Below are 72,089 nucleotides of genomic sequence, written 5' to 3' on the forward strand. Positions count from 1 at the left end.
GAATCTATAAATTTACTTACTTGTAAAAATGTAAATTAAAATAGATATGAGGTTATCCCTACTGTGACATCACTTCCATTCACTTGTGGTTTCTGCCAGTTAAGAAAGTGTGTAGTTATAGCCACTGCTGGGAACTGTGGGTAAACCTGGGGATTTTCATGGACATAGGGAGAGACATGCTGAAGTGAGGGCAGGAGTGATTGAAAATCTCTGTATAAAAGGGTAAGCTATCCATCCACTCTGTTAGGTAGCATAGATTCTTTCCTAAGCTGAATTTGATCACTGGCCCATGTCAGCTTGCCCAGGGCTGGGTTATCTCCTCTATGCATATCTCCACACCCCAGTCTACTGGTCACGGTAGCATCTAAACATAGTCCTCTGAACCAGGCAATTCTTCACACACAACTCCAGGCAGCTACTACCTATCAATAAGCTGAAGCCTACTGGTTGTCCTAGCCAGTTATAACCAATCACAAATATTGTCTCCACTGCAGTGTACATTCAAGTTACATCTTCACAAGAAAGACCAGCATTCTTGGCTCATTTGTATTGAAAACCATGTTTGAATTTGCCATAAACCTGTTCTTGAGGACACTATTCTTTCTAGCATGTTTCTCTTCCATTAAATTTTTATGTCTGAAATTTGTTTTAAAATTTAATAACAGGATAAACTTTCTTCCAGCAAAGGGTGTGACATCTTTCTATTTTTTAGTAATGAGAAGCAAAAAATTTGTGTTTCCCTTTTGGCCTTGGCTGCTAAGAAACTCAGAACCATGTTAAATACTCATTAACAGAAGCTGCCTGAGGCCTATGCCCTCCTTTCTTTGCCCTCAGTATACATTGCTCTTGTATTAATACCATTTAGTGTAAGCCACCCCAAGGCAGAACATTTGTAGGACGTGGTACAGTCCTCTGTGATCCCTCTGCTCAGGGATCCAGTTCTACTCGCCCCATTGCTGCCTCAGGCCTAGTGGTGGTAACATCTCCCTCAGGTTGCCAGCTACCACACCCTCCCTTCTTCACATCCCAACACCCTGCCCACACCTTTGTAAGCAGTCCCTTTATTAGGATCTTCTCAATTACACAGTTTGTGTGTGCCATCTGTTTCTACCCAGGACCCTATCTCATACATACAAAGGATGTGCCAGGAGTGGGCCTTGGAAACAGACCCTCAAAATGGGATTCGGGAACTGGGCTGCTCACATATCTAAGGAGTGAGCAGTGGGACATTGGTAACCCACCACAGATGTTCACTGGTGATGGCACAGGAGGGGAGAGCAAGGCAATGGGAGAGCAAAGGGCTTTAAGACAGTCACAAGGGCAACGAGAGGGATTAGAAAGACTGTGGGGTCAGCAGGCTGCTTCTGATGGCCTTTGAGTGTATACCCAGAGAAAAGGACAAATTGAAGGCAGTTACAGTCAATGCAGAGGCCAGTTGGAAATCAGAATGCTCTGATGGAATCCCCCATCCTCTGTAGCTGCAGGAGGGAAATGGTGGAAGCCAGTCCAGGGCCTGACTGTAAAGGCTGCAGAGCTGCATTGCCAATTAAATGCATAGCCCTGTCTGGTCTCTTATGCTGAGGGAACTGATGGGAGAGAAGGGGACCTTGAGATGTGGGTTGACAAAAGGCTGCGAACTTTGTCTTTCCCTGTACCCCAGCCCCTAGCCAGCCTCCCCTGCATCTATATCTTTCAATGAACCCTCCTGGGGCAGTGCCTCTCTGGCTGATGCCTATTACCCTCAGGATTTGCTCCCATCACTCCTCAGTGCCTCCAGGCCCATAGGAAGAGTTTGATTCCAACATGTCTCAGATGGACAAATATGAGGTCTGCCGTGGAGAGCAGAGCTGAACACTGAAAGTGAAGCAGGGCCTCAGGCATCTGTGTTGGCAGGAGTCTGGAAGAACCATGGTAGTGGACTCCAAGGGTATCAGAAGGCTTGAGGAAGCTAAATTTCTCAAACTGGAATTCAGGGCTTAATGTGTTGGCTGGAGCAGCTGGGAATGGTGTTCAACGCTATTAGACTCCTTACTCGAAGCCTGTAGTCAAGTGGCCTAGAGTCTACACTCCCATAGGTTAGCTTGAATAAACTAAATATATGAGCTGTCTGTAGCTTGTACAGGTCAGCCTCTTGGGGCAAGAATGGGGTGGAGAGTGGATATTGAAGGGCAAATGAAAAATATCCACTATTCTCAAGTCCTTTTGAACACCACCAGTACAATACAAGAATGCTGGTGCTCCCCCCTTACCAGCACCTTTTTTTGGAGTATAATTGCTTTACAATGGTGTGTTAGTTTCTGCTTTATAACAAAGTGAATCAGTTATACATACACATATGTTCCCGTATCTCTTCCCTCTTGCGTCTCCCTCCCTCTCACCCTCCCTATCCCACCCCTCCAGGCAGTCACAAAGCACCGAGCTGATCTCCCTGTGCTATGCAACTGCTTCCCACTAGCTATCTACCTTACGTTTGGTACTGTATATATGTCCATGCCTCTCTCTCACTTTGTCACAGCTTACCCTTCCCCATCCCCATATCCTCAAGTCCATTCTCTAGTAGGTCTGTCTTTATTCCTGTCTTACCCCTAGGTTCTTCATGACATTTTTTTTCTTAAATTCCATACATATGTGTTAGCATACGGTATTTGTCTTTCTCTTTCTGACTTACTTCACTCTATATGACAGACTCTAGGTCTATCCACCTCATTACAAATAGCTCAATTGCGTTTCTTTTTATGGCTGAGTAATATTCCATTGTATATATGTGCCACATCTTCTTTATCCATTCATCCGATGATGGACACTTAGGTTGTCAATAGCCCAGCACCTTTTTTAATACTTTGATGGTGGATCTCCTGGGCCACCACTGGAGGGTATCATTAGGGCGTGCACAGAGTAGATCCACACAACATTTGTGTCTCTTGAAACATCCTCTGTTAAATGTCTGGGAAATTCCAACATTTCGACCATGTTGACTATGGCTTCCTTTGGCTGCTATAACAAGTTAGAACAAACTGGATGGCTTACAACAACAGAATTTTTTTCTCTCATAGTTCTAGAGGCTAGAAGTCCAAAATTCAGGTGCTGGCACAGACATGTTTCCTCTGAAGCCTCTAGGGGAGGATTTTTCCTTGCCTTTTTCAGCTTCTGGTAGCTCCAGGTATCCCCTGGTTTGTGGCTAAATCACTCAGTCTCTGCCTCTGTCTTCACATGGCTTTCTTCTCTCTGGGTCTGTGTCTCTTCTCCTCTTCTTATAAGGATGAGCTGAACTGTTATGAGCTGAACTGTGTTCCCCCCAAATTTATATGCTGAAGCCTTAACCTCTAGTACCTCAGAATGTGACTGCATTTGGAGATAGGGTATTTATAGGTAGAGGTAATTATTTTAAAATAAGGCATTTAGGGAGGGCTTTGATCCAATTTGACAGGTATTCTTATAAGAAGAGATTAGGACACACAGAAACAAGATGGATGAACGCCCACAGAAAAAAGACCATGTGAAGAGGCAGCAAGAGGGCAGCTGTCTTGCAATCCAAGGGGTGAGGCCTCAGAGGAGAGCAAGACTGCTGATGCCATCTTCAACTTCCAGCCTCCAGAACTGTGAGAGAATACAACCCTGCAGCTTAAGCAACGCTATCTGGGGTACTTTGTTATGGCTGCCCTAGCAGACTAACACACTAGTCACATTGGATTAGGGCCCACCTCAATCCTAAACATGACCTTGTATGACCTCATCTTAACTTGGTCATATCTACAAAGACCCTATTTCCAAATAAGGTCACACATTCCCAGGGTTAGGACTTCAGCATATCTTTTGGGGGTACACAATTTAACTACTAACAGCCACCTTGAGTCCGATCATCAGTAAACCAGCTTAGCAGATCTTAACGCCATCCCCAGGGGCTCCAACTCAGCTAATGAGAGGCACTGGTGGGTAAGAGAAGAGGGGGGGTCAGAGTATGTATTCCAGCTCCTTCTTGTTGGGTCACTGCGAGTCGACTGTACAGATTCTGGTAACTGTTCTCTTTGCAGACCTTTGGTTTGCTAGGTGGGGAGAGGGCAAAGGAGAGGAGACTATCAATGGCTCCTCAGTGTTGCTAGCTGTGCCCATCCCTTGTTGGTTTTGTAAGCAGATTAGGTAGAAAGAAAGAGAACCAGGCATGGCTTTCTTAACATCAGAAGCCATTTTTGACCTAAGCCATTTTGTGATCTAAGCCTGGCCACAATGCTCGCCCTTGAACATCTCAGTAATTAATGATCTTAAGGGAACAAAAGAACACAGAAAACAACTGTTATCAGGCAAGAGAAGTAACAACAGCAAAGATAATATATCAGGTGTAAAGACTCCCAGTTCTGTTTCAATGATAAAGATTAGCCTGAAGTACTCAACCACCAGACCAACTGGAACCTAAGGGATGATGATGTTGACATTTTCTGACCCTCATGACTTCAAACAACTAAAGCTTGGACTCTGTCAACTGCCCAAACCTCTTCATGAATATGCAGGTATGCTTAGCTTAAAACTTCCCCAGTTTTGCTATCCTAGGAGACACCACTTCGGGGATAATCCCCAGTGTTCTCCTTAATTGCTGCAAGTAATAAATCCTTCCTTCTCCTGATCTTCGGCTTGGTTGTATCTTTTGGTTTGACACCTACCAAGAGTTGAAGCCAGTTTTTGGGTAAGTTTCTCTAAACCCCATCCACACATTTGCAAATAGCTCTTTTATCGACCACTCCTCAGCCACCCAGTCTGAATGTGCCACGTTTCCTGCTGGAGCCCTGACTCATGCAGGCCATTATCTAGGCTCCTTTTGGGATTGGGGCACAGTGTACTTGTCAGAGCAGGATTCTTCATGTGTGCTAAGCAATTCTCTTGATTGTAAATCTTGGGAATGGTCTCAAGGACTGGGTTGGGGCAGCTTTAACCCAGACTGGAGAGATTTCAGAGACTAAAATGTGGATGTTACAAGACCCATGAGGATTTACACCACTATTGCAAAGGGCTAGTTTCTTCCCCTTGCTGCATCGCTACCCTTGCACAGTGGCTTGATGGTTCCTCCCATCAAGAGGTGGAGTCTTCCTCCATCCTTTGCAACAGAACTAGCCTTAAAATTGCTTTGGTCAATGAGATGGTAGCAAAATGTGAAGCTCAGAATTGAACCACAATGTGGACGAGCCCGAGTAGCCTGCTGGAGATCAAGAAACACCTGTTGCCCCAGCAGACAGCTAGCCAACTGCCAGACATGAGTGAGGCCATTTGGGTCCAGCTAGTCTCTAGCTGACCCACAAGCTGACCCACAGATGCATAGTGAGTGCAGCCAAGATTAACTGTGCCAAGCCCAGCAGAATCGTAGGGATATGTGGTTGTTTCAACTCACCAAGTCCAGGGTGGTTTGGGACACTGAAGAAGCTAAGGACTACATCTTCCAAATCAGAGGTTGCACTGGCAAGCTCGCTTCTCTTGCATTTTTTTTATTACAAGTCCTATTTTTATCATGGGGTTTACAAATTGTTTTGATTATGGTGAGAAGAGGCCTGGAATAAACTGAAAGGAGGTTTGGAATAAATATTTTAAAATGAAGGGGGCTTGGGCTTCCCTGGTGGCGCAGTGGGTGAGAGTCCGCCTGCTGATGCAGGGGACAAGGGTTCGTGCCCTGGTCTGGGAAGATCCCACATGCCGCGGAGCGGCTTGTCCCGTGGGCCATGGCTGCTGGGCCTGTGCGTCCGGAGCCTGTGCTCTGTGGCGGGAGAGGCTGCAGCAGTGAGAGGTCCGCGTACAGAAAAAAAAAAAAAAAAAATGAAGGAGGCTTACCCTATATCAACATTTGCAGAAATTTACTCCAGAAGCTGGTCTCATGGTATTGTATTACTTCCTCCTGTGATGCTAAAAAGGCAGTGTGGGGCCAATAAAGTTCCCTAAAACATTTGTTAAGGTCTGTGTTTTCACATTACCATTAGACCCCCAAGGAGGACTTTCTACTGAGAAGCATGTCAGGAACAGGTACTAACACTGAAAACTGGAAAGACTCTCCTGGTTTGTGGTGAAGTTATTTCGTCTCTAAATTAGTTCCTAATGTTTGCAACTCTTACATTTCACAAAAGTGGAATCTGTGACTACAGAGTATAGGTAAGTTAGGCATCCCAAGTCAGATCATTTCTCATTGTGATATGTATTTTCCATTTGTAGCCCTCATCACAGTACAGTCTTTTTTTTTTAATTTTTATTTTATATTGGAGCATAATTGATTAACAATGTTCTGTTAGTTTCAGGTGTACATCAAAGTGATTCAGTTATACCTGTACATGTATCTATTCTTTTTCAACTTCTTTTCCCATTTAGATTATTACAGAATATTGAGCAGAGTTCCCGGTGTCTGGCATGCACTCCTAGTTGTGGCATGTGAACTCTTAGTTGTGGCATGCATGCAGGATCTAGTTCCCTGACCAGGGATCGAACCAGGGCCCCCCCTGCATTGGGAGCATGGAGTCTTACCCACTGGACCATCAAGGAAGTTCCTGTCGGATTTTGATATCAGGGTAATGGTGGCCTCATAGAGTGAGTTTGGGAATATTCCTTCCTCTGCAATTCTTTGGAATAGTTTGAGGATAGGTGTTACCTCTTCTCTAACGTTTGATAGAATTCGCCTGTGAAGCCATCTGGTCCTGGATTTTTGTTTGTTGGGAGTTTTTAATCACAGTTTCAATTTCAGTACTTGGGATTATTCTGTTCATATTTTCTATTTCTTCCTGGTTCAGTCTTGGGAGATTGCACCTTTCTAAGAATTTGTCCATTTCTTCCAGGTTGCCCATTTTTTTTGGCATATAGTTGCCTGTAGTGGTCTCTTATGATCCTTTGTATTTCTGTGATGTAGGTGTAACTTCTTTTTCATTTTTAGTTTTATTGACTTTAGCCCTCTCCCATTTTTACGTGATGAGTCTGGCTAAAGGTTTATCAATTTTGTTTATCTTTTCAAAGAACCAGCTTTGGTGGGGACCTCGATGCCCAAGGAGACAGGAGGACCCCCAAGCAAACTGCTACCGCACATGGCTTGCAGGATCTTGGTTCATGAGCCAGGGGTCGGGCCAAAGCTCCTGCAGTGGGACCCCTGAGTCTGAACCACTGAACTAACAGAGAACCTCAGACCCCAGGTAATATTCATCAGAGTGAGGTCTCCTGGAGGTCCTCATCTCAGCACCAAGATCCAGCTCTACCCAACAGCCTACAAACTCCAGTGTAGGAAGCCTCAGGCCAAACAACCAGTAAGACAGGAGGAACACAAGCCCACCTATCAAAAAAAAAAAAAAAAAAAGAGACAGCAAAAAAAATATGTCATAGATGAAGGAGCAAGGTAAAAAACCTATAAGACCAAATAAATGAAGAGGAAATAGGCAATCTACATGAAAGAGAATTCAAAGTAATGATAGTAAAGATGATTCAGAATCTCGGAAATAGAATGGAGGCACGGATTGAGAAAATACAAGAAATGTTTAACAAAGATATAGAAGAACTAAAGAACAAACCAAAATGAACAACACAATAACTGAAATGACAAATACACTAGAAGGAATCAATAACAGAATAACTGAGGCAGAAGAACGAATAAGTGAGTTGGAAAGGTGGAAATAACTACTGAGGAGCAGAATAAAGAAAAATGAATGAAAAGAACTGAAGACAACCTCAGAGACCTCTGGGACAACAACGCACCAACATTCGAATTATAGGTGTCCCAGAAGAAGAAGAGAAAAAGAAAGGGTCTGAGAAAATATTTGAAGAAATTATAGTCAAAAATTTCCCTAAAGTGGGAAAGGAAATAGTCACAAAAATCCAGGAAGTGCAGACAGTCCTGAGGGATAAGCCCTAGGAGAAAAACACCAAGACACATACTAATCAAAGTAACAAAAACTAAACTCAAAGAAAAAATACTAAAAGCAGCAAGGGAAAAATAAAAAATAACATACAAAGGAATCCCCATAAAGGTATCAGCTGATTGTTCAGCAGAAACTCTGCAGGCCAGAAGGGAGTGGCAGGATATACTTAAAGTGATGAAAGAGAAAAACCTACAACCAAGATTACTCTACCCAGCAAGGATCTCATTCAGATTCAACAGAGAAATCAAAAGCTTTTCAGACAAGCAAAAGCGAAGAGAATTCAGCACCACCAAACCAGCTTTACAACAAATGCTAAAGAAACTTCTCTAGGCAGAAAACACAAAAGAAGGAAAAGACCCAAAATAACAAACCCAAAACAACTAAGAAAAAGGTAATAGGAACATGCATATTGATAATAACCTTGAATGTGAATGTATTAAAAGCCCCAACCAAAAGACACAGACTGGCTGAATGGATACAAGAACAAGATCCATGTATATTCTGTCTACAAGAGACCCACTTCAGACCTAGGGACACATACAGACTGAAAGTGAAGAGATGGAAGAAGATATTCCATGCAAATGGAAATCAAAAGAAAGCTGGAGTAGCAATATTTGTATCAGATAAAATAGACTTTAAAATAAAGACTGTTACAGGAGATAAGGACACTACATAATGATCAAGGGATCAATCCAGGAAGATATAACAATTATAAATATTTATGCACCCAACATAGGAGCACCTCAATACATAAGGCAAATGCTAACAACCATGAAAGGGGAAATCAACAGTAACACAATAGTAGGGGGCTTTAACACCCCAATTACACCAACGGACAGACCATCCAAACAGGAAATAATAAGGAAAAACAAACTTTAAATGACACAATAGACCAGATAGATTTAATTGCTATTTATAGAACATTCCACCCAAAAGCATCAGAATACACTTTCTTCTCAAGTGCACACCAAAACATTCTCCAGGATAGATCACATCTTGGGTCACAAATCAAGCCTTGGAAAATTTAAGAAAATTAAAATCCTATCAAGCATCTTTTCTGACCACAATGCTATGAGACTGGAAATCAATTACAGGAAAAAAACTGTAAAAAACACAAATACATGGAGGCTAAACATCATGCTACTAAATAACCAAGAGGTCACTGAAGAAATCAAAAAATACCTAGAGACAAATGACAATGAAAACACGACACCCCAAAACCTATGGGATGAAGGAAAAGCAGTTCTAAGAGGGAAGTTTATAGCAATTCAATCTCACCTCAAGAAACAAGAAAAATCTCAAATAAACAATCTAATGCTACACCTAAAGCAACTAGAGGAAGAACAAAGAAAACCAAAGTCAGTAGAAGGAAAGAAATCATAAAGATCAGAGCAGAAATAAATGAAATATAAACGAGGAAAACAATAGCAAAGATCAATAAACCTAAAAGCTGGTTCTTTGTGAAGATAAAAAAAATTGATAAACCCTAAGCCAGACTCATCAAGAAAAAAAGAGAGAGGGGCTTCCCTGGTGGTGCAGTGGTTGAGAGTCCACCTGCCAATGCAGGGGACATGGGTTCGTGCCCCAGTCCGGGAAGATCCCACATGTCGCGGAGCAGCTGCGCCTGTGAGCCATGGCCGCTAAGCCTGCGCGTCTGGAGCCTGTGCTCCGCGGCGGGAGAGGCCACAACAGTGAGAGACCCGTGTACCGCAAAAAAAAAAAGAGAGAGAGGACACAAATCAATTAAATTAGAAATGAAAGAGGAGAAATCACAACTGACACCACAGAAATACAAAGGATTATAAGAGACTACTACAAACAACTATATGCCAATAAAATTGCCAACCACAAAGAAATGGACAAATTGTTGGAAAGGTACAATTTTCCAAGACTGAACCAGGAAGAATTATAAAATATAAACAGACCTATCACAAGTAATGAAACTGAAAGTGTAATTAAAAAGCCTCCAACAAACAGAAGTCCAGGACCACATGGCTTCACAGGCGAATTCTAACAAACATTTAGAGAAGAGCTAACACCTATCCTTTTCAAACTCTTCCAAAAAATCGCAGAGGGAGGGACACTCCCAAGTTCATTGTATGAAGCCACCATCACCCTGATAGCAAAACAAGAAGAAGATATCACAAAAAAAGAAAATTATAGACCAATATCACTGATGAACATAGATGCAAAAATCCTCAGCAAAATACTAGCAAATGGAATCCAACAACATATTAAAAGGATCATACGCCATGACTAAGTGGGATTTATCCCAGGGATGCAAGGATTCTTCAATATATACACATCAATCAATGTGACACACCATATTAACAAATTAAGGAATAAAAACCATATGATCATCTCAATAGATGCAGAAAAAGGTTTTGATAAAATTCAACACCCATTTATGATAAAAATTCTCCAGAAAATGGGCATAGAGGGAACCTACCTCAACATAATAAAGGCCATATATGACAAACCCACAGCAAACATCATTCTCAATGGTGAAAAACTGAAAGCATTTCCACTAAGATCAGGAACAAGGCAAGGACGTCCACTCTTGCCACTCTTATTCAACATAGTTTTGGAAGTCCTAGCCACAGCAATCAGAGAAGAAAAAGAAACAAAAGAAATACAGATTGGAAAAGAAGTAAAACTGTCACTGTTTTCAGATGACATGATACTATACATAGAAAATCCTAAAGATGCCACCAGAAAACTAGTAGAACACTACTTAACACCACACACAAAAGTAAACTCAAAATGGATTAAAGACCTAAATGTAAGACCAGACACTATAAAACTCTTAGAGGAAAACATAGGAAAAACACTCTTTGACATAAACCACAGGCAAGATCTTTTTTGACCCACCTCCTAGAGTAATGAAAATAAAAACAAAAATAAACAAATGGGACCTAATTAAACTGAAAAGCTTTTGCAGAGCAAAGGAAACCATAAACAAGATGAAAAGACAACACTCAGAATGGGAGAAAATATTTGTACATGAAACAACAAAGGATTAATCTCCAAAATATACAAACAGTTCATGGAGCTCAATATCAAAAAAACAAACAACCCGATTAAGAAATGGGTGGAAGACCTAAACAGACATTTCACCAAAGAAGACATACAGATGGCCAACAAACACATGAAAAGATGCTCAAAATTACTAATTATTAGAGAAATGCAAATCAAAACTACAATGAGGTATTACCTCACATGGGTCAGAATGGCCATTATCAAAAAATCTAGGAATAATAATTGCTGGAAACGGTGTGGGGAAAAGGGAACGCTCCTGCTTGTTGGTGGGAATGTAAATTGATACAACCACTATGGAGAACAGTATAGAGGTTCCTTAAAAAAATAAAAATAGAACTACCATATGACCCAGCAATCCCACTACTGGGCATGTACCCTAAGAAAAACATAATTCAAAAAGAGAGATGTGCTACAATGTTCATTGCAGCACTATTTACAATAGCCAGGATATAGAAACAACCTAAATGTCCATTGACAGATGAATGGATAAAGAAGATGTGGCACATATATACAATGGAATATTACTCAGCCATAAAAAGAAATGAAATTGAGTTTGTAGTGAGGTGGATGTACCTAGAGTCTGTCATAAAGAGTGAAGTAAGTCAGAAAGGTAAAAACAAATACCATAGGCTAATGCATATATATGGAATCTAAGAAAGAAAAACAAAAAAGGTACTGATGAACTTAGTGGCAGGGCAGGAATAAAGACATAGATGTAGAGAATGGACTTGAGGACACGGGGTGGGGAGGGGGAACCTGGGGTGAAGTGACAGTAGCATCCACATATATACACTACCGAATGTAAAATAGATAGCTAGTGGGACGCAGCTGCATAGCACTGGGAGATCAGCTCGGTACTTTGTGACAACCTAGAGGGGTGGGATAGGGAGGGTGGGAGGGAGGGATATGGGGATATATGTATTCACTTTGTTGTATGACAGAAACTAACACAGCATTGTGAAGCAATTATACTCCAATAAAGATGTATTAAACAAAACAAACAAAACAAAAAAAATCCCCAAAAAACAAAGAACCAGCTTTTAGTTTCATTGATCTTTTCTACTGTTTTCTTCATTTCTATTTCATTTATTTTTATTTATTTTTTGCGGTACGCGGGCCTCTCACTGTTGTGGCCTCTCCTGTCGTGGAGCACAGGCTCCGGACGTGCAGGCTCAGCGGCCATGGCTCACGGGCCCAGCCACTCTGCGGCATGTGGGATCTTCCCGGACCGGGGCACAAACCCGTGTCCCCTGCATTGGCAGGGGGACTCTCAACCACTGCGCCACCAGGGAAGCCCATCTATTTCTACTCTGATCTTTATGCTTTCTTTCCTTCTACTAACTTAGGGTTTTGTTTGTTCTTTCTCTAGTTGCTTGAGGTATAAGGTTATTTGTGATTTTTCTTGTTTCCTAAGATTTTATTGCTATAAACTTCCCTCTTAGAACTGCTTTTGCCGCATCCCATAGGTTTTGGATTGTTGTGCTTTCATTTTCATGTCTCTAGGTATTTTTTGATTTCCTCTTAGATTTCTTCAGTGATCCATTGGTTGTTTAGTAGGATATTGTTTAGGCTCCATGTGTTTGTGTTTTTTACAGTTTTTTTCTTGTAGCTGATTTCTAACCTCATAGCATTGTGGTTGGAAAAGATGCTTGATATGATTTCAATTTTCTTAAATTTACTGAGGCTCACTTTGTGCCCAGCATGTGGTCAATCCTGGAGAATGTTCTGTGTGCACTTGAGAAGAATGTGTATTCTGCTGCTTTTGGATGGAATGCTCTATAAATATCAATTAAGTCTACCTGGTCTAATGTGTCATTTAAGGCCTGTGTTTCCTTATCGACCTTCTGTCTGGATGATCTGTCCATTGATGAAAGTGGGGTGTTGAAAGTCCCCACTATTATTTTGTTACTGTCCATTTCTCCCTTTATGGCTGTTAGCATTTGCCTTATATATTGGGGTCCTCTTATGTTGGATGCATATATATTTACAATTGATATATCTTCTTCTTGGTTTGACCCTTTGATCATTATGTAGCATCCTTCCTTACTTCTTTTAACAGTCTATTTTAAAGTCTGTTTTGTTGGGACTTCCCTGGTGGTGCAGTGGTTCAGGATCCAGGGGACATGGGTCAAGCCCTGGTCTGGGAGGATCCCACATGCCGTGGAGCAACTAAGCCCATGCACAACTACTGAGCCTGTGCTCTGGAGTCCATGAGCCACAACTACTGAAGCCCGCGTGCCTGGAGTCTGTGCTCCACGACGGGAGATGGCATCATAATGAGAGGCCCACGCACCGCAACAAAGAGTAGCCCCTGCTCTCCATGATTAGGGAAAGCCTGCGCACAGCAACAAAGACCCAACACAGCCAAAAATTTAAAAATAAATTTAAACATTAAAAAAAAAAGTCTATTTTATCTGATATGATATGGCCACTCCAGCTTTCTCTTGGTTTCCATTTGCATGGAATACCTTTTTCCATCCCCTCACTTTGTCTGTACGTGTCCCTCGATCTGAAGTGTGTCTCTTGTAGATATCATACATATGGGTCTTATTTTTGTATCCATTCAGCCAGTCTGTGTCTTTTGGCTGGAGCCCTTAATCCATTTACATTTAAGGTAGTTATCAAAAGTATGTTCCTATTTTCATTTTCTTGTTTTGGATTTGGTTTTGTAGGTCTTTTATCTTCCTTTCCTCTTTTGTTCTATTCTCTTGTGATTTGATGACTAACTTTGGTGTTGTGTTTGGATTCTTGTGTGTGTGTGTGTATCTATTGTAGTTTTTTGGTTTGCAGTTACCATGAGGGTTTGATATAGCAGTCTATATATAAACAAGATTGTTTTAAGTTACTGGTCTTTTAATTTCAAACACATTTCCAATATCCTGCATTTGTGCTCTCATCTTCTCACAATTGCTGGTTTTGATATTTACGTGCAGATGATTTCCTACACTTACCTTATGTTTGCCTTTACTTGTGAACTTTTCCATTTGTAATTTTGTTTCTAGTAGTGGCCTTTTCTTTTCCGCTTAGAGAAATTCCTTTAGCATTCGTTGCAAACCTGGTCTGGTGGTGCTCAATTCTCTTAGCTTTTGCTTGTCTGTAAAGCTTTTGATTTTTCCATGGAATCTGACTGAGAGACTTGCTGGGTAGAGTTTTCTTGGTTGTAACTTCTTCCCTTTCATCTCTTTAAATATATCATGCCACTCCCTTCTGGCCTGCAGAGTTTCTGCTGAGAAATCAGCTGATAACCTTACAGGAGTTCCCTTGTATGTTAATTGTTGCTTTTCATATTTTTTTGTCTTTATTTTTTATCAACTTGATTACCATGTGTCTCAGCATGTTCCTCGTTGGGTTTATCTTACCTGGGACTCTGTGCTTCCTGGACTTGGGTAACCATATCTCTTCCAGTGTTAGGGAAGTTTTCAGCTATTATCTCTTCAAATATTTTCTCAGGTCCTTTCTCTCTCTCTTCTCCTACTGGGACCCCTAAAATGCAATAGTTGGTGTGTTTAACGTTGTCCCAGAGGTCTCTTAGACTGTCTTTATTTCTTTCCATTCTTTTTTTCTTTATTCTGTTCCATGGCAGTGATTTCCACCATTCTGTCTTCCAGGTCACTTACCCATTCTTAATGCCTCAGTTACTCTGCTATTGATTCCTTCTAGTGTAGTTTTTACTTCAGTTATTGTATTGTTCACCTGTTTGTTCTTTATTTCTTCTAGGTCTTTGTTGAACATTTCTTGTATCTTCTCAATCTGTGCCTCCAATTCTTTTTCTGAGACCCTGGATCATCTTCACTATCATTACTCTGAATTCTCTTTCTGGTAGATTGCCTATCTCCACTTAACTTAGTTGTTGTTCTGGGGTTTTATCTTGTTGCTTCACCTGGGACATATTCCTCTACCGTCTCATCTTGTCTAAATTTCTGTGATTGTGGTTTCTGATCTACAGGCTTGCAATTCTACTTGATTCTGCTGTCTGCCCTCTGGTGGATGAGGCAGTCTGTCTAGGAGGGCTTGTGCAGGGCTCCTGGTGGGAGGGCCTGGTTCCTGCCCTATGGTGGGTGGAGCTGGGTCTTGTCCCTTTGGTGGGCAGGGCTATGCTCAGAAAGACTTTAAGCAGTCTCCTGATGGATGGGGCTGTGCTCCCGCCCTGTTGGTTGTTTGGCTTAAAGAGCCTGGAGACTGTTGGGTGGGGCTAGGTTTTGTGGGGGTGACTGGCAGCCTCCTGGAGGATTCACACCAATGAGTTCTCACCAGAGCTGCCACTGACCATGTCTTTGTCCCCACAGCCACAGCCGCTCCCTACCTCTGCTGGAGACCCTCCAATACTATCAGGTAGGTCTAGCCCAGTCTCTTAAGCAGTCACTGCTTTTTTCCCTAGGTCCAGGTGTGCACTAAACCTTGTGTGTGCCCTCCAAGAGTGGAGTTTGTTTCCCCCAGTCCTATGGAATTCCTGAGATCACACCCCACTGACCTTCAAAAGTCAGACTCTCCGGGGTTCCTCCTCCCATTGCCAGACCCCCAAGTTAGTGGGGTTCAGGACTTCCACTCCTGTGGGAGAACTTCTGTATTCTATTTTCCAACTTGTGGGTTGTCCACCTGGTGGGTATGGGATTTGATTTTATTGCGATTGTGCCCCTCCTACCATCTCATTGTGGCTGCTTCTTTGTCTTTGGGTATAGGGTATCTTTTTTTGGTAGGTTCCAGCATCTTTGTTGATGGTTGTTCAGCAGTTAGTTGTGATTTCAGTGTTAAGAAGGGGTGAGCTCAAGTCTTTCTACTCTGCCACGCTTTGCTATTGCCAGTCATTTATTTTTGTAAATGTGTGATGCTCATCTTCCCCCCCGCCCCGTGGACGCATCGCATGGTCCACGAGGGCAGGGCATATGTCTGTGCTGTTTACAGCATCTTCTTCATCACCAGACTGACTCTGAGTTTTCAGTTTCCCAGAGCACAGCATCATTTTCTATCTAAGTTCTTTTGAGATACAGTATTTGAATTGGGGTACAATATGCTGACATTTTACTTCAAGCTGCATATACCAATTTGCCTAATCACGACATCATACATTTGTGGTTTCTCCAATGCCACTCACATCGAGTGGCATTACAGTGATGCTTACACCTTTTTGCCTTTTCTAACTCCTTTTGTAACTTTCTTTAACTTCAGCATTTAGAGGTCAGGAAGATCAGGAAAAGCAGCAAGAGACTGATCAGAAAGGCAGGAGAAAACCAGACAAGTGCAGAGTCCCAGAAGTCAAGAGAATAGTGTTTTTCAAGGAGTGCTCAATTACTGCAAATGATGAGTGCCAAGAATCATCAGACACATCAACTTAAGAAGAGCTTTTGTGGAACAGATATAACAGCAAATGGAAGAAGAGAAATTGGAGAGAGAATACAGGAACTTGTTCAAGAAGACTAGAAGCGCTGGGCAGGGTACGCACAGGAGAGAGGTGTGGGCTGTCTTGGGAGTAAAGACCCAGAGAGTGTGGTGTTATGGAAGGCAAGAGAAGGGAGTGCTGCAAGGAGGGTCAAGTGCTGGCAGGTCAAATAAGACAAGACCAAAAATTCCACTGGGGCATGAAAGAGAATAATCCAAGAACAGCATCTTTAGCATTAAGCAGCATTGATCTGTTCCTGATGAGTGGAGACAACTCAAAGCTCACTCTAGAGCACCAGAGGGAACCAGGGCTTTGGGTATGTGATGTGGCTTTGCTCTTATGAGAAAGACTTGATGGCATGGTGGAGAGAAGGAAGCAAGGGAAGAGTGGTCCTTGAGAAGGAGGGAATAGTTCCTTTCTCCTCCTGCAGAGGCAGGTGCATTTCACCAAGGACACAGTTCTAGCCACCAGAAAGTTTCAGCTGAAGGTCTGTGCATATTTTGCCCCACATTTACTAATGTTGCTCCATGACCAGGATAGACCAGGATAGACTGGTCATTTAAACCTTAATAGCTCTCAAGTGTCTATTGCGTCAGTTTCAAGCTGCTGGCAGTCTATACTGGGTTCATGCTGTGATCTCAGCTGCAGCCCCTCCATTGAGGTATAAGGCAGTGTTCTGCCGGTCTGACACGGCTCTGACCCATCCCTTCTTCCCCATGGGCCTCACGTTCTGGCCCCACTTCCTCATTCTTTCTATATCAGCACAGGACCTATTTCTTCTGGCAAGAGGTATCTCCTACCTCTTCTGGTCCACCCTTCTGAAATGCTTACTGCCCTAGACTTGTAGCACACAATTTTCACCCAAGTATTCACTATGCCACATGATAACTGTTTCATTAGCCAGATCAAGCTCCCATCTTGGTTATCTATGGCCCTTGGCTATTAGGAACACAAGGACAAAGTAGACTATAGTGATCAGCGCCTTGGACCAGGTGACCCTCCAAGCTTCAGTTTCTGAAAACCAAGGTTAACTAGAAGTACCTACCTCACAGGATTGTAGTGAGGATTAACTATAAATGTATGTGCCTGGCACACAGCAAGTGCTCTTCAAATGCTAACTATTACACAAATTAGTTTCCTTCTCCCCTTTATTATCTCCCAATCAATTCTCCACATTGCACCACCCCCTCCACCACCACCTCATGGTGCCAGATGCAAGGTGGGTACACAGGAGTCATTGTTTCTTCCTATGTGTCCCTGACTTGATAATTCCTAAATTTATGGGAACAAAATGAGGTTTGAGAGAAAAGTCATAGCTAATAGTGTACTGAAACATGCCCTTCTACTTCTAAAATGAATAGTTGAGAGCTGCTTAACACAAGTTTTCAGCTACAGAAAATACATTAAAGAAAGAATTCTTTAAAAATTCCTTTAAATCCTACAGGAATCTATATGTAAATAACAAACATGGGTGGAATATTTTAACCTAAGTCTGAAACTTCCCATGTTGTGAGTCTTCCATGCTGGTGGAAAGCCAATCTGGGTAAAAACTGATAACTCAGATAAAGGTTCAAGGGCTTTCTTTCCTAAACCTCAGGAGACCCACCCTGGTTTTCAATGACCCTCTCTTCTGCCAGGAACTCCCACATTCCTCCACTCAAAATTTCACTCAAATTGTCTCCAGACTCAAATACTTGATTTTGACTACTCCAGCCCATTTGTTTGCAATCACACTGTCTTCAAAATCCTGTTTTCACTCCCTCCAGCCCTCCCCAGGAGATTTTAAGCCCCCTAAGACCAGACTATATTTTTCCTTTATATATGTCAAGAGACAACTACAGAATATTTCACATACTCAACATATGTTGATTAATTTATATGAGACATTTCTGGAATACTTTCCCAGCTAATCATCACTATTCTGCAGGTTAATTTTGTTCCTTCTTAAAATCTTGATGTGAAGCAGGGATCAGCAAACTATAGCAGGCAGGACAAATCCAACCCATGAGCTAAGAATTTTTAAATGTTTTTAACAATCCTTTAAAAATGTAAAAAAATAAAGACTATGCAGCTGCAAAGTCTAAAATATTTACTATCAGGCCCTTTATAGCATACTTGACTGAAGTTCTAGACAAGGACATAAGAAATGAGTGCAAGAGGGATGACCCAAAGGGCTCCCAGAAACCTCACTGGCCCCTGAGGTACCTCTAGGCAAGATGTTTCTTTATCCTCTTAATTCAGAAACAACTCCAAGTGCCTGATTTTGTGGATAAACGCCAAGGAGCCTGCCAACTCTGAAAATCACTACAGCTATCTGCCACTTGCCATGCTCATTGCAGGTGAGGAATAATGAGAAGGGAAAATAATATTAGTGGGAGGTTATGAATAATAAAAAGCTGTGTAATATTAGATAGACAAATTCAAGTTCATAATGAAATTTCCTTAAATTTGATAAAGATGCTGAAAATGTTCCTTGCAAATTTTTTTATACTTAAGTTTCTTTTTTTTTTTAACAAAGCTCTGTACATAAAAATAAATATACAGAAACAACCCCTTCAACTCTCTGCATCAGTAATCCTCGCTGGTGGGCTCACCATTTACAAGGAAGACATCATTCAACGCAACCTGTCACAGAGACTGTCCTACCAACAAGGACCTGTTAACTTGAAGGATCATTGCCAGGTCTCTTTTATCAAGATCGCCAATCACTTGGAGGCCTTTAGCTATCAACTAGCAATGACCCATGAAATCAGTGAACACAGTCACTGGCTTCAGTGCAGTGTGACCAACTGCAACTACTGCCTAGTGGCCACGTCCATGCTCTATGCTGCCTTCAACCCTTGAAGACACAGATGCAGTTAAGAAGAGAAAGAAAGCCCCCTCCCCCTGGGTAGTCACTGTGAGAAGCGTGCATAAGGCAATTGAGTCGAGGGTTAAGGATTCATCTTGCTAGTGTCAAAAGCAACACTAACAAGATTCTTAGCCTCATCCACCAGACGATGGACCTCTGCGTCCAGGTCTCCAGGAGCAGGTTCCACCTCCTTCACCAGACAAAGGGTTGTAACCTGTGACAAGAGAAAAGAAGCAGAACAGTGCTGGAAATGTTCTGTATCAAACATAAAATTGTGAGCCTGACATGCAAAGCACTGCAAAGATATGGATTCTATTCTCACAAACATTTTCATACAACTTTCAGCTACCGTATGACAAAAAAAATTTACATGGTCACTGCAGTTTGAACTAACTTTCTGGTGGGAATAAAACAAGCCATTCAGCTTCTCTGTTTTAACTCTCCAAACACGAAAAACTACCCAAAACACACAAAAAAATTTGCCTGAAAAACCTCTCAAGATGGCTGGATTTAAGTATATAAAGGCTTCTACCTGCAGTGCTTAATATAATGTATACATTCAAATAAGAACTGCTCAACCTACAGAAAATAAATTTAAAAAACCAAAATCAAAAAGAATGGAACTCGTTACTTCCACTAGTCAGAACTGGGTAATCCACATGCCCCAGTCCCCAACCCCATCCCTGTCCACTCATTAGCTTCCTAAAGTTAATGGACATTTGGCAACCAGGTTGACTGATCAGGCTTTAGAGCCAGCAAGACCTTAAATGAGGTGGTTTTGCTCCTTACTTACTACAGAATCTTTGGTCACTAACTCCCTGTGTCTCAGTTTCCTTATTTGTAAAGCCAGGCCAGTCAAAGCCCCTAGCTCTGGATGCATTCCATTTTCTACAATTCCCTCCTAAATACCACCACTCTGCTCTGAAAAATAGTCTTGGAAGACTATTCCTTGCTTGGAGCAAGAAAAAGATTCAAAAAAGCATTTCCTTTTCAGACACACCACTTCCCTACAGCAAGCCAGCTTTGGGTGTTGTCAGAGCCCAGCCCAACTTGTGTCCAGTCTGCACAGAGCCCAGGTTCCAGACTCCTGACAGTCCTCCAATAGGCCAGCCAGGGTTCCACACCTCTGCCTCTGCAGCACCCCCCCATAGAAAACCCCTCTCCCGGACGGAGGATAGTCTTTGGCCTAAAACTGGCTCCTACATAAAGTATTTTAATGCCTTTGCGCTCCCCTCTCTCGGGATTAACAGGGAACTCCTGGCAGATCACAAAGGTTACTCATTTTCATTTGTGTGGGAGTCCCGTCTTCCGAAAAGGACGTGAAAGTCCTTAAGGATGGGTTAAGGACAGACTGCTATGGTTAGGGGGCTCAAGGATGTTGCATGCAGAAGCTCTCTGAATGAACATCTGTCCATGCCTCCTTGAGAAAGTTATTTGTAAGAAACAAGGCGGTCCTGGCTGGAAAGACCAAAACCCCTGTGTCCTAGCCTCTTGACAAACTTACCTGCAATACATGCAAACTATTCCTCGCCCCACTTACCACTCCCCTTATAGGACTGTGTGGGATCAAGTGAGAATACTAAAATACAAGTGCAACCATCCAATTATTTCCTGAGGGCCTCGAGTGACCTCCTTTTTCAACTGCCAATCAAATGCTGACTTTTGTGAGGCCAAGGAGGTTATAGGCCTCCTGGAAACAGGACTTGAGCCCACATCCTTGCCCAAGGCCCACAGGGCTCAGCACGTTGGTGACTTCCAGCCATTGAGGGCTGCTTTGCATCTGATTCTTTTATTTAATCTTCATAACCCTAAACTTAGGAATTAGTCTCAATTTACGGACAAGGAAAAAGAATCTTGTTTTTAAAGGTAAGTGTATCCTGTAATTGTTCAGAATGCTTTGATGTTTGGTACTTACCTCCTCGCCGCAAGGGCTTTCTGTCAGATTTTCGTTTTGGGATGACTAATGAAGTAGAAGGCCCAGGACTGTCTTCTTCCTGTTTGAACATACACAGGCTTAAGAATCTAGTTAAAAACATTCTACTCCAGGGACTTCCCTGGTGGCGCAGTGGTTAAGAATCCAACTGCCAATGAAGGGGACATGGGTTTGAGCCCTGGTCCGGGAAGATCCCACATGCCGTGAAGCAACAAAGCCCACAGGCTACAACTACTGAGCCCACATGCCACAACTACTGAAACTCATGTGCCTAGAGCCCGTGCTCCACAACAAGAGAAGTCACTGCAATGAGAAGCCCGCGCACCGCAACAAAGAGTAGCCCCAGCTTGCCGCAACTAGAGAAAGCCCGTGCGCAGCAACAAAGACCCAATGAAGGTTACATCACCTGAGGCTTTCTTGTATTTCCTTTGTAACTTTTTCCTTCTCGCATGCTATCCCACATTTCAATCTTCTGTCTCCTTTTCTCTTCTTCAAGCTGAGAAGAATCACACATTGTACAGTATGAATTCATAAGCTACCATCTTTCTCAAAGAAAATGTAATTTTGATAATTTTTAATCTAAATGTCCTTCAAACACACCTTCACCTGCACTTTCTTCAGTTAATAAAACAGTTATCATCTAGTGGTGTGAGTTTAACTCACCAACAGAACCTTTTGTTTTTGTATACTATTAAAGAAAGCAAAAAGTGTCACAGAGAAAAGAATACTGACTCTTGTTCTAAACTGGACATTTTTGGTAATGGAGAATAACGCTGACCTGGAAAGGGTGAATGTGGCTGGCAGGCCTGCTTTGTTGCTACCTGGTTGCGTCACCTGAGGAAAGTCACTTAACCCCTCTACTTCAAAGGCTATGAGGATCCAATGAGAGCAGATTTGAAAGTTCTTTGAAACTCAAATACTATGGGAGCATAAAGGAAAACTAATCTCAGCAGAAAACTATGTCCAACAATGAGCACCTGAGAAAGCTTATACAGTAATTATGCAGTAAGCAGGAGGGAAACACAGTGCCCTGGGTCTCTGACTCTGCTTCCTCCTCCTTGAAGAACAACTGGGTACTGCAACTTAAGTTCACACAAACGTCACTAACTCTCTATTCCCAGTAGAATCCAGACCCAAACTTTAGTTCATTCTGGTTCCAATTGAACTGTGATGTCACAAAGATATGTAAGAAGATGCCTTAGAAAGCACATATCCAGAAATTTCTCGATGGCTTTCAGGGTTCATCACTGCTAAATCCACATGTCTGTCCCTTCATGCTTCCACTGTCTGCAAGTACAGGAGGTCAAAGAGGAAACAGTCTCTTGATCTGAAGGTTGTTTTATGCTCATAGCTAACATGGAAAACACCAGAATGGAACACTGCTGACAAATCCTGAGACCACAAACAAGACAGCTGACTGAACTGTGAGTCAGGCAGATTCTGTTTGTTAAGTTTGTTAAATACACAGAACTACAACTTTAAAACTGAACATAGGCTTCTATCTTCTCTCCAATTTTAGGAGGCGCACATCACAATTTTTAAAAATAATCTTTTAAAAACTTTTTTTCAGCTACATCAACAAATTGGATAAATGATCAGGCTGTTTTACTAATGCAAAAAACTCAGACCCTCAAGTCATTAATTTTGACATGCAGAAGGAATTCAACTTATTCTATGGCTCCAGAAACAAAACAAATGGTTGGAAATCAGCAAAGGAAAAAACTAAAATAAAACTGCTTAAAAATGGCATCTATGTATACTATGCTGCCATTTCTATGTAAAAATGATACATGCATGTGTTTATATATGGATAAAATGTTTCTGGAAAAACACCTAGAAAGCTTAACATGGAATGCTTGGGCAGCAGTAGATAGGGGAGCAAGGAAGGCAGAGACTTAATTTTCATAGTACAGATTTTTGTATCATGAATTTGTTTTAACCTCATGTGGTTTAGAAAACTACATAAATAATAGGAATGTGCTAGTACATTTTAGGTTAGTGACTATTTAAGTGGAAGATGGGCAACCCACTGAACACTGAAGAAGGCTGCTGAGAAAGGTGACCAAGAGGGCCGAATGTGTGTAGTAGGTGTTGTCTTATTCTGTCTTTTTCAGAAAGGTAGTAGGTGTTGTCTTATTCTGTCTTATTCAGAAAGGTACTCCATACTGGAAACACCAGAGACACATGCAAGACCAGGAGGAAGACCAACTTCTCTGGCTTCCTTCTGAGGAGAAAAAAAGGGGCCCAGAAACATCTGCACTGAAACTAGAAAGCAGAGTCTACACTTAGTTGTTTCAGTTACAGAGAATGGGTCCAACCTGGTGCGTGACCTTACTCCTGTGAAGAGCAGCACAACCCACCTGGCTGCTCAGGTCACTTCAATAGCAGCCTTTGGTTCTTCCTCCCCCCGCCCCCCAAAACCTTTTACTACCCCTACAACCAAACCATGTGTCTTTAAAAAAATCTTTCAAAACTCCATCTCCTGCTCTCCATCTTGTCCCTGGGTTGAGCCCATCGCCACCCTCCCCTGGCTCTCCTTCAATCCACTGAAGAGCAGCCGCACCAAGCCAGGTCATATGACATGCACGGCTTGAGACCAACCATGGAGCAAGAGGCTGAATGTGTGTCTGGTGGTACGGCTCCTGTACACAGCAAACAGTTTTGCTGGGTGAAATGCTGCTGTGAGGGAACCACTTAAAAGTAAAAACATAAATACAAGACACCCTTCTTTAAGAGTATTTCTCCCTAAACAGTAAGAAATTGCACAAGGAAAACATGCTGAGCAATACTTAGCTAAGTGGAAATGATTCGGCCTGAAATAGTTATTCTTTGTATCCACCCTAATGCGCATGCACATGCACACACACACTTTTACCCACTAAACCTCAAATATCATGTATTCAAACTAAAACCAGTTCATACCTGTCTTAGTTTCTCCTTATGCTTTTCAACTTGTGCATTTAATTCATCTTGCATTTTCAAACGAGCAGCTGCTAAAGCCTCCTGTCGTTTAACAACAATATCAGGTTCTAAAATGTCAGAAAAAAATTGGGATAAAGCACCTTGTGTAATATAAAATGGAAACTCTTGAGGTCTATATTATTAGAAGTGTACAGAAGTCAGGCAATGCAAGAATATACTTTTACATGAATAAGTCTATTCTTCTGCATATATTTTACTGCTTAAGGGGAGGCGCGGGGCAGCGGACTATCCCATCGCCACAGTTCATAGCCCTTGTTAAATATCCAAAGCATCAGAAATCTCTGTTCAAAACAGATTTCTGGGCTCCCTGAGCAATTCCAATTCAGAGAGTCTGGCATGGGCTCCGAGACTGAAATATAAGTGGTCTGATGGCCAGTGAGATTGCATTCCACAACCTGGATACCGCCTAACACCCAGTCTCTAGGTTGACCAGAATTCTAGAAGACAACCAAGGAAAGATAAAAGTTTTCTGATCATTAGCCATCACCTAATTAGCCCAGGTCTACACCAGAAAGAGGTGAAGATCATCAGGTATTTTATCCTTGTTTTTACAGGAAAAAAAAAAAGAGAAAAATCCTTCCAGCTAGCATTAACAGAAATGACCACCCCAGGTATCTGTTTTTATCTGGTTTAGAAAACAAAGCAAATTATATAAATACACAATCAAGTTCTCTATTTTACTCAGACCACTGTGTTTAAGGAACACTAAGGGGAACTAGGCAGTGGTTTGACTAATTTTGTAAACAAGGAAACAAACTAGAACTTATATGTTCACATCAGTATCATCCAAAGGATATACGATCATCATTACTTATAGATAGTTAGCAGTGGAAACAGGTCACCTAACTGAATCCACGTAAAACAGGGGCCAAAGTAGCACAGGGGTGTGTCTGTGGTCTAGATGACTAGACCTTTATCTTTAAAAACAAAATTATAGTTCCACTTTCTAGAAATGTGAATTGTGGTAACATTTGGAACTGTTGGATCATTCTTAGAATAAAATTAATTATGTGTGGACTTTTTTAACCTAATTTTTCTAACAAAATTGTACAACACAAGGTAACAGCTTTCACTGCACATATACTTCTTGCAATGCTTCACTACAACAAACTCCTCTTCTGAGATGCCCATCCCATTATCTTATAAATCTACTCCTCAGCTGTCAGCAGGTCTCACAGAACCAGAGATGGCTGTACCAGGTGACTGTTCTCTAACACCAGTCATCCACTTCACAAAATCCTGCAACTTAAGCAAGATTTACTTTGTACTTTGTAGTTTTTGTTGGATATACAGCCAACAACCAAAAATGCTGAGATAACGGCAGGACCACAGGGTTTCATGGGAGAGGAGAGTGAAGGAATTTTCTAAGTCTTTCTACTAATGACTACATTTGTGTTATGTTTGCTTTCCTCCCCAGCCTCAGTAACTGTGGTGGCTCAGATGACTGATGATTTGTATTTATTTAATTATACTGCTATTCTCAAGACACTTAACATTTATTTTAAATATGTCCTCAGAAACTGTGGCTTCTAATTAGTTAAAGCTACTGTTTTAGAGGGAATAAGTTTTTGAAACAGTCAGGTGTAATCTGATATCAGGTCTGATGAGTAAGTTGTGAAAATCAAAATGCGGTGGATGTGAATAACTAAGGCTGAGTTTGTCACTCACGATTGTTCTAGAGATTAATGAGACTTAGTAGGCAGACCCATAAGTACGGAGCAGCTGTGAAGTCTTCACTTTAATCTCTCCTGTAAATGAAAAACCATGCAACACAATATGCAGTGAGTGCTCTACACACCATCAAGCGGGTTTTTCATCCCATCAAAAACTCTGAAATTAAAACAAAACAAAACAACACTATTGCAAATCACCAAAACCAACTTCCTAAGCATAAAACAGTTTTCTTCCCACACAGATCAGAAACGTACTTCTTACTCTTAACAACAGACTAACTTTTAAATACTAAAACAAGTAGGCGTAAAGCCACGTCTTCATTTGTTATCAGGCACTAACCCAGAGCAGCGGCAGCTCGATCCAGCTGCCTCTGCCTCAAGGCCCTCAGCCGGGTGAAGAGCTTCTGAAAGACCACGTAGAGAAGAATGCAGCTAAAGACGATGTACCAGCCATAGGTAGCCAGCAGGGAGCCCACTGAAAAGAAGAAAATAGTTTTCAAGAAACTAAAAATGATACTACCACTGGACTTTTCTATAACATTAAACAAAAGCAAAATAAGCGTAGCTCCTGTCCTCAAAACCTTCACGGTGTAGCTGAAGACCTAAGTAGGCAGTTAAAATAACGAGTAGTACAACAATTCATGGATCACTGAGAAGGGACTTCTCAGCTACCTGGGGAATAGGAGGGGCAAGTCCGGAGGACGTGGGGCACGCCAGCTGGGTTTTGAGGGGTGAAGGTAAGTGTATCCGACTCAGGAGGGCATAGGCCTTTCAGATCCACACTACATATAGAAAGGAGTGCCCATGGAAGGCTGATACAGCGCCGGATATTGGGGGCGTGGGTGGGGGTACGGAGTCGAGAGGCTGAGGCTTGAAGGCACACGCCAAGGGCGGAGAGACCCCAGTAACCGCAAACCCGGAAGGCTTGCTTCGCATAAAGTAAAGAACTCGCTTAAAAAAGGGCCGACCGCAACGCCCGAGGAAGCACCGCTCTGGGAGGGGCTCCAAGCGCGCTTCGGGACCACCGCCCAGGCCTGCGTGCAGCGCCAACATCCGGCTCCCGGCCAGGTCCGGCCCGTAGGGCAGAGGAGAACGACTCACCGAACATGGCGGCGCGCCGAGGGTGGCGGCGCATACCCGCTGCCCTGCGACCCCCGCCGACTCACCCGTGACGTGAAGGAAGCGCAGCCCTTCGGTCTCTAGGGCTGGCCGCGTGGACAGCTGATCCCCGTCCCGCTCCATGGCCGCCATCCCCTAGCCCGACCCGGCCAAACCGGGCCGCGTCAGCTCCAGCCTTAGTCTTCCGGCCGGCCCCTACGTACACGTGGCACGTCTGGGGCTGGCGTCCCGTCGTCCCGGCCAATCGCGTCGCGACCCGGCCCAGACGCTCGGCCTATCGCCGCGAGGGCGTGGCCGAAAGGGGGCGGGTGAGCGATCCGGGAAGGGCAGGGCTAGCCCTGGCCTGACTGGAGCCCTACCATCCGCTGCGCACTGGGTGGTCTAGCGGCTACCTGACTGACTTCCCCAGCCGACTCCGTATCGAATGTTTACCTTTGCACTGATTGGACACCGAGGTGGCAGGAGGTTGGGGCCGCCGAGAAACAGGATTTGAGCTCAGGCTCTTGCTCCGGGCACACTGGGCAACAGAACTCGGCAGATTGGCGATTCCCAGCCGTTGGGGGTTGCAGCCAAGGTCTGCCCCACCAAGCCGTAAAGAGCCTTCCCCTGCCGCTGCCGGTGTTAACCTTTCAGGCTAAGAAAGTCCCCGCCGACACCCGCGGTTCTCTCCTCCGGAATCAAAACCTCTTGGGAAAGAATTAGCATAACAATGGCTCCAACAAGCATTGGATCTTACTGAGTATCACAAGACGTCACAGTTATTTATAATAATGTCCTGGCTGTTTTCCCTGCCTGCAATGCCCTCCTCTACCCGCTTCCACTCCTCACCCGTCAACGCCTCTCTGAGCCCTACCTTAACCACCCTATTTGAAATTTGACCTTGAGGCATTTTTGGAGAAGGATTTAAAATGAACGTACCCAGCTGTGTCTCAAAAGAAGGGTTGAGAATTAGGAAGAGAAATTAATGAGCAGGCGATGACTTCAGAGCGCACCGCCATCGCCACCGCCTTCACGAGCACCAACGCGAGGCTGAGGTACCACTGGGGCTTCCACCGCTGGTTGGCCTAGAAGTTCTTCAAAGGGATCAGCTCCTGGAACCGCACAACAACATCTTCAGCGGTGTGTCAGAAAGCAATAAAAGAGGAGATTCTTATAGAAGGACTTGGCGTTCATTGGCCATGGCAAATAGAAGACTGAAAGCTCTTCATCTTGAAAATGGGCTTCTCAAATCGGGATTGAGGACTCTGGATTTTAGCAATTAAGACTGAAGACCCATTGATTTGATGAATTTAGAAGGAGGAATTTTATTCCTCCACCACCACCACCACCAAGTTTCTGAAGATGATGAACTCTTTGCTTTGAGGTGGTTTCTCACTTGCCCTGGCATCTTGCAGGAACTCAGTGTGCTAGAAATGAACGACTTCTTGGGATTACAGTTGCAATACTTGGTCTGGGATCAGCTTAAAATATACCTTGTATGTAAATACTGATGAACTACTCAGGATGACTAGGGTTACCTGACCTCTCTGTTTATACTCTGGACAGTAGGTACACTGTGCTGGAGTCACTGTTCATGGAAAGAGCTGGTTAGGACCTCTCTATCAGGGAGTGAATCCTCTGAAAAAGGATCTGGCACAACAGTTTCAGTCAATGCTTGAAGTGTCAACTAAAAAATTATTCACAACCTAGAAGTTGAGAATTATGTTTTATTTGGCGGAAAGTTTTTAGGACTTCAAGCCAGGGAGGCAGCATTTCAAGTAACCCTGAGGAGGCGTTTGCAACAAAGGGCAGGTAGTCAGAACATCAAAGATTACTGTTAAGAAAACCAGAAATCCCAAATGGAGTTTAGTGCTTTCCGATGTATGGGAAGATGCAAGAATCTGGGCTCACTGAAATCATTCTTTTGATATGCACCTAAGCTATCTGGGGCCAGTATCCAGTGTTTTCACATCCTGAGTTTCCTCAGGGCTCACCTTAGGGAGTGGCTGCAGTCTGATGGCTGCTAAATGGCAGGTATTCTTTGTTTCCTTCCTGAGTTCCCTCAGGGGTCACCAGTTCACCTTCCTTGGTGGCCGCTTGGCTGCAATCACTGATGACTGTGACATCCTTTGTTTACTGATACTGCAGGCAATATTCCATTTATTAGGAGCTGTTTACTTTTATGTAGTAACTTGGTTAAGATTGCTGGTGGCTTGGGTTAGCTAAGAAGACAGTCTTTAGTTCCCTGCCTTAATAAGAGGTGTCAGATTAAGATGTGAAAGCTTCAAGACTGTTTCAGTGAATACCATTTCTGAGTTCACAGTGTAGTTCAGGAATTAACTTGGAGTAGCTATAGAGGAAGATCCCACATTTCAAAGTTTGCTGTTGCTGGATTTCGAAATAAGTCAATGAGCCGTGAATGAATTAAGACAACCTGCATATCATAAAAATGTCAAAATACTGCATCTGGTTAAATAGGAGAAAAGAGATTGCTTTATTTGCCTTTTTTACCCACCTTGCCTGTAATGTTTGTAATCATGAAGACGGAATAAATTTGTAACATTTAGTTTCTACCATATAAACAAAAATAGTGAACAATTCATGTCACTCAGGACTTTGTGATATAAAATAGAAACCAGCACAACACTCATGAAAATAATGTATACTTTAAACGTATACAAAATATATTATTGTAAACTTCAATGTATGTGTGTGTATACATATATATACATGTATAACGGTGAGGAGTATATTCAACAGAAATTTAAGAAATTTTGAATGATTTCAGGACATGGATGTTTGGCTTTCATTTCAGTTCCTAGCACATTGCTGTTCTTGTGGTCTCACTGATAGAAGTTACTCATTCTTCCTAGCCAGGCTTATGTGTTAACCTTTGTCCCTTTAATTAGTGTATAATCTCACCTAGCTTGTCTAGAACCATAAAGTTATTTCAGCAAACACTTTGCTCAATATAACTGCTCAGGTGTTATTAGCAAAAACAGGGCAAAGGTAGTATCCAGGACTCCCAACTAGTCACTGACAATGGTAGACTAAATTATTGGCCCCAATCCATTACTCCTTCTTGCAACTATACCCTTGCCTAGTCTCAAGGTGGGAGGAGTGTATTTCCACATCCTTTGACTTTGAACTTAGTTAGGCTGCTTGCTTTGGTTAATGGAAGTTAGTGCAAGTTCATGTGCCTAAGGCACAATGAGGCCAAACACACCAAAACGGAGTTTGGGAGCAGAGAAAGGTTTATTTCAGGGCCATGCAAGGAGACAGGTGGTGTATGCCCTAAAAATCCCTGATCTCCTGGAAGGGTTTCAGCAAAGCATTTTGAAAAGCCAGGTACAATCTCACTACTGGGCATATATCCTGAGAAAACTGTAATTCAAAAAGATATAGGTACCACAATGTTCACTGTAGCACTATTTACGATAGCCAGGACATGGAAGCAACCTAAATGACCATCGACAAATGAATGGATAAAGAAGATGTGTTACATATATACAATGGAATATTACTCAGCCCTAAAAAGGAAACTGAGTTATTTGTAGTGAGGTGGTTGGACCTAGAGTCTGTCATACAGAACGAAGTAAGTCAGAGAAAAACAAATACCTTATGCTAACGCATATATATGGAATCTAAAAAAAATGGTACTGATAAACCTAGTGGCAGGGCAGGAATAAAGATGCAGACATAGAGAATGGTCTTGAGGACACGGGGGGAGCGGGAAGCTGGGATGAAATGAGAGAGTAGCATCGACATATATACACTACCAAATGTAAAATAGCTAGTGGGAAGCTGCTGCATAGCACAAGGAGATCAGCTCGATGCTTTGTGATGACCTAGAGGGGTGGGATAGGGAGGGTGGGAGGGAGGCGGAGGCTCAAGAGGGAGGGGATATGGGGATATATGTATACATATAGCTGATTCACTTTGTTGTACAGCAGAAACTAACACAACATTGTAAAGCAAGTATACTCCAATAAAGATGTTAAAAGAAAAAGAAAGCCAGGTGTGGGAGGGGGGTTGCAGGGTATGTGATCAGCTCGTGCATAATTTTCTGATTGGCTGATGGTGAGATAACAGAGTGGTGTCACAAGGGTTAACATCATCAGTCCTTAGGCTCCAGGAGGTCATGCTCATGGTCATCAAGTAGTTAACATCTTCCATTTGGTAGTGGCTGTTGGGGGGGGTGGTTCACATCTGTAAAACAACTCAGGAAATGTGCATCAAATACTGTTATCCAGGTACTTCAGAGAGGAGCTAAAGCAGATGGTTATGGGAGAAGTACTGCCCCAGGAAGTCCCCATAGGGTCCTGCTTGGTTACAGTAACAGTGTGTCAGTTTTGAGTGTAGGCCTTAAGAAGATTCTACTGTTTCCTTTTTGTGCCTTTGCCTGGTTAACTGACTTATCCAAGGAGAATGAAATTGTAAAGCTGAGCCACCCTAGTTAAACTATAAACGTAAAGTGAAAAACAGAGCCAGCTATGAGAATAAATAGTGACTGTTGCTTAAAATAAGTTTTCAGGTGGTTTGCTATGCAGCATTTAAAAAATTTTTATTTTATTGAGGTATAGTTATTTACAATGTTATGCTAATTTCTGCTGTACAGCAAAGTGATTCACATATATATATATATATATATATATATATATACACCTTTTTCATATTCTTTTCCATTATGGTTTATTACAGGATATTGAATATAATTCCCTGTGCTATACAGTAGGACCTTGTTGTTTCTCCAGTCTATATATAATAACTTGCATCTGCTAATTCCCAACTCCCAATCCAACTGTCCTCTACCTGACCCCCCAACCAGAAGTCTGTTCTGTATATCTGTGAGTCTGTTTCATAGATAAGTTCATTTGTGTCATATTTTAGATTGCACATAAAAGAGATGTCATATGGTATTTGTCTTTCTCTGACTTAGTTGAATTAGTATGATAATCTCTAGGTTGCTGCAAATGGCATTATTTCATTCTATTTTTTATGGCTGAGTAGTATTCCATTGTGTATATATACCACATTTTCTTTATCCATTCATCTGTTGATGGACGTTTAGCTTGTTTCCATGTCTTGGCTATTATAAACAGTGCTGCTAAGAACATAGGGGTATGCAACATTATTGTGGCAATAGCTAACTGATAAATTTCCAAACCTCAGCTTTTCACAAAAGTGCATGCCGCAAAACAGGATTAAAGGTATTTGTAACTAAGGAGATTACAGAGACAGCAATCAAACAATGGTGTTTCTCGGAGATTGGTTCAAGATGGCAGAGTACAAGGATGTGCTCTCACTCCCTCTTGCAAGAACACCAGAATCACAACTAACTGCTGAATGATCATTGAGAGGAAGACACTAGAACTCACCAAAAAGACACCCCACATCCAAAGACAAAGGAGAAGCCACAATAAGATGGTAGGAGTGGCAAAATCACAATAAAATCAAATCCCATAACTGCTGGGTGGGTGACTCACAAACTGGAGAACAATTATACCACAGAAGTCTACCCACTAGAGTGCAGCTTCTGAGTCCCATGTCAGACTTCCAAACCTGGGGGTCTAGCAACAGGAGGAGGAATCCCTAGAGAATCAGACTTTGAAAGCTAGCAGGATTTGATTGCAGGTCTTTGACAGGACTGGGGGAAACAGAGACTCCACTCTTGGAGGGCACACACAAAGTAGTATGTGCATCGGGACCTAGGGGAATGAGCAGTGACCCCATAGAGACTGAACCAGACCTACCTACTAGTGTTGGAGGGTCTCCTGCAGAGGCGGGGGTGGCTCTCTCTCACCATGAAGACAAGGACACTGGCAGCAGAAGTTCTGGGAAGTACTCCTTGGTGTGAGCCCTCCCAGAGTCCAACATTAGCCCCACCAAAGAGCCCGGGTAGGCTCCAGTGTTGGGTCGCCTCAGGCCAAACAACCAGCAGGGAGGGGACCCAGCCCCACCATCAACAGACAAGCGAATGAAAGTTTTACTGAGCTCTGCCCACCAGAGCAACAGGCAGTTCTACCCACCACCAGTCCTTCCCATCAGGAAACTTACACAAGCCTCTTAGATAGCCTCATCCACCAGAGGGCAGATAGCAGAAGCAAGAAGAACTACAATCCTGCAGGCTGTGGAACAAAACCACATTCACAGAAAGACAAGATGTAAAGGCAGAGGGCTATGTACGAGATGAAGGAACAAGATAAAACCCCAGAAAATCAACTAAATGACGTGGAGATAGGCAACCTTCCAGAAAAAGAATTCAGAATAATGATAGTGAAGATGATCCAGGACCTTGGAAAAAGAATGGAGGCAAAGATCTAGAAGATGCAAGAAATGTTTAACAAAGACCTAGAAGAATTAAAGGACAAACAAACAGAGATGAACAATACAATCACTGAAATGAAAACTACACTAGAAGGAATCAATAGCAGAATAACTGAGGTAGAAGAACGGATAAGTCACCTGGAAGACAGAATGGTGGAATTCAATACTGCAGAGCAGAATAAAGAAAAAAGAATGAAAAGAAATGAAGACAGCCTAAGAGACTCTCTGGGACAACATTAAATGCAACAACATTCACATTATAGGGGTCCTAGAAGGAGAAGAGAAAGAGAAAGGACCAGAGAAAATATTTGAAGAGGTTATAGTCAAAAATTTCCCTAACATAGGAAAGGAAATAGCCATGCAAGTCCAGGAAGTGCAGCGAGTCCCATACAGGCTAAACCCAAGGAGAAACACACCGAGACACATAGTAATCAAATTGGCAAAAATTAAAGACAAAGAAAAATTATTGAAAGCAGCAAGGGAAAAATGACAAATAACATACAAGGAAACTCACATAAGGTTAACAGCTGATTTCTCAGCAGAAACTGTACAAGCCAGAAGGGAGTGGCATGATATACTTAAAGTGATGAAAGGGAAGAACCTACAACCAAGACTACTCTACCCAGCAAGGATCTCATTCAGATTTGATGGAGAAATCAAAGGCTTTACAGACAAGCAAAAGCTAAAAGAATTCAGCACCACCACACAACTCTACAACAAAAGCTAAAGGAAACACAAGAGAAGAAAAAGCATACAAAAACAAACCCAAGGAAAAAAAAAAAAAAAAACCCAAGGACATCCCTGGTGGCGCAGTGGCTGAGAGTCCACCTGCCGATGCAGGGGACATGGGTTCGTGCCCCAGTCCAAGAGGATACCACATGCCGCAGAGCGGCTGGGCCCATGAGCCATGGCTGCTGGGCCTGCACGTCCAGATCCTGTGCTCAGCAATGGGAGAGGCCACATTGGTGAGAGGCCCTCGTATCGCAAAAAAAAAACAAAAAAAAAAAAACCAAAAACAATTAAGAAAATGGTAATAGGAACATACATATCAATAATTACCTTAAAAGGGAATGGATTAAACGCTCCAACCAAAAGACACAGACTGGCTGAATGGATACAAAAACAAGACCCATATACATGCTGTCTACAAGAGACCCACTTCAGACTTGGGGACGCATACAGACTGAAAGTGAGGGGATGGAAAAAGATATTTCATGCAAATGGAAATCAAAAGAAAGATGGAGTGGCAATACTCATGTAAAATAGACTTTAAAATAAAGAATGTTACAAGAAACAAGGAAGGACATGACATAATGATCAAGGGATCAATCCAAGAAGAAGATATAACAATTATAAATATATATGCACCCAACATAGGAGTACCTCAATACATAAGGCAACTGCTAACAGCTATAAAAGAGGAAATCGACAGTCACACAAAAATAGAAGGGAACTTTAACACCTCACTTACACCAATGGACAGATCATCCAAAGAGAAAATTAATAAGGAAACACAGGGTTAAATGACACAATAGATCAGATAGATTAAATTGATATATATAAAATATTCCATCCTAAAACAGCAGATTACACTTTTTTCTCAAGTGCGCATGGAACATTCTCCAGGATAGATCACATAATGGGTCTCAAATCAAGCCTCAGTAAATTTAAGAAAATTGAAATCATATCTAAAGCAATTATACCCCAATAAAGATGTTTAAAAAAAAAAAAAAAATTTCCAGAAAAGACACCACAAAAAAAAAAAAAAAAAAAAAAAAAGAAATCATATCAAGCATGTTTTCTGACCACAGTGTTATGAGATTAGAAATAAATAACGGGGAAAAAATGTAAAAAACACAAACACATGGAGACTAAACAATACATTACTAAATAACCAAGAGGTCACTGAAGAAATTAAAAAATACCTAGAGACAAATGGTAATGAAAACACGACGATCCAAAACCTATGAGAGGCAGCAAAATCAGTTTTAAGAGGGAAGATTACAGCTATACAAGCCTATCTCAAGAAACAAGAAAAATCTCAAATAATAACCAGACAAAGATACTACAAGAAAAAGAAAATTACAGGCCAATATCACTGATGAATATAGATGCAAAAATCCTCAACAAAATACTAGCAAACAGAATCCAACAACACATTAAAAGGATCAAACACCACGATCAAGGGGGATTTATCCCAGGGATGCAAGGATTCTTCAATATACACAAATCAATCAATATGATACACCATATTAACAAATTGAAGAATAAAAACCATATGATTATCTCAATAGATGCAGAAAAAGCTTTTGACAAAATTCAACACCCATTTATGATAAAAACTCTCCAGAAATTGGGCACAGAGGGAACCTACCTCAACATAATAAAAGTCATATACGACAAACCCACATCAAACATCATTCTCAATCGTGAGAAACTGAAAGCATTTCCTCTAAGATCAGGAACAAGATAAGGATGTCCACAGTCGCCGGTATTATTCAACATAGTTTTGGAAGTCCTAGCCACGGCAATCAGAGAAGAAAAAGAAATGAAAGGAATAAAAATTGGAAAAGAAGTAAAACTGTCACTGTTTGCAGACGACATGATACTCTATATAGAGTAACCTAAAGATGCCACCAGAAAACTACTAGAGCTAATCAATGAATTTGGTAAATTTGCAGGATACAGAATGAATGCACAGAAATCTCTTGCATTCCTATACACTAATGATGAAAGATCTGAAAGAGAAATTAAGGAAACACTCCCTTTTACCATTGCAACAAAAAGAATAAAATACCTAGAAATAAACCTACCTAGGGAGACAAAAGATCTGTATGCAGAAAACTATAAGACACTGATGAAAGAAATTAAAGATGATACCAACAGATGGAGTGTTCTTGTATTGGAAGAATCAATATTGTGAAAATGACTAGACTACACAAAGCAATCTACAGATTCAATGCAATCCCTATCAAGTTACCAATGGCATTTTTTACAGAACTAGAACAAAAAAATCTTAAATGTCTATGGAGACACAAAAGACCCCGAATAGCCAAAGCAGTCTTGAAGGAAAAAAACGGTGCTGGAGGAATCAGACTCCCTGACTTCAGACTATACTACAAAGCTACAGTAATCAAGACAATATGGTACTGGCACAGAAACAGAAATATAGATCAATGGAACAGGATAGAAAGCCCAGAGATAAACCCACACACCTATGGTCAACTAAGATATGACAAAAGAGGCAAGGAGAAAAGACACTCTCTTCAGTAAGTGGTGCTGGGAAAACTGGACAGCTACATGTAAAAGAATGAAATTAGAACACTCCCTAACACCATACACAAAAATAGACTCAAAATGGATTAGAGACCTAAACGTAAGACCGGACACTATAAAACGCTTAGAGGAAAACATAGAAAGAACACTCTTTGGCATAAATCACAGCAAGATCTTTCTTGATCCACCTCCTAAAGTAATGGAAATAAAAACAAAAATAAACAAATGGGACTTAATGAAACTTTAAAGCTTTTGCACAGCAAAGGAAACCATAAACAAGACGAAAAGACAACTCTCAAAATGGGAGAAAAGACTTGCAAACAAATCAATGGACGAAGGATTAATCTCCAAAGTATAAAAACAGCTCATGCAGCTAAATATTAAAAAAACAAAAACCCAATCCAAAAATAGGCAGAAGACCTAAATAGACATTTCTCCAAAGAAGACATACAGATGGCCACGAAGCACATGAAAATCTGCTCAACATCACTAGTTATTAGAGAAATGCAAATCAAAACTACAATGATGTATCACCTCACACCAGTTAGACTGGGCATCATCAGAAAATCTACAAACAAATGCTGGAGAGGGTGTGGAGAAAAGGGAACCCTCTTGCACTGTTGGTGGGAATGTAAATTAATACACTCACTATGGAGAACAGTACGGAGGTTCCTTTAAAAACTAAAAATAGAATTTCCATATGACCCAGCAATCACACTACTGGGCATATACCCAGAGAAAACCATAATTTAAAAAGACACATGCACCCCAATGTTCATTGCAGCACTATTTACAATAGCCAGGTTATGGAAGCAACCTAAATGACCATCTACAGATGAATGGATAATGAAGACGTGGTACATAGATACAATGGAATATTAGCCACAGAAAGTAACGAAATTGTCATTTGTAGAGACGTGGATGGATCTAGAGACTGTCATACAGAGTGAAGTAAGTCAGAAAGAGAAAAACAAATATCGTATATTAATGCATGTATATGCAACCTCGAAAAATGGTACAGATAAACTGGTTTGCAGGGCAGTAATTGAGACAGATGTAGAGAACAAACGTATGTACACCAAAAGCGGCGGGGGATGGGGGTGGTGGTGTGATGAATTGGGAGATTAAGATTGACATGTATACACTAATGTATATAAAATGGATAACTAAAAAGAACCTGCTGTATAAAAAAATAAAATTCAAAAATTCACAAAAAACCTTAACAACAAAACACGGAACAATCTGATTCAAAATGAGCATAAGACTTGAATAGATATTTCTCCAAAGAAGAGATACAAATGGCCAATAAACACATGAAAAGGTGTTCAACATCACCAATTATTAGGGAAATGCAAATCAAAACTGCAACAAGATACCACCTCACACCCATTAGGATGGCTACTATCAAAAAAATAGAATATGAGTGTTTGCAAAGACATGGAGAAATTGGGACCCTGGTGTAATACTGGTGGAAATTGGTACAGTCACTATGGAAAACAGTATGGTGTTTCCTCCATAGTAATTATAGAATTACTATATGATCCAGCAATTCCACTTCTGTCCATATACCCCAAAGAATTGAAAGTAGGATCTCAAAGAGATATTTGTACACCCATGTTCATAGCAGCATTATTCATAATAACTAAACAGTGGAAGCAACTCAAGTGTCTATCAGTGGATGAATAGACAATATGGATGAACCTTGGGGACATTATGCTAAATGAAATTAGCCAGTCAGAGAAAGATACATACTGTATGATCCCACTTATATGAAGTACTTAGAATAGTCAAAATAATAAAGACAGAAAGTAGATTGCTGGTTACCAGGGGCTGGGAGCAAGCAATAACAGGGAATTATTGTTTAATGGATATAGAGCTTCAGCTTCACAAGATGAAAACAGTTATGGGGGTAGACACAGGTGATTTTTACACAACAAAGTGAATGTATTTGATACCACTGAACTGTACACTTAAAAAATGGCTAAAAAAAAAATGGTTAAGATGGAAAAAATTGTTTATCATGAAGTATATCAAATACAAAGTGTAAATAAAATACATATGTATAATTTAAAGAATAAAAAAGAAACAATAGTGTTTCTCAAACTTGAATGATACAAAGACCTCTTTCAATGACTTTCTTGTAGACCTTCAAATGTGGCCTTTAAATTATGTTAAATATGTACATATATAAAACTAGATATATAGCTCTTAAAGTTGTATTTCTTACACCCTCAAAAGCAGGGCACTTACTGATTGTATACAAATACTACAAAGCTAGTATTAAAATCAACATTTTTATGTAGTTCCACAGAAGCAAAGTTGTTTTTTTGTTTGTTTGTTTGTTTTTTGCGGTATGCGGGCCTCTCACTGTTGTGGCCTCTCCCGTTGTGGAGCACAGGCTTCGGACGCGCAGGCTGAGCGGCCATGGCTCATGGGCCCAGCCGCTCCACGGCGAGTGGGATCTTCCCGGACCGGGGCACGAATCCGTGTTCCCTGCATCGGCAGGCGAACTTTCAACCTCTGCGCCACCAGGGAAGCCCGAAGCAAAGTTCTTTTGAGCGTTGCATGACGTCACTGGATAAAAGTTTCCACTAGAACATGATTCCAGTTAACCTGAATGAACCCCATGTTCTGAAAAATTGCGCACTGAAAATACTGGGCTTCTGGGAAAAAAATGAGTTCAAAGTAAACCATAGGTCCCAAGACACACAGATGGAGGTTGAGCTCTGAGCACAGGAACCTTCACTTTCCTCTGATCAAATTGATGCAAAAACTTCACTTGGGACAATAGCATAAATAATGTTACAAGGTCCTCTTTTTGCTTTTTTCTTACCAGCCCTCAAATTATCAATCATGTGTCATTAAACTGATACCGAAGTAATTCTGTTCAATCTAGATTAATTCAGATAATGAACTCATGTTATTATTAAGTGCTGCACAACTGTCAAAGCCAGCACCCAAAGAAAATTACTCCTTAGAGGTAAGGAACGTGATCAGAAAAAAGTTAACAGTTAACTTCAGCCAACTTATTTCTGAGGCTATTGACCAGAGCCCCAGAGTTCCGTTCAGTGAGGTGGCTCACAGTTGATGGGGGCAGGAAGCCTGGAGATAGCATCTCTGGATCTTAAATGTGGAAAAGAAAACCTGAATCATTTTAGCTGTCCTATCAGAAGCAGAAGCAACAGGTAATTGTGCATTTACAGGAAGGCTGTATGAAAGTAGAAAAGGCAGCCTCACTGGCGTGTGTCGTGAAAGATGTGGGAGCTAAATTCTAATCCAGCCCCAAAGAAATAGATCTTAAGATACCTCCCCACCCCACAGTTCTTCTGTTCTGACTTTTGCTCACGTAGCAACATTCTAGTCACAAAAGGAACCTTGGTGAGGGAATGGGTAAAGCCTGCATTGCAGACACTGAAGAAGTTATATTCCTGTGAAATTAAATTAACAATAATATTTAAGTTTATAAACCTATGTTTGGTTTACTTCCTGGGTGTCTAAATATCTAAGGAATCTATATAAAAAAGCATCCAGGGCTAATCAGAACTAGGAGGAAGGCCAGGGTGTCTAGATTAAGAATACATGTATTAGCTCATTTTATCCTCAAAAGAATTTTGGTTGTTGCTTGTATTTGGGTGTTGCAAGGTTGCTTTTTAAAATTTTTGTTGGAGTATAGCTGTTTTACAATATTGTGTTCTTTCTACTGTACAGCAAAGTGAATCAGCAATATGTATATATCCCCTCTTTTTGGATTTCCTTCCCATTTAGGTCACCACAGAGCATCGAGTAGAGTTCCCTGTCCAGTACTATAGGTTCTCATTAGTTATTTATTTTATATATAGCATCAATAGTGTATATATGTCAATTCCAATTCCCCAATTCATCGCCCCCTTCCCCCTTGGTATCCATACATTTGTTCTTTATGTCTGTGTCTCTATATCTGCCTTGTAAATAAGATTGTTTATACCAATTTTTTTCAGAATCCACATATATGCGTTAATATACAATATTTGTTTTTCTGTTTCTGACTTCATTCTGTATGACAGTCTCTGGGTCCATTCATGTCTCTACAAATGACCCAGTTTTGTTCCTTTTTATGGCTGAGTAATATTCCATAATGTATATGTACCACATCTTTATCCATTCCTCTGTTGATGGACATTTAGGTTGCTTCCATGTCCTGGCTATTGTAAATAGTGCTGCAATGAATACTGGGGTGCATATGTCTTTTTGAATTATGGTTTTTTCAGGGTATATGTTCAGTAGTGAGATTGATGGGTCATATGGTAGTTCGAGCTGTAGTTTTTTAAGGAACCTCCATAACTGTTCTCCATAGTGACTTATCAATTTACATTCCCATCAACAATGCATGAGGGTTCCCTTTTCTCCACACCCTCTCCAGCATTATTGTTTGTGGATTTTTTGATGATGGCCCTTCTGACTGGTGTGAGGTGATACCTCGTTGTAGTTTTGATTTGAATTTCTCTAATAATTGATGATGTTGCGCATCTTTTCATGTGTTTATTGGCCATCTTGTATGTCTTCTTTGGAGAATGTCTATTAGGTCTTCTGCCCATTTTTCGTTTGGGTTGTTTGTTGTTTTGATATTGAGCTGCATGAGCTGTTTGTACATTTTGGAGATTAATCCTTTGTCAGTTGCTTCATTTGCAAATATTTTCTCCCATTCTGAGTGTTGTCTTTTTGTCTTGTTTATGGTTTCCTTTGCTGTGCAAAAAGTTTTTACGTTTAATTTGGTCCCATTTGTTTATTTTTGTTTTTATTCTCATTACTCTAGGAGGTGGGTCAAAAAAGATCTCACTGCGATTTATGTCAGAGAGCGTTCTGCCTATGTTTTCCTCTAAGAGTTTTATAGTATCTGGCCTTATATTTAGAGCTTTAACCTGTTTTGAGTTTATTTTTGTGTGTGGTGTTAGGGAGTGTTCTAATTTCAATCGTTTACATGTAAGACTCCAAGCTTCCAATACAGGGGGCACAAGTTCAATCCCTTTTTGGGGAAGTAAGATCCTACATCCTGCGTGGCAAATAAATAAATATATATATAAATAAAATAAAATAAAATATTTTCCTTAATAAGGGAGTTAAAGCAAAAAAAGGCAAAGTAATTTGTCCATTGTCACAAAACTAGAACATGGTGATATGGGGATCCCACCCTTCTGAGTTCCTCAGTTTCTAACAGCAGAATGACAAACCTTAGTTGTGGAGATATCAAGGGGTTAAGTCTGGCAAACATAGTAATATGACCAGGTTTTCAGTGACGTGCTCAATAAGGATGGCTGAATTTCTTTTTTTTTTTTTTGTTGTTGCATTATGTGGTCCTCTCACTGTTGTGGCCTCTCCAGTTGCGGAGCACAGGCTCCGGACGCGCAGGCTCAGCGGCCATGGCTCACGGGCCCAGCCACTCCGCGGCATGTGGAATCCTCCCGGCCCGGGGCACAAACCCGTGTCCCATGCATCGGCAGGCAGACTCCCAAACACTGCGCCACCAGGGAAGCCCAAGGATGGCTGAATTTCAATTGACCTGGGACTCATGAGGTGGATGAGACTTCCCTCACCCTATTGGTAGGTCCTCGTAGCTCTTGCACAGGCTTCATGAGTGACTTTGAATTGTCAGACTTGGAATATATTTCAGGCCATCAGAGACTTTATGATTGAGAATGAAGAATTTGGTGAGGTACTGCGCCCCCTGCAAAAAGAGAAAAGTCCAAGTCTCCAAGCCTGATACCTGGCTGTTTGGAATGGCCTATCCAGCTCCCAGTACCCTGCACCCCATGCACCAGATGGCTCACCCTCCTCCAACATGCCTGAGCTTTACTCCTCCCACACTTCACCCTTCTTGTCCCCCATCTAGAATGCCTGTCTGCCCCATTTCTGTCTCCTCAGAGAGCTTACCTAGGTGACCCCACAGTTGTTAGAGAAAAGCTGTGTGTCTAGTTTGTGATGAAGTCCCCGGTCAGTTCTGATCTGTTTCTCATCCCAGTGCTCATGAGAGGGAGAGACTCAGTGTGTACCTGTTTGCCCTACTAGATTAGAGGTTGGGGTAATGAATTTTTTCTGTCCTACACACTGTCAGCTCTGAAAGGAGGAAGCAATGAGAATTTTGTTTGGGGCCATAATTTCTTTTTTTTTTCTTTTGATTTTTTTTTGATGTGGACCACTTTTTAAAAGTCTTTATTGAGTTTGTTACAATATTACTTCTGTTTTTATGTTTTGGTTTTTTGGCCATGAGGCATGTGGGATCTAGTTCCCTTACCAGGGATCAAACCTGCACCCCCTGCATTGGAAGGAGAAGTCTTAACCACTGGACTACCAGTGAAGTACTGAGGCCATAATATTTTTTAGAAGAAAACAGAGTCACACTGTTAAGTAGTCCTGATGTAGAAACTTTACCACCTTTGTCAGTAACACAAAGTTTTGTTCTGTAGTCAAACTAAGTGCTTCTTAACATACAACTCCCCAGGGATGCTCCTAACCATGGATAGTGAAATCATAATTGAGTAAAGTTTGATCAACAGAACTTTTAATCAATGTTAGTTTTGGTCTTCTTCCCATGGGATTGAAATAGACTTGAGACTTCCTTGCTCAGCTCAGGTACCATGCCATGAGTAGACAGTGGCTTGCCATCCTATCACATTGCAGGGGACAAGTGCTGGGTAGTTTGGGCCTTCTCTTCATGGGGCAGGCATGCTGGAAAGGCCTTGGAACAGATGTGGGAGGCCAGTGTCAGCTCTCCACACATGTGTGCAGACTCTGGGTAAACTCCCATTAACCATGACCTGGTTTTAATTTTTTGAGCATGAGTAGTCTGGAGTTGTGGATCAAGGTCTGCAGCAGAAGCTAGACCTGGTGCAGCTAAGATGCAGGAAAGAAGGATAGAATCAGAGCAGATGGACTTGAGGTAAGGGACAGCTTGTTTATTTTCATAGGCTGTTGAAAAGCTTCCCAGAGGGTATGAATTGTGGAAGAAAGGAACTGGACCAAGACTTCTGAGAACATGAGGGTGGCTGGAAGGACATAAAGTTATCTCCCAGAGCTGGTAAACTACAGTGTTTGGAACAGAGATGAACACAGTCCAGATCAGTGCTCAATGTCCATGGATAAGTCATGGCTAACTGGTAAGCTTCCCAGCAGAAGGTAGAGAAGAGTAATAGTGGTGGGAAGGAGGGATTAGACAGTATAGGCTCTTGAGGGGAAGGAGTTGGCACAGAAAATGTGGTGAGCAATGGGCAGATGAAGCAAAACTAAGCCCTACCTTGGAGGGCATAGGGCCTGCAGACTGAGATAAGGATGGTGTCTCAAATGAATGGGAAATGGAGGCCTCAGCTAGCAGAACTAGAGTTTGTTTTAAGGAAAAATAGAGGCATCCAGTTAGAAGGAGGACACAAGGGCTTGGGTGTCCCATAACCAGGCTGATAGGGGATGGAGGTATGCCTCCTGTTCTCCTGGACAGAAGCACTCCCATGGTATGGAATGTGGAGGAAGGGAGAGAGTAGGAAAGAGGAAACCTGAGACATCTTAGGGAACACAGGGAAACCTTAGGGTACTTTGTTCTGATGTTCAGCCCCAGGGTAGGTTCAAACAGGATACTTTATTTGTTGACTGGTTTAGGCACTAGTTTTGATGGTCTGCAGCAGCTTCCTCTCCTGTGGCTTGTGATCATGATGTGAGAAAAGGTGATGAGCACAAGGTTGGTGTGATGATCCACTTAAAATTCAGAGAGCAAGTCAAGCCAGACAGCACATTCCAAGATGCTGAGTCTGTATTCTTTATGACATAAATACAGTGTCAGTTTGTTTCTAAATGGTGATGTGTCTTTTTAAATAACATTTTTTAAATGATTTATTTATTTATTTTGGCTGAGCCGGCTCTTAGTGGCAGCATGCAGGACCTTCGTTGCAGCATTTGGACGTCTTAGTTGAAGCATGTGGACTCTTAGTTGCAGCATGCAAGTGGGCTTTAGTTTCCCAATCAGGGATCGAACCGGGGCCCGCTGCATTGAGTGCACAGAGTCTTATACACTGGACCACCTGGGAAGTCCCAGTGCCTGTGTCTTGACTTGAGAATCTAGAAAATGATGTACAAAGATATAGAAGCGTTCTTGGAGATCCCAATCCCCCCTTAAATTCTCTCTCTTTTCTTTCAGGCAACGCTGCATGACATGCAGGATCCCCAACCAGGGATCGAACGCATAACCCTTGCATTGGGAGTGAGGAGTCTTAACTACTGAACCACCAGGGAAGTCCTGAGATCACAATCTAATCTGCCCATTTTATGGAGAATTTGAAGCTCAAAGCCACTGTGGCTAATATGGAGAAGACAGTCATACAATGAATGGAGGAATGAATGAATGGACAAGGGTCAGAAATGGGACACAAACTACATTTGCTCTGTGGAAATGATTTTGATTTTGGAGTACTTTAACTGAAGAGACTGTTTTCTTAAGCTAATGTTTCCAACTAACAACACCATTAATTCTGAGATGTCTATTTTCTCAAATTTTTCAGCGCCATGCTATCATAAACGAAACATAATTGTTCAGATAGAATCCCATTACACATTACTGCCTCTATTGTATCTCACAGTGGTTGGTCAAATGTACAGGTATTTAATAGCCTTGAATTCCCTTCTGATCACTGAGCTGTGCGTATTTCTACCCAAATATATAGCACCAATGGAAAGATAAGCTGTGAGCCTAAGTGAAGATTGTGAACTCTGGGCCTCTGATACTTGATGCCCAAGTATTGTAGACTTGCACCTACAAAAGTGTATGACAAGCTCTCCCCAGTTGTGTGGCCATCAGGGGTTTGCCCATGTCTACTCCCTCAGAGCTTTCTACATGGCTGCTGACACTATCCCTAACCCTAACCCTAACAACCCTAACCCTAATTCCAACTTTAACCCTAATCCCATAATTAAGGAATAGAATATTATACTCGATAGCTTTTGTATTTAACTATCTATAGCAATTATTTAGGATTATAATTGAGAAAAAAATTTTTCCATAGTATTTTTCTATTAATTCATTTATGAATCCAGCAAATTATGAAATAGGTAATACATTTATGAAATAACGTTCCATTCCATACTACTAAGAGAGATGAGGGATCTTCACATCTGTGCCTAGTATGGTGTCCGATGCCCAGTAAATTTGTGAATGAATATTACCTAAAATATATGCTATGAGGGAGGGCGTCCATAGTGAGCACAGGTGGCAGAAGAGATTTCAGGCAGAGGAAAGAGCAAGGTAAAATGTCACAAGGAAGGAACATGCCTGGCTTGTTTGAGAATAGTTGGGAATGCTGTTTGGTTGAAGTGAGCAAGGGAGAGAACCCTGGGGGATGTGAACAGACTTGTCAGTCGTGGACGTTGGCTTTTACTCTGTGTGAAATGAAGAGGCAGGGGAGAATTTTAAGAAGTGGAGGGAAGTTATTTGACTTACTCTGGTTGCTGTACTACAAATTGACTGAAGGGACAAGGACAGAAGCAGGGAGGTCAGTTAGGAGATGACTGCAGTTACTCAGGTGGTAGCTCAATCCTGGTTACAAACAGTGGAGATGGTAACAAGTGGTCAGATATTAGATGTGTTTTTGCATATAGAACCAAGGACTGCTTCACAGATGTGACATCAGAAAAGGTCCTTCACTCAGAAAAACCTATGTTTGGTTTCATGCTCCGCTATAGCCATCTTGAAATTATTTTTCCCAGCTTTATTGAGATGTAACATATATAACTTTGTGTAAGTTTAAGGTGTGTGATGATTTGAGGAACATATATATTGTGAAATAAATACAACAGTGAGTTTAGTTAACACCTCAATGATCTCACATAATTACCACTTTTTTCTTTGTGGTGAGAGCATTTCTGTTCCACTCTCAACATCTTTCAATTATTTAATGCAGTATTGTTAACTATAATCATATGCTGTACATTAGATTCCCTAGAACTTTTATCTTATAACTGGAAGTTTTCTTCCTTTGACCAAAATATCATTTCCCTACCACCTATCCCCTGGCAAGCATCATCCTACTTTGTTTCTATGAGGTTTTTTTAGATATCATACTAAAATGTGGAATTTAAATTTTAGCCTTTTTAAATTCCACATGTAAATTCCACATTTTATGATATTTAGACAAATATCATAAAATATTTGTCAGTTTTGTCTGGTTATCTCATAAACATAGCCTCTTCAAGGCCCATCTTTATTGTCACAAATGGCAGGATTTCCTTTTTTATTATGGCTGAATAATTATATAATATGTAATTATATATTATACAATCTTTTTTGTCCATTAATCTATTGATGGACACAATCTGTTTCTATGTTTTGGCTATTGTGAATAATGCTGCTATGAACATGAGAGTGCAGATATCTCTTCAATATCATGCCATCAATTTTTTGGGTATACACCCAAAATGGAATTGCTAGATTTTATGGTAGTTCTGCTTTTAATTTTTTAAGGTGTACAATGTGTTGATTCATTAATTTTTATATCACAATATTATTACCACCCTAGTTGTAACTAATATCTCCATCTTGCCAGACTTTTGTTGTGAGAAGATCTAAACTCAATAATTTTGAAGTATTATAATTTTGTATATAATCACGGTACTGTGCATTAGATCTCCAGAACATATTCATTTGCCAGCTGACAATTTGTATCCTGTAATGACATCACCGCAATCCCCCCACACACCAGTCCCTGGGAATCACCATTCTATTCTCTCTTTCTACAAGTTAGTTTTTCTAGATTTTGCTTATAACAATACAATACAATATTTGTATTTCTCTGTCTAGCTTATTTCACTAAGCATAATGCCCTCAAGGTTCAACTCTCTCTCTCTCTCTATGTATACACACACACACACACACACACACACACACACACATATACATACTACCTCTGCTTTATTGATTCATCCATTTGTGGACAAGTACATTGTTTTCATATCTTGGCAATTGTCAATAATGCTGCAATAAACATGTGAGTGCAGATATATTTTTCATGTTTTGTTTTCATTGACTTTGGCTATGTAACAGGAAATGGGATTACTGGAGCATATGGCAGTTCTATTTTTACATTTTTTGAAGAGCCTCACATTGTTTTCCATAGTGGCTGACTCAATTTACATCTACACCAACAGTGTACAAAGTTTGATTTTTCTCCACATAGCTGCCAACTCTTATATCTTGTCTTCTTGATGATAGCCAACCTAACAAGTGGAAGGTAATATATCTCATTGTGGCTTTGATTTGCATTTCCCTAATGATTTTGAGCATATTTTCATGTACTTGTTGGCCATTGTATGTCTCTTAGGAAAAAAAGTTTATCCAATCCTTCAGCCCATATTTTATTCAAATAGTTTGGGGTTTGCTATTGAGTTGTATGAATTCTGTATATGTTTTATATATTAAACCCTTATCGAATACATAGTTTACAGATATTTTCTCCCATTCCATAGCCTGCCTTTACATTTTGATTGTTTCTTTTGCTGTACAGAATATTTCTATGCTGACGTATTCTCAACTGTAGATTTAAAATTTTTTAAATTTTATTTTATATAAAAAACCATTTTTTAAAAATTTATTTTTGGCTGTGTTGAGTGTTGCAGTGTGCAGGCTTCTTTCTAGTTGTGGTGGAAGGGGTCCAGAACACATGGGCTCTGTAGTTGCAGCACGCAGGCCCTCTAGTTGTGGCACGTAGGCATAGTTGCCTCGTGGCATGTGGGATCTTAATTCCCCAACCAGGATTGAACCCACGTCCCCTGCATTGGAAAGCAGATTCTTAACTACTGTACCACTAGGGAAGTCCTCGAATTGTCGATTTTTGCATTTGTAGATTATACTTTTGGTAGTATAGCCAAAAATATTATTGGCAATACTAATGTCAAGGCGTTTGTTTTCTTCAAGGAGTTTTACTATATGATATGTTTAATTCTTTAATCCATTTTGAGGTAATTTTTGTAATAAGTTAGGGGTCCGATTTCATTTTCTTGCAAGTGGTTATCCAATTTTCCACCACCATTTGTTGAAGATGGTAGCCTTTTCCCATTCACAGTAACACCACAACAATAAAATACTTATAAACAAATTTGACCAAGAAAAGGAAGGAACTGCACAATGAAAAATATGACTTTGATGAAAGAAATTAAGACAAAATAAATTGAAAGATCTTCTGTGTTCATGGATCAGAATAATTAATGTTCAAATGTTCCTGCTACCCAAAGCAATCCATAGATTCAATGCAGTCTCTATCAAAAGTCCAATGTTAGTTTTTACACATATAGAAAAAAACCCTAAAATTTGCATGGAACCACAAACAACCATGAATAGCCAAAGTTATCCTGAGAAAAAACAAATCTGGAGACATCACAGTTTCTAATTTCAAACTATATTACAAAGCTATTATAATTAAGACAATATGGTACTGGAACAAAAGTAGACACAGGTACCAATGGAACAGAATAGAGAGGTTAGAATTAAACTCCTGCAAATAAGGTCAACTGATATTTGGGAAGGGAGCCAAGAACACTTGATGGGGAAAGAATAGTCACATCAGCAAATGGTGCCGGGGCAACTGGATAACTTTTATTTTTTTGAGGAACTGCCTGTACTCTTTTTACATAGTGGCTGTAATAATTTACATTCCCACCAACAGTGCACAAGTATTTTCATTTCTCCACATCCTTGCCAACATTTATCTGTTGTCTTTTCAACTCTAGCCATTCTAACAGGTGTGAAATAATATCTTCTTCTGGTTTTTATTTGCATTTGTCTGATGATTAATGATGTTGAACGTTCTTCATGAACCTCTTGGACATATGTATATCTTCTTGGGAAAAATAGAGCTCGTTCATGTAAATCAGATTACATGTTTTTATGCTACTAAATTTATGGATTATTTATATACTTTGGTAATTATCCTTTATCAGGAGATGATTTGCTAATATTTTCTCTCATTCTGTAGGTTGCTTGTTTACTGTTTCTTTTGCTGTGCAGAAAGTTTTTAGATCAACATAGTCTCACTTATTTTTACTTTTATTGCCTATGCTTTTGGGGTTGTATCTAAAATAATTATTGCCAGGATTTCCCTGGTGGTACAGTGGTTAAGAATCTGCCTGCCAGTGCAGGGGACACGGGTTTGATCCCTGGTCAGGGAAGATCCCACATGCCAGAGAGCAACTAAGTCCATGCACCACAACTACTGAGCCTACATTCTAGAGCTCATGAACCACAACTACTGAGCACACACACCACAACTACTGAAGCCAATGCTCACTCTAGGGCCTGCGTGCCACAACTACTGAGCCCATGCTCTGCAACAAGAGAAACCACTACAATGAGAAGCCCACTCACTGCAACAAGGAGTAGCCCCCCACACTGCAACTACAGAAAGCCCATGCACAGCAAAAAAGACCCAACACAGTAAAAAAAAAAATAAAAATTTCCCATGATCAATGTCAAGGAGATTTTCCTCTCTTTTCTATTAAGAGTGTTATGGTTTCAAGTCATTCATTTAATTCACTTTGAATTTATTTTTGTGAAAATGAAATAGATAGGGTTCCATATTAATATGGAATTTATATAACATATAAATAATAGGGTTCCAATTTAATTGCATGTTATTATTCAGCTTTCTCAACACCATTTATTATCTTTCCCATAAAGTAGTATTCTTGGTCCCCTGGGAAAGATTAGTTTAGCGTGTATGCGTGGGTTTGGTTATGGCCTCTCAGTTCTCTTCCATGTATCTGTTTTGGTCCATGTGCCTGTTTTTTTGCCAGTACAATGCGATTTTTTTTAAACTGAAGTATAATTGACTTAAAATTTATTAGTTTCAAGTATACAACATAGTGATTTAAAAGTTTACGCCTTGCAAAAAGGTAACTATGCTTAATTTTGTTACCATCTAACACCTTATAAAGTTATTACAATATTAATGACTATATTTCTTATACTATTCATTACATCCCCATGACTTATTTATGCTAGAACTGAACGTTTGTACCTCTTAAGCTCCTTAACCTGGTTTCTTTATCCCTTCACCTCCCTGCCGCATATATCTGACAACCACCAGTTTGTTCTTTGTATGTCTTTTATGTTTGTTCGTTTTTATTTATTTATTTATTATTGCGTTACGCGGGCCTCTCACTGCTGTGGCCCCTCCCGCTACAGAGCACAGGCTCCGGACGCACAGGCCCAGCGGCCATGGCTCACGGGCCCAGCCGCTCCGCGGCATGTGGGATCCTCCCGGACCGGGGCACGAACCCGTGTCCCCTGCATCGACAGGCGGACTCTCAACCACTGCACCACCAGGGAGGCCCCTGTTCGTTTTATTTTTTAGATTCCACATATAAATGAAATTATATGGTATTTGTCTTTCTTTGACTTATTTACTTAGCATAATACCTTCTAGGTCCATTGGTATTGTCACAAAAGATTTCATTATTTATATGCCTGAGTAATATTCTGTGTGAGTGTATAGTCTTCTTTATCCATTCGTCTATATATGGGCACTGTTGCTTGCTTTCATATATTTCTTACTGTAAATAGTGCCCTAATGAATATAAGGTTACATATCTCTTTTTGAATTAGTGTTTTGGTTTTCTTTATATAAATACTGGATCAATCATATAGCAGTGCTATTTCTAATTTTTTTGAGGACCCTCTATACTGTTTTCCGTAGTGTCTGTACCAATTTACATTCCTACCAACAGTGCTTTTAAGGATTCACTTTTTTTCCACATCCTCGCCAACACTTATTTGCTATGTTAAAAAAAACTTTTTTATTGGAGTATAGCTGATTTGCAATGTTGTGCTAGTTTCAGGTGTACAGCAAAGTGAATCAGTTATACATATAAATATATCCAGTCCTTTTTAGATTCTTTTTTAAAAATTAAAAAAAGTTTATTTATTTTTGGCTGTGTTGGGTCTTTGCTGCTGCGTGTGGGTTTTCTTTACTTGCGGTGAGAAGGGGTTACTATTCGTTGCTGTGGGCGAGCTTCTCATTGTGGTGGTTTCTCTAGCTGCAGAGCATGGGCTCTAAGCATGTGGGTTTCAGTAGTTGTGGCTCATAGGCCGTAAGGTGCAGGCTCAGTAGTTGTGGTGCACTGGCTTAGTTGCTCCATGGCATGTGGGATCTTCCTGGACCAGGGCTTGAATCTGTGTCCCCTGCATTGGCAGGTGGATTCTTAACAACTCCGCCACCAGGGAAGCCCTCTTTTTTTTGGAAGCCCTCTTTTTTAGATTCTTTTCCCATTTAGGTCATTATAGAGTAGAGTTCCCTGTGCTATACTATTTGCTGTCTTTTGATGAAAGCCATTCTGACAGGTGTGAGGTGGTATCTCATTGTTTTGATTTTCATTTCTCTATTAGTGATGTTGAGTATCTTTTCATGACTTTGTTGGCCATCTTTATGGCTTCTTTAAAAAATGTCTATTTAGGTCTCCCTATTTTTAAATCAGATTTGTTGACTATTTGATGTTGAGTTGTATGACTCTTTTGTACATTTTGCATATTATCTCCTCATGAGGTATGTCATCTGCAAATACCTTCTCCCATTCAGTAAGCTACCTTTCTGCATTTTTAAAATTGTTTGCTGTACAAAAGCTTTTTAGTGTGATGTCACATTTGTTTATTTTTGCATTCGTTTCCTTTGCCTGTGGAGACATATCTTTAAAAATATTGCTAAGACCAATGTCAAAGAGTGTACTGCCTGTGTTTTCTTCTAGGTTTTTATGGCTTCAGGTCTTACACTTTATGTCTTTAATCCATTTTGAGTTGATCTTTTAGTATGTGTAAGTCCAGTTTGATTTTTGCACGTAGTTGTTCAGTTTTTCCAACTCCATTTATTGAAAAGTCTTTTTCCCTATTGTGTGCTCTTGCCTCCTTTGTGGTAGATTAATTGACTGTTATAGGCATGGGTTTATTTCTGGGTTCTATTCTTTTCTATTGCTCTATTGTTCTAATGATCTATGTTTTTGTGCCAGCACCATTCTGTTTTGATTACTGTAGCTTTGTAGTATAGTTTGAAATCAGGTAGCATGATATCTCCAGTTTTGTTCTTTCTCAAGATTGTTTTGGCTATTTGAGTTCTTTCGTATTTCTAAACAAATTTTAGAATGATTTGTTCTCGTTCTATGAAATATGCCATTGATAATTTGATAGGGATTGCACTGAATCAGTACATTGCCTAGGGGAGTAGGTCATTTTAATATTAGTCCACTCCATGAACAAGGAATATCTTTCCATTTATTTGTGTCACAGTTACTTTCATCAATGTCATAATTTTCTGAGTACAGCTCTTTCACCTCCTTAGATTTATTCCTAGGTATTTTATTCTTTATGATACAATCATAACTAAGATTGTTTTCTATATCTTCTTTCTAATAGTTTGTTGTTATTGTATATATAGAAATGAAAGAGATTTCTGTAAATTAATTTCATATCTTGCCACTTTATTTATTTACAAATTTACTTATTTTTAAAGTTTTGGCTGTTTTGGATCTTTGTTGTTGAGTGTGGGCTTTCTCTAGTTGTGGTGTGTGGGCTTCCCATTGTGGCGTCTTCTCTTGGAGCACAAGCTCTAAGTACATGGGCTTCAGTAGTTGTGGCTCACTGGCTCTAGAGTGCAGGTTCAGTAGTTGCGGTACACGGGCTTAGTTGCTCCATGGCATGTGGAATCTTCCTGGACCAGGACTTGAAACTGTCTCCCTTGCATTGGCAGGCAGATTCTTAACCACTGCACCCCAAGGGAAGTCCCTTATTGTATTTATTTATTAGTTCTAATATTTTGGGTGGTATCTTTAGGATTTTCTATATATAGTATCATGTCTTATTCAAGCAGTGATAGTTTTCCTTCTTCCTTTCCTGTTTTGATTCTTTTTCTTTTCTGATTACTGTAGCTAGGACTCCCAATACTATGTTGAATAAAAGTGGCTAGAGTGACCAATAAGTATTTCTCAGACATTAAAAAAAAAAAATTGCCCTTTGCAACTTCACAGATTGTCCTAGAGGTTATTATGCTGTGTTATAAATCAGACAAAAAAAGACAAATACTGTATTATTTCATTATTATATGTGGAGTCTAAAAAACAAAAGGAAAAAGAATAATAAAAGAGAAACAATCATATATACAGAGAACCAACAAGTGGCTGCCAGAAGGGAGGGGGTAGAGAGAAGAGAGAAATAGTTGAGGGAGGTTAAGAGGCACTAAATTTCAATTACAAAATAACTGTTGAGTATGAAATGTACAGTGTGTGGAATATATTCAATAATTATATAATATTTTGTGGGGTGACTGATTGTAACTTGACTTATGGTGATCAGGTTGTGTACCAGGAACTAAATATAGTGTTGTAGGTCAACTATATTTCAAAAACAAACAAACAAACCTTGACAAAGAGATCAGATTTCTGGTTACCAAAAGTGGGGGTTCAGGAGAGGGAGAATTAGATAAATGTAGTCAAAGGTACAAACTTCCAGTTATAAAACAAATAAGTACTAGGGATATAATGTACAACATGATAACTACTATGAACTCTGCTCTGGGTTATATCTAAAAATTGCCGAGAGTAAATCCTAAGACCTCATCACACAAAAAAAGTTAAAATATTTTTTTCTATTTCTTTAGTGTTTTATCTATGAGATGACAGATGTCTCTAAACATTGTGATGATCATTTCATGATATTGATAAGTTAAATTGTTATTCTGTACACCTTAAACTTATACAGTGCTCTGTGTTAATTATATCTCAATAACAATTGGACGAAAACATAAAAAATAAATTAAATAAAATAATAGAGTGAAGGCTGTTTTGCCAGAGGGTTTTTCTCAAAGTCGGCTCCACTCTCATCTTTAAAACTTCCATTTATACGTTCATCCCAGAGAGTTCTCTCACCACATCCTTGTCCCTCTGCAAACAGTAGACTGCCATCACTTTTTGGCAAGTGAGTTTACTACTCGATGCTAGCTAGGTTGGTTGGAAAAAAGTGCATTCTGTGTTCTAATACAGCTGTACTTTTAGGCAGATTCGCTAGGTCTCTGCATGAAGGACTCGACCAAACTAGCCTATAAAAAAAGTCTCGTTACTTGTTTGTGGTAGAGAAAGTGCCCATTCTCTTCCATACACAAGAGCGGTTTTCCCACCTTAACCACAATAGATTTTTCGAGGCTGCTGATGAGAAATGCTTTTCAGAGCCCTTTTTTCAAGGAAGAGAATTTCTGTCTGTTGTCATCTTAGCAATGCATTGTTGTAGATACCAGTAGAACTCAGCAAGTGCCTTAATATGTGTTGTGGAGCCAGAAAAGCTATGCCTATGGCTCTTGAGGGAAAAGCACCGTTCAACATACTCTGCACGGGAGGTAAGGAGGCTGTGGTTCCTCGACACCGCGGCGCGTTCCGCCCTCTCCAGCTCTGCCCCTCGATGGTCGGGGACAGTAGGTGCTCTTAGGTGCTCTCTGAGAGGCCGTCTCCCTCTCTCCTTGCCTCGCCGCAAATCTGTCTCTTCTGAAGGTCCGGAGAGCGGAGACACGGCCATGGAGCCCGAGAAAAAGGCGATGGAGCATAGGCCACAGAAGAGGTCACGGAGCGGCGAGCGCTTGGCGTCCGAGCGGGTTCCTGAGTCCCGGCCAGTGGAGCCGCGTGGCGCGAAGCTCTGGCTCTTCCCCATTGCCTCCTGGCTCTGCAGCGCACTGTCCCAGAGGACCGAGGCGACGCGCCTGATGTGCTTGCTGCATGAGCAACTCCTGGCGATGCTGGAGCGCGATGGGACCAGCGTCGAGGTCCACCAGCTGCCAGTGGGGAGCAATGGTGCCTGGAAGCCTAAGTGCATTAAGTTAGGGGGAAAAAAATGAAGATACATTCCGTGGATCATAAGGCAGAGCACATGCTGGCTGTATCCTCAGATGGAAAGCCATATAGAACCATGTTCTATAGCATAGAACATGCAAGGTTTCAGTGCATTTTACAAGAAAAAAATACAATTCAGATCACGTGGAGATTATCATCGTCTTGCACTTTCAAAACATGGTGAACTTTTTGCGTGGGGACAGGACTTAGACAAGCATCTGGGCGTTGGAAGAATATTTGCTTCAACCCCCACACCACAGATTGTGGAGCACCCCTAAGGGTCCCATTGGTTCAGATTTCTGCAGGAGAAGCCCACAACATGGCCTTATCCATTACTGGAAACGTTTACTGATGGGGAAAAAAATGACTGTGGACAGCTGGGCTTGTGGTCTTGCAAGATGTAAATAACTACAAAAATGGCAAAAATCTGGGCTTCCCTTGTAACGCAGTGGTTGAGAGTCCACCTGCCGATGCAGGGGACACGGGTTCGTGCCCCGGACCAGGAAGATCCCACATGCCGCGGAGCAGCATGGCCTGTGAGCCATGGCCGCTGAGCCTGCGCGGCTGGAGCCTGTGCTCTGCAACGGGAGAGGTCACACAGTGAGAGGCCGCAAAAAAATAATAAATTTTTTTAAATGGCAAGAATCTTACTAAAACAATCTAGAATTACAATGGTGATTATAAGGAATGCCCCAGTTAGACAAGATTGTTTATTTAAGAAGTGCACTTGAAAGCAAGGGATACTAAATGAAACAGAATAGAATACCTATTTGGTATTTTACTTAGCATGCAGCTCCTCCAAAAGTATTCAGGCTTCCAAAATAGCTTTACTGAAAGGTTCATTGTAAAAGACATGAAAAATTAAAGACACAAGAGATAACCGAAACAAAGGACTGACACAACTCCTACTACTTCCCCATCTTCCTAAGTATTCAGTCTATTAATCCCCTTCTGAATTGGCTTTCTACGCTAGCATAACCCAAAGTCAAATCCTTCCACAACAACTCAAATGTCCCCAAGTTTATGCTTGAAGAAGGGCTCCCATTATGGACTCCTCCCAGGGTTGATTGGACTCCGAGGGATTCTCTTATAAACTGCCATAAGTTATTACCTTAAGCAGCTGTAGGGAAATTTTAAAAATTAATGGAAATCCTTGCTAAATTCTGGCAGATACCAAGTCTACACTTTCTACTTTAAACACTCCAGAGCTTGAAAAAGGGCCGCTAGGAAAACTGGCAGAAGCCAGCAAAGGCTGAGAAATCTTACCAGAGTCAGCTCTGTGGTGAACTGGAGCAAGAAAGAAAGGTAAAAATCTCATGCTGTCTCTTCCTTTTCAAGTGCAGAATCTTGTGAATTTGGTTTTGTGGGTACCCATTGGCTGGGTACCTTTCAATCCTTTCTCCCAGCAATACCTATAACCTCTTGTTTGTCTCATTTGTGTCCTGAAAACTTGGCTTGGCTTCTGCCTGCTTGGGACATGAAGGTTTTCAGTTTTCGTGTTCAGAAAACTCAGTCTTCATGTTCTGGGCCCCAAAATATGACTGGACAGAAATGTGGGCTGCACTCTATTTGTAGTTGAGGTTTTACTTGGTTATTTTATTTATTTATTTTTTTTACGGTACATGGGCACTGAACTTAGGTTCAAGAAAACGTGTCTGTATTTGCTCAGTTGAGAGACACTGAGGTTACCTCCAGTTGAGAAAGAGCTGGACAATTTTGTTTGGATTGGATGATTAGGTAGGAGACTGACCTGATGTCAATTTGGCTGTCTTAACAGAACTTTTTTCAGGATAAAACCAAAGGTGGGCTTCCCTGGATGCCTGTGCGTCCAGTGCTTTGTGCTCCACAGCGGGAGAGACCACAACAGTGAGGCCCGCGTACGGCAAAAAAACAAACAAAAACAACAAGAAACCAAATATATCACAAAAGAGCTCCGCTTTGAAGGAAAGGGAGATGAGCCCTCCCAGTCAGTTACAGATTTCTGAGGCAACTGAGAAATTTACAGGAACGGTGGCGGGAGAGTCCTCACACTGTGAAGCAGCCCCATAGGGAAAACTACTTATTCATTAAAAACTTGCTCCTCCAGGACCATATGTAAGAGCTGGCCACTCAGTGTTCTGATTACCCATGGCAGTTTTAGACTGCATGGGGAGAAACCAAGACATATAAAAAGAGCTGAAATGATTCTGGGGTGACGTTTAGAGTCGTTAAGCTCACAAGGAGCACACAGCCCACTGTGCTATTTTATTAATAAATTTTAATCCCCAATTCAACATGAAATTGGGAAATAGGATATCTAAGAAAGATAAATGAAGGGTGTCAGAAGCGAATCTCTGACTAACACCCAAGCCAGATTCATGTATAATACTTATGGAACTTATATTTGCAAGTACCTACTTATTTGAGGAAATTATACTGAAAGAGATCTCAACCTTAAATGGTCAAATTAGGGGTTTTTTGATACTCCAAAATGGATATTTTTGCATATGCAATTAGAAAAAGCTGGCCATAAGATCAAAAGGGACAATAGAATGCTTACTTTGATTGGTGTCTAGACGCTTCTAAAAGAAGAAATGGTAAAGTAACTTCTTTGCAGGCAACCAAGAAGAAATCGTTTGTAATTATATCAAAATTTTACAAGGCTGCTAGAACTGACACTGTCTCTTTCACTGCTCCTCCATGAGATCCTCGTCTATCTGAACTGCTGCTTCAAATGGTATCTCTCTTGCTCATCCATCTTCTCTGCCTCTTGCTGCTCCCTCTGCTCTGGTAAGGGAGTCAGAGGTAGTTATGTCTCTTTTCAGGCGAAATATTACAGGGATAGGCTAACTAACCTTGGTGCACCCCTGGAGCCAAGCAGAACTTAGAGTTTTAGCTCAGGAATTTCCCAGTCCTAGTCAAGATCCATTGGGATTTGCTAAGGAATTTGAGTTAACGATCTGAGTTTACGAGTCTAGATTTTCAGACCTATATCAACTGATACAGTTATTAGTTTCTGAATTATTCATAATTCTCCACCCACTGAAATGATCCTTACTTAACTTTGCCTTTTTAGAAGGTTTAGATGAAGAACTGGCTACGCTAAACAAATTAAGTTGGTCCACATTATATACAAACACCCTCCTCAAACTGGTCAACCATCTTTTCAAAACGATTAAAAAGAAAAATCTATACCTATAAAAATTATAAACCTTTAATTGTACCAATTTACTGTCAGCTGAGAGTTAACCAACCTCCACACTGACAGAAAAATATGGATTTTTCTTTTACTGTGGAGAGCCCAAACATTAAAATTGTTTGTAGATAGAAAGTAATCTAAAAGGTAAACTGGATTTTACAGAATTTCAAGTTAAATAACAATAAGGCTGCTCTGAGGGAACACTACGACACTTTCATATTTTCTTCACCAACACCATGGGAGAAGTCGAAATGATTATACAAGGAGAAACATTTAAGCCCTAATCTATACAGGAGCCACATATGTTTTTCATTCCTAAAGGGGGAATTTTTCATGCCAGAAAGATTAATCAGACTTCCTTCACATATCATGTTTGTGACCCATGATGAAAGTGATGCTGAACAAGTTACTCTACTTTTAGTACCTAAAGAAGTATGAGCACTTGAACGTCTTTGCTGGAGAATAGAATATTCTGAAGCTATAAGAGACCCTTAAAAATCTCTGGCTTAGGCATTGGGGCATTCAAATTATAATTTACCATTCTCTCTCTTTGTTCATGTAAACAAGGGGACTGCAGTAGGAGTATTATTTCAGCATTATGTCCCTTACTACTGTACAATAGGATATTATAGCCAACAGCTAGATTTAGTAGCCAGGGGGTTTCCCCCTTGTTTCTGGGTTATCACAGCAATAGCTGTGCTATACCATAGAGAGGAAATTATGTCACCCTCCCACTTTCTTTGTTCCCCACTCTGTGGAAACCTTACTAACCTCTCATCACACACAACCTTACTCAGCAAGCCCATTAATCGCCTTTGAAATTACATTTCTTTCACCAAATATCTCTTCACAGGTGTATCAAGCTTAATACAGACACCCTGCTACCAGAGGAAACAGAAGTCAATGATGAAAAACATGACTGTGGGCTTCGCTGGTTGTGCAGTGGTTGAGAGTCCACTGCAGGGGACACGGGTTCGTGCCCCGGTCCGGGAGGATCCTACATACCGCGGAGTGGCTTGGCCCATGAGTTATGGCCGCTGAGCCTGTGCGTCCCGAACCTGTGCTTCGCAACGGGAAAGGCCACAGCAGTGATAGGCCCGCGTACTGAAAAAAAAAAAGGAAAACATGACTGCATTGTTTTAACGGACAATCTTATATCTCCCAGATTTCACAAAAGGTATATGGATAACCCTGATTTTATATTATTCACTCAAATTTCATATCTGTGAGGACCTCATGGAAAATACCAGGCTGGTTTTGCCATTATTTGTCCAGTGCCAATCTTAGAAAAGGTTCCCTTACCTAATGTCTCTTCCGCACAATATGATGAATAAATAGTACTAACAAGGGCCTGCCCGTTGGCAAAAGAAAATCCGCTAATATTTACATAGTCATTAGGCTTTTGGGGGTGGAGCATGATATTGGTATGCTTTGGGCCCAAAGGGGATTTTTAACATCCTCAGGACAGCCTATTAAAAGTGGAAAACAAGTAGCAGAATTATTGGATGCAATTCTGCTGCCAAGTGAATTAGCTTTTATTAAGGTATTGGGTCATGCAAAGGCTGGCATTGCAGAAGCAAAAGGGAGCTATTTACCCGGTCGTTTTGCCAAGACAGCAGCTCTGCAAAATGAAAACAACTAATGGCAGTTTTTCTTTTCATTCTCCCAGGAACGTTACTGACACCTTGTTAAAAGTTCAAGAATTGGTGCCAGAGAGACAAAAGGACATGTGGAAACAAAAAGGAGGAAGCGTCAACTCCAATAAAGGGTTCTGGATGGACCCAAAGGGGAAATCTATTTTTCCCATTGGGGCTCAATATCCTATTTTACAATATTTATGAACTAACTCGTTAGAATTCAATTAAGAAGGTATTGTGGGGCAAACACTATTTTTGGAAGTCTTCCTTTATTACATACAGTTCAGAGGTTTATTCAAGGTGCACCAATTACCCAAAATATAACCCAGAGGAACAATTACACTGTTCTCAAGGATATTTTTCCATTGCCTGCCTGTCCCTTTAAAATTTGGCTGATTGCTTTTCACCAGATACCTCCTTGTCATGGTTACCAAAACATACTTGTTATGATTTTGTATGTTTTAATGGTTGTCATGGTTACCAAAACATACTTGTTATGATTTGTATGTTTTCACATTGGATTGAAGCATTCCCCTGCAGAAATGCCACTTCACAATCAGTAGGAACATTGGTTTTTTTTAAAAAGGGTGTTCCCCATTTGGGGAGTTTCCTCAGAAATGCACAGGGATAGAAAAGCTTACTTTACTTGACAAATTATCAAAGAAATGTGTAAGATTTAGTCGATTAACCAGCATTTCCATTGTGTTTATCTATCTATCATCTATCTATCTATCATCTATCTATATCTATACACTCATTCTTTAGCCTGACCAAAAGCCTTTCCATTGGCCCTCCTTAACCTCAGATCTACCACTTTTGGCAAACATCCTTTGTCTACCTCTGAAATTATCACACGAAGGCCAACATGAACCTATATTGTTAAAAGGGGATATGTCACATTATTGCAAAAACTTCAGTTACTAAAATGACATTCTAGGGCTTCCTTGGTAGTGCAGTGGTTAAGAATCTGCCTGTCAGTGTAGGGGACATAGGTTCAATCCCTGTCCTGGGAAGATCCCACGTGCGGCGGAGCAAGTAAGCCCATGCTCCACAACTACTGAGCCTTCTGCTTTAGAGCCCATGAGCCACAACTACTCAGTGCCACAACTACTGAATCCCATGCGCCTAGTGCCTGTACTCTGCAACAAGAGAAGCCAGGACGATGAGAAGCCCGCGTATTGCAATAAAGAGTAGCCTCCACTTGCCGCAACTAGTGAAGGCCTGCACACAGCAATGAAGACTAAACACAGCCAAAAAATAAATTTATTTTTAAAAAATGACATTCTAAGCTTGTTTCTGAAGCTTATCACAGTGAAATACTTTTGAGCGAAGATCAGCTGTCCCATGACCTACACACAGGAGATTATGTATACTGGAAAAGATATCATTTGAAGGACTTTCTTCAACCTAGATGCAAAAGCTCTCCCAGTACCATTAACTAGCTCATGTGCAGCAAAACTAAAGGAATTGACTCTTGGATTCATATTTCCCTTTTAAAAAGCAACCCCCCCCCCCCAGCCTGGTCTATGGAGAGGATTGGCTGATCTCAAAATCACCTTAAAACAGTGTTCAAATGGTGAAGAAACTACACCAACACCAAGACAAAAAGAAGACAACATCAGGAGTAAACAGCTGTCCCAATATGCCAGATCTGACCCATATGATCATTTATAGTGTTTTCTTATTGGACTTTTGCATATGAATCAAATGTTTTTCTATCATGGGCATGATCTTATGCAGATTTTAGAAATCAATCCAATTGTTGGGTTTGTGGTCAATTACCTACCTCCAATACTTCTGGTTTACCTTCGTGGATTTTTTTCCTCTCCAAGGCTCTAATTGGGTGGCTTTCAGAAATTTAATTTTAGTAGAAAGATGTTATAGTTCTATTAAGGCCACTATTTTTATACTAGATGGGACTTGGTCAATGAATAATACCTAACCATAAACATAAATTTTATTGAAAGTTTACTCATGCTCAATCAGAACAATGAACTGAATTTCAGTCAAAAACCATAACCTCCACTTTTTAGGAGGAAACCTGCAATCATGGGATGGATTTATATGGTTAACCAGATTATGGTCATTTAAGTTTAAAAGCCCCCAATTAAACCATAATGAGTAATTATTATTCTTATAATGGGCTCAGTGCCTTATGAAAAGAGTCACTATATCATTAACCTTAAAGATTGTGAGTGATTGGTATGGGACAGATTGGGTTAGGTGACTGAAGATATTTTGGGTCACTCCTTTTTTTTAAACAGTAAATAAGTTAATTAACGTATTTTTGGCTGTGTTGGGTCTTTGTTGCTGTGCCTGGGCTTTCTCTAGTTGCGGTGAGCAGGGGTTACTCTTCGTTGTCGTATGTGGGCTCTAGGTGTGTGGGCTTCTGTAGTTGTGGCACGTGAGCTCAGTAGTTGTGGCTTGCAGGCTTAGTAGTTGTGGCACAGCGGCTTATTTGCTCTGTGGCATGTGGGATCTTCCCAGACCAGGGCTTGAGCCCGTGTCTCCTGCATTGGCAGGCGGATTCTTTACCACTGTGCCACCACGGTAGCCCTATACTGGGTCACTCCTAAAGTAACTCAATGGATTTGTGGTACCAATTTATGGCCTTAGGTTCTTCCAGGATGAATAGGAAGATGGATTTCCTTAGACTCAAGGTCACTTACGTGCCAAATTAGATATAGCTGTTGCAAATTTATCATTGGTATGAGCCTGATGGGTCAATACATCTGTATTTCATTGGTATGACCATTTAGCAGACATTTTTGCATCTTCAGTATGATTGGAAGATGTATTTCACCATATTAAAGCCTTAACAATATTCATTCAATGGGTTCTAAATGACAGTAATCAAGCTATTAGCTTGCTGAATTCTGAGGTCTCTGTGATGAAAAAAGCAGTATTACAAAATCACATGGTCCTTAATAACCTTACAGCATCTCGGGAAGGCACCTGTAGCATAATTCAAACTGAATGCTACATTTTCATACCAGATGAATCTTCTAACACATTCAATGACACATATTAAAAAAAAACAGCTTTCTGCCCTAAGCAATCTACTCCCCAGTGTTGGTGACCTCGTAAAAAAAAAGATTTGGTGCTGGAAGCTCTTGGCTTAACTATTTACTTGTCATCCTATTAATGCTTCTAGCTCTATTGCTTGTAGTCTGCCTATTTTACAAAATTATTGTTTCTTGCATCACCAAATGTGTGACTAAGACTCTGATAAAAATCATAATGACAAGGTGACATGAAGCCACCAAATATATTTCTATATGAAGTCAGTGATTGTAATAGTTTAACTCTAGATATGGGAAGAAGAAACAAGAGAGAATCTTTTCCTGGATCAAAACAGAATAGTAAGACAGGTTATCAGAGACTTCTGGCTACTGGTAATAGGGCCTAATCTAGTTATAGCACATTGAGTGGCCTAGCAACAAAATTCTGGCCTGCCCTAGAAATGAGCATTCCTGGCACCACGGGACAAAATGGTCATGAAATGCCTCTCAAACCTTGGTCAAATTTATGACCACGACGGGGCACTGTTAACAAAGAATGTTTCTCACCATCTGGCTCTACAAGAACTGAGCCACTGTAGTTGACATTCAAACACACCCTGAAAGAAATTTAGGGTGGAGATCAGGAATAAAGCACCCTGAGCTCTGGGAAAGCTGGCAGAACAGGCTTACAAATAGATATTTTCAGGAAAAAAAATTATGCACCCAAATACTTGCATCTTCCCATACGTAAGCACTAAAATCATTAAGATATGTTTCTCATTCCTAGCATCAACCTTCTACGGAGATGTTTGTCAGATTGAAAGTGTCCCTTTGTCAAACTCATATGTACGAAACTCTTCCCTTACTTCTTTGCAACATCTTCTTAGAACTATCAGAGAGGTTGTGCCCGGGGATATAGTCTTCAGTAAGAAACAGAATAAACTTAATTCACACCTTTTACACCATTGTGTGTTTTTTTTTTTTCCAGTCAACAAATGTTTGTCCTAGGTGAGCCCAGCCAAGATAGTTGAAAAGATTTCTTTTTTAAGTAGCTTTGTGGGAAGAATTTGTATTTCTTAAAGGTCTTCTCGTTTGTATATAGAAGTGAGGCAGGAGATAGATGGGCTCCAGGTTAGATGTTTACAACTAGCCTCCTGTTTACACTTCCAGATAGAAATAGCAACAGGAACAACACCCCGTAATAGGTGACGCCAGGCCTCCCACAGGCCTCTGAGCTGGAATACATCTTGGAAAAAAAATGTGCACGCATATTGGGGAGTGTCGTAGGGCAGGTTAGGTGTGGGGAAAAACCCATAATTCGTCAAAGGTAAACAAAGACCCAGAAGAACTGCCTTATGTAAATAATTTCACTGCCTCTTTACTGTGCTCCTCTTTATTAGGGAGGATGCCCACACCATTTTCTCTGTGGATGTGTATCTTTGCCTTATATCTCTCATATTAAAAAAAAAATTTCTCTGGGTGTGCTTCCAATTATTGTGCTATGTCTCTAATAAAAAACTTTGTACTGGTTTTTACAGTTTTTGCCTCCTTGAAATATTCTTGCTTTCAAGAGGGGCAAGAGCCGGAGAAACTTTGTTTCTATCCTCTAGCCTTTGGTGGACATAGGCTACCCAGGTTCTATTCTTGGGCAGGGAACTAGGATCCTGCTTCAAGCTACTCCTCACCGCTTGTCGCCTCAAGATCAGAAGCAAAATGAAGATAATGTAGTTGTATGGGTAGGTTAGTGCCTTGATATATTCAGGTTGAAACTCAACTTTGAAGAATTAGAAAGAACTTTCCTACAAATCAATGACAATTTGTACAGTTTGTCTTATGAATTTTTTACACAAAAAGAAAAAGACCACCTATTCTTTTTTACTAATCCCCAAACCTCCCTATTCATCTTAAAAGGCTTGCAGGTATTGTAAATACTCTGGCCTAAGGAAACAAAAGTTCTACTTGGAGGAATTTGCATTCTTTCTCTATGCTTTTGGGATGTAAATGTTCTCCTTGGTCTCTAGAAACCCAAGTAATTCTTATCAGAAGGAAGAAAAGAAAGAAAGAATATTAGAAAACTAAGCAAATTAAAAATCTCAAAGCTCCATCCCCTTCACAGATATTAGTGAAAAGTTTAAGCCATCCGGGCAGGCAAACTAACCAGTGGGTTTTGCATTATCATAGGCTAAATTTTTAAAACAAAGGTGTAAGATCTCTATGTCCGTTTTTGTATGTCTATGTAGGTATGTTTTACATGCGTGATATTTTTCTACCTCCAGGCATCATTGCCAAATTTAACGTATAAATAGCTATATTAAAATGGCTTAAAGAAAATTAAACATTTCTATAAATCAAGTTACTACCTTAGGAAACAAGAAAAAGAAGAGCAAATTAATTCCAAGAAACCATTAAAAAAAGACATAATAAGAATTAGAGCAGAAATCAATGAAATTGAAAACAAAAATCAGCAAAGAAAATCAATGGAACCAAAAGCTAGTTGTTGGACAGACATTAAAAAGGATAAACCTCTATCCATGCTGACTTAAGAAAAAAATGACAAGACACAATTTACTAATATCAGAAATGAAAGAGGGATATCACACAGACATCCAAAGATAATATTGGATACTATGAACAGGACTGTGCCCACAAATTTGATAACGTAGATGATATAGACCCATCCTTCAAAGACACAATTATTAAAACTCACACAAGAAGAAAAAGACTGTCTGAATAGGCCCATATATATTACAGAAGTTGAACTTATGGTAAATATTTCAAAATAAAAAACACCTAACCCAGATGAGTTCACTGGTGAATTCTACCAAACATTTAAGAAAGTATGCTTATTCACTACAATTTATTTTAGTAGAAGCAGAGGGAATACTGTATAACATTTTACAAAGCCAGCTTTACCATAAAGCAAAATCAGACAAATATTACAAGGGAAAAAATGTTATGTACCACTATCTCGCTCTCTCTCATGAAGATAGATGCAAAAATCTGCATGAAAACATTTAGTAATGGAATCCAACAATGTATAAAAATAATTATAGACCACAACAAAGTGTGGTTTATCTCAGGTATGCAGCATTAAAAAACCAATTAGTGTTTTTCAACACATCAATAGATTTTAAATATGATTTCGCTAGTGATGCAAGAAAGAGTATTTGACAAACTTCTACACTGATTTATGATAAAATTCCTTACTAAAATAAAAATATAGAACTTTCTCAACTTGTTAAAGAATACAAAAAAAACTACAGCTAAGCCGAAGGGCAAAATAAGGTAGAAGATTGATACAAAAATACTATGTTTTAAATATATACGCTACAAGGATATATTGTACAATACAAGGAACAGAACCAAAATTTTATAATAACTTTAAATCTGTAAAATTTTTGATTCATTCAAACTAACTGGAAACTGACATAAGAGCAGCTCAAAGCTGTAATAAATATACACACGTTGTTGAGTACGAAGGGAAGATAAGTGATCAGGTTGAGACTGGTACTTTTGGAAAAGGACTCGGAGGAAAAGGGAGATTGCACCAGTGGACACCTGCCTTGGGGAGTGAGCAGGTTAAGCCCAAGACTGGGCATCGTAGTCTGAGTTTTGTGTGGAGTTGACATTCCCCCCCTTGTCTGGTTAGGGGACCACTGGGACAGACAGAGAAGTTGAAAAACCTGAACTCCACTCATGAAGAGAACACATGCACTGGCTCTCCTGCAAAGCACGGAGGAGAGAGCTCTACCCTAGCAGCTGTTGGATTTCCCACTATTGCCTTGTTGTGAATCTCAGATGGACCCAATGAATGCTCTGGCCCTGCTCACTTCATACCACAGCACGGCACTGGATCTGGAGAAAGGAATGAGTTTCGGATGCAGAGGTGGCTCCCAAAGCTATTCAGATTTGTGGTAGTCGCCTTCCCTCCACAGTTAACTTACCCCATACACGAAGAGAAAGCAAATGGGCCCTGCTTCTCCTGTGGAGTGGGTCCATAATAAGGTGGAAGTAGCAGAAGTTGGGGTTAGTAATTAGCTGTGAGAGACAAAAGGGTCTTGCCCTCAGGCAGGGCAGAGAGAGGTCTGCTCTACTGGCTGCCAGGTTTCCTGTGACCACTTTGCCACATGCCACAACCAAGCCAAGCAAGGACTCCAGCCACACTCAGTCTGTGCCACTAGATATGGGGTAGACATGGCTGGGGAAAGGGGTAGATAGTGAGTGGCATCTGAGTGGACCCACAGACACATTCACAGGCAGTGTATTGGACCTCTGTATGTGCACAGGCCCCGCTTGCTTCAGCTCTTCTTTCCTCTGGAGGAAATGTCTCTGAGGAGAGGGGAAAACACGCACTCAAAAGGAAAAGAGCCAACTTGACCCTGACCCACAGGGCTTCTGCTCCAGCAACTTGAGATCAAACCCCACCTCTGACAGGGTGGTGACGACCGCTGAGCAGAGAGAAGTCCGGCCTCACACCTGGTGCTGGCTGTAACTTCTCCATCTCCATTCTCACTCTCTCACCACGTGCCTAGAGCCCATGCTCCGCAACAAGAGAAACCACTGCATTGACAAAGCCACACACCATGACGAAGAGTAGCCCAGCTCGCCACCACTAGCGAAAACCCACGCACACCAATGAAGACCCAATGCAGCCAGAAATAAATATATTAATTTTTTAAGTCATACACAAAGAATATCCATAAGCTATCAGCTGATAGCAGGAATTTTACAGGCTAGAAAAGAGTAGCATAATATATTCAGAGTCCTGAAAGGGAAAAGCCTCCAACCTAAGATACACTATCACCAAGATTAACCTTTAGACGGAGAGATACGAATTTCCCAGACAAGCAAAAACTAAAAGAATTCATCAGTACCAAACCTAACCTAAAATAAATGTTAAAGAGCCTCCTCTAAGTGGAAAAGGGGGAAAAGGAAAGGGAAATGTAAAAGAAAGGGGAAGGGAAAGGAGGAAAAGTAAATATATAATAAGTATTGAAGATCACTTAAATAAATCAGTACGTAGATTAAAAGACAAAAAATAGTGTAAAATCAATTAAAACTACAATAAACAGTTAAGGAATTAGCATGACATCACAAACACAACGTGTGGGGAAGGGGAGTAAATAATGTAGATCTTTCAGAAAGTGTTTGAACTGTAAATAACTACCAGTTTAAAACAAATAGTCATAGGTCAATACATAACCCCATGGCAACTACAATTCAAAAAACTATAATAGATACACAAAAACTAAAAGGAAAGGAACAGAGACATACCACTAAAGAAAATCATCAAACCACAGGGGAAGAAAGAAAAAGAAGAAATGTAAAGAGAACTACAAGAGCAAACAGAAAACAGGTGATTAAATGGCAATAAGTCCACACATCAATATTTACTGTAAAAGTCAAAGGAATAAATGCTCCAGTCAAAAGACAGGATGGCCTATTGGAATAAAAAACAATACCCTTCAATATGCTTCCTGCAATACACTCAATTAAAGGCTAAAAATACAACCTGAAAGTGAAAGGATGGAAAAGATATTTGTTGCAAACAGAAATGACTAGTAGGTGGGGGTAGCATACTCAGACAAAATATATTTTAACACAAATGCTTTAAAAACTTTAAAACTAACAACAATGAAGGGCATTATATAATGATAAAGGGATAAATACAAGAAGAGGTTATAACAGTCATTGCACCCAATATTATAGCAACAAAATATATAAAGTAAATAAAGGGAGAAATTGGAGATGATACAATACAGGTAGGGGTCTTTAACATTCCATACTACCCAAACCAATCTACAGAGTTAATGCCATCCCTATCAACATACTTGTGACATTTTTCACAGATGTAGAACAAATGATTCTAAAATTTGTATGGAACTGCAAAGACCCCAGGTAGCCAAAACAATCTTGAGGAAAAAAAACAAAGTTGGAAGTATCATGTTTTGTGACTTCAGACTATTCTACAAAGCTACAGTAATCAAAACAGCATGGTACTGGCACAGAAACACATAGCTCGATGGAACAGAAAAGAAAACCCAGAAATAAAACCACACTCTTACGGTCAATTAATCGGAGACATAAAAGGCAAAAGAATACTATGGAAAGAGTCTCTTCAAGTGGTGATGGGAAAATTGGACAGCTACATGTAAAGCAATGAGACTACATTCCCTGTAAAAAATGAAAACACTAATTCTAAAAGATACATGCACACCAATGTTCCTAGCAGCACTATTTACAATGGTCAAGATGTGGAAGCAACCCAAATACCCATCAACAGACAAATGGATAAAGAACGTATAAGATATATATTAGTCATAAAAAGAATGGAATTCTGTCATTTGCACTAACGTAGATAACCTAGAGAATATTATGCTTAGTGAAATGTCAGAGAAAGGTAAATACTATACACATATGTGGAATCTAAAAAAAAATAATGAGTATATATAGCAAAACCAAAATAGACCACAAGTATAGAAAACAAACTAGTGGTTATCAGTGGGGAAGGGCAAATTGGGGGTATGGGATTGACAGATACAACCTACTATGTATAAAATAGATAAGCAACAAAGATATATTGTATAGCACAGAGACTTCTAGCCATTATGTTGTACTATCTATTGAAGGATGCGATCTGTAATAAGTGAGTCACTATGATGTATTCCTGAATCAAATATAATATTGAAAATCAACTATATTTCCATTTTTAAAAATTGAAAGCTTCTGCTCTGCAGAACAGTACAAAGAGATTAAGAAGACAAATTTGGACTGGCAAATCATATTTGTTTAAAAATGTATTTGACAATAGATTTTATCATAAGAACTTTTAAAACTCAACAAGAAGTGCACAAAGTATATGCATAAACACCTCATCAAAGAAGACATATAGTTGGTATAAAGCATATGAAAAAATGCTCAATATCATATGTCATTAGGGAATTTCCATTTAAACAATGATAGGAACCAGTACACCCCTATTAGAATGGTAAATTCCATAACACAACTGGTTGCTGGTGAGGCTGTGGAGCAAAAGTCTCATTCATTGCTGTTGGGAATGTGGAATGATGCAGCCAATTCAAAAGACTGTTTAGCAGTTTCCTACAAAAGTAAACAGTCTTACAAAGCTAAACATATTCATACAGTCCTTAAATTACCCTTCTTTGTATTTACTCAGATGAATTACAAATGTATGTCCACAAAACAAAGCGGCACACAAATATTTATTATCAGCTTTATTCATAATTTCCAAAACTTAGAAGCAACCTAGATGTCCCTGAGTAGGTAGGTAGATATTCCAGTGTACGGCTGGAAATATTCCAGCCGTACACTGGAATATTTTTTGTGTGAAATGAAGAAATGAGCAATTAAGCCATGAAAAGATTTGGAAGGACCTTAAATGTATATTACTAATGAAAAAGGACAATCTTGAAAGTCTGCCTAATGTATAATTCCAACCTTATGTCATTTTGAAAAAGACAAAACTATAGTATAGCCAAGAGGGATTTCCAACTGTTTGAGCAGAGGAAAGGATGAAGGTGGAGCACAGCAACTTTTAGGCAATAAAACTACTCTGTATGATACTGAAATTGTGGACACAGGCTTTTATACCTTTGCCAAATCCCACAAGCCTGCACAAAACCAAGGGTATTGTAAACTGTGGACTTTATGTTTTGATATTTGGTGCATATATTGTAAGAAATGTACATTGATGCTGGATGTTTAGGATGGGAGAGGTCAAGGGAGTAATATGTGGAAACTCTCTGTATTTTCTGCTCAATTTTGCCATAAACTTGAAATTACTCTTAAAAATAAAGTGTATTAATTTTTAAAAGATTAATAATTCTTGTTGACCACATGTTGCTTTTAAATGTATCTTTTTAAAATAGAAACATAGAGAACAAAATCTGAAATGTATAGTTCAAGTATTTTCACATTTCCTCCTGCTATGTGTGTTTCCCTTCAAAATTCGTATGTTGTAATCCTAATGTTAGAAGGTGGGTACTTTGGGAAGTAAATCATGAGAATGGAGCCTTTAGGAATAGGATTAGTGCTCTTACGAAAGAAACCCCTTAGTGCTCCTTATCCCTTTCCATCACATGAGGATGCAACAAGAAGCCTGTAGTCAACTGTGTTGGACATTCACCTGACTATTCTTGGATTACCAGCCTCCTTAATTGTGAGAAAATAGATTTCTGTTATTTATATGCTCCCTAGGCTATGGTATTATTATTTATAGTATATAAAAATGGACTAAAAGAGCTTCCTTGACTCTGCTCCCATGAAAAAGGTTTTCGTGTGTGTTTATGCAAAATTAAGACCACTAAAAAGACCATTTTATGGGAATGAGCCTTAGCAGATGAGCAGACAAGCAGTTTTTCTCTGAAAAAGACTTGTTTTTCACTGTCATTGTTACCAACACTTTCAAGTCGAGCCCAAAAAGGATCCACCTGGGTCAATAGAACAACTGACCTAGGTTCAGAATAAAAGGTTTTATTATTTGATCAAAGAATAAAAAGATTGAACTCTAAAGTACATTCTTTCCCCTACAGGCTGTCAAATGGGCTGTGGGCTTTGCTGGTGACATCATGGGAGTGATATTCTCGCATCTATTCGTATTAATTGGGAAGTTTTATGTGCTGAGACTTATGGTAGGCTTTAAAGATATTCCTGGTAAGGAGGTCAGTGAGTGTGGGAGAAATCGGCAAATATGGCATTTGGGGCTGTAGTGGTCCTGGGCTTTAGGTACAATATAAGTTAAGCAAGTGTTTTCTTTATTGTCAAGTCCATTTGGCCAGAAATCTATCTTGAAGTAAGTTAGTAATGAAGTTTGCCTTTGTCACCTCTTTTTCTATATTTTCCTTAGAAGTTTCAAACAAGTGTACAAGTATTCTGGATTTGCTATGCCAATAGAATCACACACATCCATTTTCAGCACATTCCATAATAAAAAATTTCTGATGGATCCATAAAGCCAAGAATAA

At 40.4% G+C, this 72,089-nt stretch overlaps 1 protein-coding gene across 4 annotated transcripts; it reads right to left on the reverse strand.

The window, feature by feature from the left end:
- Nucleotides 1-2,659: 2,659 nt before the first annotated feature.
- SELENOS (selenoprotein S) lies at nt 2,660-27,058 on the reverse strand. Of its 4 annotated transcripts, none has more exons than XM_032623613.1 (7): nt 26,890-27,042; nt 26,064-26,198; nt 23,991-24,097; nt 21,475-21,564; nt 21,051-21,129; nt 19,257-19,349; nt 2,660-4,043 (listed from the first exon to the last, which is right to left on the reverse strand). In XM_032623613.1, exons 1-6 carry the CDS (start codon nt 26,972-26,974, stop codon nt 19,270-19,272), a joined length of 576 nt encoding a protein of 191 aa, XP_032479504.1. In that variant the 5' UTR covers nt 26,975-27,042; the 3' UTR covers nt 2,660-4,043; nt 19,257-19,269. The 4 variants fall into 4 exon arrangements, with proteins under 4 accessions (XP_032479504.1, XP_032479505.1, XP_032479502.1 ...); XM_032623614.1 differs by having other exon boundaries at nt 2,740-3,926; XM_032623612.1 differs by lacking the exon at nt 2,660-4,043 and having other exon boundaries at nt 17,890-19,349; nt 26,890-27,058.
- Between the last annotated feature and the right edge of the window lie 45,031 nt (nt 27,059-72,089).

This window comes from Phocoena sinus, chromosome 2 (assembly GCF_008692025.1).
Source record: "Phocoena sinus isolate mPhoSin1 chromosome 2, mPhoSin1.pri, whole genome shotgun sequence".
Classification (NCBI taxonomy): Eukaryota; Metazoa; Chordata; class Mammalia; order Artiodactyla; family Phocoenidae; genus Phocoena; species Phocoena sinus.

What these genes read in the sequence shown, in the direction of transcription:
- SELENOS (XM_032623611.1), bottom strand. Translation starts at nt 26,974, where the DNA reads ATGGCGGCCATGGAGCGGGACGGGGATCAGCTGTCCACGCGGCCAGCC. An exon ending in TCGAGCTGCCGCTGCTCTGG is followed by an intron (nt 24,098 to 26,063) that starts GTTAGTGCCTGA and finishes CTGACATTTTAG; the next exon opens with AACCTGATATTGTTGTTAAA. An exon ending in ATAAGGAGAAACTAAGACAG is followed by an intron (nt 21,565 to 23,990) that starts GTATGAACTGGT and finishes GATTCTTCTCAG; the next exon opens with CTTGAAGAAGAGAAAAGGAG.